General features: G+C 33.2%; 2 protein-coding genes across 2 annotated transcripts; both read right to left on the reverse strand.

Moving 5' to 3' along the window:
* Positions 1-4,129: 4,129 nt before the first annotated feature.
* LOC139513798 (uncharacterized) lies at positions 4,130-23,545 on the reverse strand. Its single transcript, XM_071302610.1, has 13 exons — positions 23,363-23,545; positions 17,467-17,633; positions 17,104-17,203; positions 15,778-15,863; positions 14,852-15,013; positions 13,974-14,067; positions 13,288-13,366; positions 12,257-12,626; positions 11,329-11,386; positions 9,777-9,991; positions 7,821-7,908; positions 5,437-5,551; positions 4,130-4,580 (listed from the first exon to the last, which is right to left on the reverse strand). Exons 1-13 carry the CDS (start codon positions 23,535-23,537, stop codon positions 4,373-4,375), a joined length of 1,917 nt encoding a protein of 638 aa, XP_071158711.1. The 5' UTR covers positions 23,538-23,545; the 3' UTR covers positions 4,130-4,372.
* Positions 23,546-25,127: 1,582 nt separating this feature from the next.
* LOC139513799 (uncharacterized) lies at positions 25,128-52,042 on the reverse strand. The gene is made up of 15 exons (XM_071302611.1): positions 51,191-52,042; positions 47,821-47,928; positions 47,253-47,348; positions 46,169-46,279; positions 45,675-45,764; positions 45,125-45,223; positions 44,612-44,704; positions 41,907-42,008; positions 36,542-36,628; positions 34,034-34,346; positions 33,152-33,331; positions 31,784-32,082; positions 30,673-31,214; positions 26,993-27,088; positions 25,128-25,516 (listed from the first exon to the last, which is right to left on the reverse strand). The coding sequence occupies exons 1-15, from the start codon at positions 51,964-51,966 to the stop codon at positions 25,206-25,208; spliced, it is 3,303 nt and encodes a 1,100-aa protein (XP_071158712.1). The 5' UTR covers positions 51,967-52,042; the 3' UTR covers positions 25,128-25,205.
* Between the last annotated feature and the right edge of the window lie 4,583 nt (positions 52,043-56,625).

A 56,625-nucleotide genomic window follows, 5' to 3' on the forward strand; every position in this document is an offset into this window, starting at 1 on the left:
CTATTCAGTTATCATTTAGACATCCATTATTTTGGCATCAACTTGTAAATTTGTCAACAAATGTGTCAATTTTTTGAAACGATGACGTTCTTTCCATACAAAAGAGGCAGGGATAATTCATCCTGTTTTTGGTTCACTCAGAATGTTGCAATTTAAAAGTTGTGAATTCCTATTGGAAATTAGATATATTATAGTAAAGTCCATATCGTTTTTAAAATAATTTTTAACTATTTTGATTGTTTTCATAAAATCAAATGTTATTCAACGCAGTTGACAACACATTCATCGAGAAAATCATTTTGTTGTAAAATTTCGCATCAGAAACATAAACTCATTTGTATGTGAAAGGTAAACAGTAAAATAACAAAATACTGATCTGAAGGTATATTCAAAACGGGAAGTCCTTTTCCAAATGACTAAATCAAAATATCAAACCCATAAAACGAAGTGAAAACAAATGCCATATTCCTAACTTGCTACAGGTATTTCTTAGTGTAGAAAATGGTGGATAAAACCTGGTTTTATAGCTAGCTTAACCTTTCACTTTTACAACAGTTGCATACAATTTCATTATCTTGACAACAATGTGTGATCACAACAAACATACATTGTAAGTAAAAATGTATAAAAATTGGGGTACAGCAGTCAACATTGTATTATCATCATAATCATTATAAACAGAAATAACTTTTAAAAAAAAAAACAAAAAACAAATGGCATATAGACGTTATCAATACAGACTTCATAGGAAAAAATGAAAGACATAAATACAAAAAAAAAAGACCATAGCACAATAAAACAATGACGGGATGTATAAATACAAAGCCAATCTAGAATTACAAAATGGAACAAGCAGAAAAGATTAAAAATATAAAAAAAATAATATTTCTAAACAGCAATATGTGCACTAAAGAATTTATTGGAAACACATATTAATATCACAGACAAATAAACACTATACAACGTAGTTAACATGATACAAAACGTCACTATCTAGAATCTATACTTCAAGACCATCATGTATTATTTGTAAAGTTAATACAGAATATTAATCAACATTGTCTTAACTTGGTATCTTACGATAAATATTTGTTAAGAAAAGGACGAGCTGTTTTATTACGCCTAAGTAGCATTCTAGTCTCTTAAATACTAAATGAGTTGGGAAATGTACATATATCTCATATGAAAATGGCTGCAAAGGTAAGTGATATTGATAATTTCAAAATTGAAATCGTCTCGTTTTTCTTAGATATATAACTTTTCTTCCTACAAAACTTGTTTGTTGTGGTTAAGGCTGTTCTTATTCAATTCTAAAAAAAACTCTGTATCAGTCAAAATCTACCTGTTTAAAATTGTAGGTGTTCTTTTATGGTAACACTATTCGCTTATACTGTTGTGTTCAAATCAATTTGACAATGTGACAAATTTCAAAAGCAGCAAAACAGAGTTATAGATAATAAAATCACAAAGATAAATAATCAACAAGACAGGATCACCAAGAAAAAAAAGAAGAAAAAAGCATCGATGAATGGTTTCAGATGATATTTATAGAGAAATTAAAAGCAAATAGACATTTCCATGGATGATAAAAAAACAATGACATAGTCGGAAAAAGAATGTATCAAGTCAGGTAAACTGCTAATAATTGAAACGGAAAAATAAGGAGCAACTAAACAGAGGTTAAAGATAAAACATAATATAAACAAGAAAAACGAAACGAGACAGTGCAGTTGCAATCGCCTCTTCTAATGCATTTTCCCATAGGAACTCCCTTTACGGCTAAAACTGTACCACTTTTACTATGAAGTTTTGAAAAAAATTATATCCTAGAATGGAAAGTTCATATGCACTACTATTTTTTTCAAAGGTCAAAATATAGGGCTGTGCGGCATATTTTCAACGTTTATATGTCCCGAACTTCTAAGAGTTAAAACTAACACTGTATTTCTTAACTACTCCTACCTCGACTGTAGGGTTACCACAGATTTCAATATCAACAATATTCACATGTATATTTACTAGTAACATTTCCAAGTTATGTCTCTATGAGTTGCAACCTACAGATCAGAACTGGGAACCAGTATGTAAACAAAATTAATTATCTATGAATATTCTAAATCTCCCCGAAAGGGGCGTGGTTTGAGAAACAGTTGTATTTACAAAGTGCAACCTAGAGTGATTGAATGATTTAAATGTCACATATTAATTAGAGTGATTGAATCAATTGAATGTCACTTTAAAGTAAATGATGTTATTTCTGAAGGTAAGTAAACTGTTATGAAAAACGATGCACATTCGTTGAGAATATGTAATACAAATTTTTGATAAATAAATACTGTTATCATTATCCAGATCATATTCCGTATAACAGGACAAAAGTGTTGTTGTGAATGTGGATGACGTTAGATTGTCTAGATACACACTGAACACAATCGGATTGAAACTTATTAAGTCCTCCCAAAGCTTCGCTCTTAAGTCTGATAGACGATCCCACATACACATGATATGTTGAATAACGTTATAGAAAAACTGTCCTCATTTATCGCATAAGAGAGACGACTCTTCTGTTCGGATGACGGAACAAAGATCAACAATATATTTAGCTCATTCTCTGAAATTAGGATAAGTTTTAGCAATAACCCAAGCTCTATGTGGTACAACATGTTTGTTAATTGTACGGAAAATTTCAAAGTCACTGTCAGCTGATATTCTTTGTTGCCATCTGTTGTTTTCAGAATTCGCCTTTGAAGATGAAATATATCTAATCCATAAAGCCATATTTGGGAAGCTGCCTGATTTCATGAAATCTTCAACAAAGTTTATCAAACCATATTTAACGGCTATTCTGATTAAAACTGGTACAAAACCATCTTGCTTTTTAGCACATTTGATTCTAAATTCTATAAGTCGTAGTAATAGTATACGATTTGGTAACAAGTTAGTGTCCATCCTACACAATCTTCCAAACAGTTGTAACTTACAGCTATATTTGGCAACACTTTTAGGAATTTTGGATCTCAATGCTCTTCAACTTTGAACTTTATTCGGCTTTTTTTTTGGATTCGAGCGTCACTTATGAGACTTTTGTAGACGAAACGCGCGTCTGGTGTATATACAAAATTTAGTCCTGGTATCTATGATGAGTTTATTTACACTTGTCAATATAGCACTCCACAGGAAGCCAACCGAGTAGGCTTGTGCACTTGTCGGATCGTGTTCGTGCAGGAAGCCCTTAAATTATTTTACATATATATTTGTTAGAACATTCTAACATTGTTAATTCAGTATTTGAAAGACCATACCAAAGCACACATGCAAACATTGCCTTTGGATAACACATCGAAATACTATTTTGAGCACATTAATGGACTACGGAAGGATGGGTGTAGACCTGATAAAAGTTAAGAGATGACTTAATTCGACAACCGCAATTGTTAAATCGCTTTGATGTCCGAAAAAAAATCAATCAACACATGCATTGTAACTTTAAAGCCAATTAAGTAATTTTTGTCTGATATCATATTAGGAAAATTGATTGTCAAAACATAACAGAAACACAAGTTAAGAACGTTTAAGTATTCAATATAAATCAAATCCCAAAGGTAATTCCTGATAAGTATTTCGAATTATTTTATTGAGGCGTTGAGAACCTTTGTTAACCCCACAGTTTAAATGTCTATAATAAGTACGTCGTGAGCAATGACAGACGAACGTTCACCGAATCTGTCTCAGTCAATGGATGGCCGTAGCTTCACTTTTATGAATTTCATTCTAACTTGCCGGAGCACTTGAGAACATTTCTGTTGGATTTTTTTTTTAAAGAGTTACGCTTTCGGCGCATTGTCTATTAATCAAAGTTTTGAACAAATCACATTTTGTTTGAATTAAAAAAAAACACGATAAGTACTATTGAAAATATTTGACACTCTCAGTTGCTTACAATAGAGACTTACTCATTATAGCGAAGGTTATACTTTTGTTGGTATGATACTTCTTGATGATAATTATAATCGGTAAATGTTGATGAGATAGCAACCCAACAAAATTCATCTTCCCACCCTTTTTGTATTATATTCAAATTCTTTGTTATTGTTGTTTATTCTCCGAGATATTAAATGAAAGTTATGGCTTATTTTGTACATTTTTTTTTATTTTTCCTTGATTTCATGCCGTTTAACTTGCAATCATTGAAAAAGTAATATTTCATCTGAATCAATGTTAATCCAGTAATGGTAAAAGACTGACTGTTCAAGTTTTAGATACGATACTGTTCTTCAGTTCATAGAAAGGTCTCAGTCAACATAAATATATTTACCATATGAGGCATATCTACTGTTCATGAACATTATTGACAATAGATAAATGAAACATTTTACTCGTCAGACTTTCTTCTCCGCATAGCAACATACCATAGTATTTTAGTGATTACAAAAATTCCTATCAAAACACCAAGATAGTAAGAAAGTGGCCATTCGACTTTTGTAACCAGTAATATAATGTCAGAATCAAAATCTGTATAAGTAGAATTTGTTGCTGGATTGATCATATTACATACAGGAACCATACTCTTTGCACCACATCTGTAAAATTAAAAAACAATCCCAAATAACAATAAGTTTTATATTTTAACTATTAGGGAGTAGTTACAAAGACGAAAGTATAAACTCGTTGAAAAGGGGATCACACACAAAAGGATAATAATAATCATAGTGAGTCCCGTTTAGTTAGGCGTAAAATAATACATGCAACATAAACATATAAATCTACGTTCTCTCAAGAATTGTCAACAAACTCATTACAGGTGATGTTAGGAAACCAAGAGTTGCAAGTGTTGAAGATGAATTCAACCCCTCGAAAATTTAACAAACGTCATCACGAGTTCGTTGAAAGTTATGGAATATCTGTTTCAGAAATGACGACGAATACGTCCTCTTTTTTCAATTGTGACCTACTAAATTAGACTTAACACATGGTGTGTGCTACAACACGATTGCTACGTGTCGAACAGGATCCGCTTTCCCCTCCGGAGCACCTGAGATGACCTCAGATTTTGTATGGTGCGTTGTTGCTCAGTCTTTAGTTATGTTTTGTTTGACTATTGTATGTCTCTTTGTCGTTTTTTTTTCCCACTTTTAATGGCAGCTCGTTATCGACTTTGAGTTTTATCATAATACCTTTGGTATTTACCTCGGTTTTGTCTATTGTTTTGCATAAATTTTATTACATCTTAACTCATACGTATTGTAGTCCCTTTTATTGACTTCATTCTTTCCTGTGATTAAATCAATTACTACCGTACAGTTATTTATTTTAATTCACGTTTGCAGCCGTATAATAGACTTGTAAAATCTTCTTCTTTATTTATTTAATTCAACAGTTTTTCAACGTTTTGTATAGAAGAGTTATGAACGCCGTTTTTTGTATTCCATAGCTTACTTAATTGGGTTTGCATCTTTAAATTCCAGGTAAATGAATGCATTCAGGCCATAGTAAAAGAACGATGCAAAACGTCCCCAACTAAACCATGATGGTGGTGTATTAAATGCTCCACCTGTAGGAAAAAAACAGAGTGATTTATTATGACAATTTGGATATCAATATTAGAAATTTTGTAATGAATTAATCTAGCAAAGCCAGTACAAACATAGCACTGCTTATTTTAATAACTAGTATCTGATATTTGGTACGTCAACGTTGATAGAGTATAACTTAGAAAAAAACATTTCGATATTTTCATAAAAAATGAATGCTTGTTTGATTCCATATAGACAGGTAAATATACGCAAGTAAAGTAGGCGTGCTAGGATTTGGCGATAATGTTTTATACTGGCTTTTTTTTCTGCAGACAACAAAATTTGAATTTTAATATCAAAATACGAAGCAGTCTTTTCATGCTTCCTTTACAAAATAGAATGTATAATTTCAAAAGATTTATAGTAGATTACTTATTTATAGTATTCTTATTTATTCTTCATTACAGAAAGAGTGTTGATGTGAAGTGATAATATACTAAAATCACCTACTGGTATAAAAGAAAGAATATATATCAAATACCATAATACCTAAGCACGATATCCTTAATTGTTTACTACGACACTTTAAATTTGACAAATTTATAAAAACATCAATTCCCACCTCACTCTCAGCTTCAACCTGCAAGTTTTGTTATTTTATTTATGGCTCTCATTTTAGAACTTATGATTAAGTTATTTAAACACGCACGGTTTTTAATTCCAAAAGTTCAGATGTTACACTATTAAAAGTTTATTGTTAAGGGGAGATAACTTTAAATTATATGACTTTTTTCAGTTTAGATTTTGATATTCGCTGACATCTGTCTTTCCCACGAATTACAAAGTAGGGTTTTATGCACGGAGAGAGAATAAAATCATAATTTGTTGTTATATTTTTAGTATATTTTTTATATTGAATTGATCAGCAATAATGTTAAGCGAGCTCGGCCGCAAAATGATCTGATATTTGAGCGCAAAGATGATCTGATATTTGAGCTAACGAAGTCGGTATCTAAAATTGAATGTCGTTATTCTTTGTAAAGTCATTTTTTACTTATCGATATGTTTGTTGTTTGAGAATGTGAAATAAAATGAAGGAGGAAGTAGCTGAGAAATCGTTGTAATAGCTATTCATATGATGAAATCATAATCTTTCAGTCAGTTTAGTTGAAGTCTGGAGCTGGCATGTCAGTTAACTGCTAGTAGTCTGTTGTTATTTATGTATTATTGTCATTTTGTTTATTTTCTTTGGTTACATCTTCTGACATCAGACTCGGATTTCTCTTGAACTGAATTTTAATGTGCGTATTGTTATGCGTTTACTTTACTACATTGGTTAGAGGTATAGGGGGAGGGTTGAGATCTCACAAACATGTTTAACCCTGCCGCATTTTTGCTTCTGTCCCAAGTCAGGAGCCTCTGGCCTTTGTTAGTCTTGTATTATTTTAATTTTAGTTTCTTGTGTACAATTTGGAAATTAGTATGGCGTTCATTATCACTGGACTAGTATATATTTGTTTAGGGGCCAGCTGAAGGACGCCTCCGGGTGCAGGAATTTCTCGCTACATTGAAGACCTGTTGGTGACCCTCTGCTGTTGTTTTTTATTTGGACGGGTTGTTGTCTCTTTGACACATTCCCCATTTCCATTCTCAATTTTATTCCGTTGCATTTCATTGATAATTTGGTATGGATGGACATGATAGTTATCAAAGGTACCAGGATTATAATTTAGGACGCCAGACGCGCGTTTCGTCTACATAAGACTCATCAGTGACGCTCATATCAAAATATTTATAAAGCCAAACAAGTACAAAGTTGAAGATCATTGAGGATCCAAAATTCAAAAAAGTTTTGCCAAATACGACTACGGTAATCTATGCCTGGAATAAGAAAATCCTTAGTTTTTCGAAAATTCAAAGTTTTGTAAACAGGAAATTTATACAAGTGACCATATTATTGATATTCATGTCGACATCGAAATGTTGACTACTGGGCTGGTGATACCCTCGGGGACGAAACGTCCACTTGTGACGTCATTTCTTCATATTTCGAGTATCCTGTCGTTCATGATAAATAAAAACATTGTCAATAAGATGATAAAGGAAATTTACAAACTACTGATGCATATCTTTTCTGAAATTTTAATTATAGCAATCATAGTTGTGGTCTGCATCACCACTATCATTCTGTGTACCAAAATTTCATTAAACTAATGTGAAGATATGATCCAAAATATATTTTCACAACTATATTCACCTTGGTGTTCCAAAGAAAGCAATGACCATAGAATATATTTATATACAAACCCCACAACATCATCGACAGTAGACCTAGTGGCACCATAGTAACGGTCCATGGCGGTCGTAATGCTGCTCCAATAAACACTCCAATACTCTGAATCCGGAAAATAAGTATGTATTACACAACAAAGATGGACGTCCAATTATAAACTATGCTAATAGAGACATTTTTGAATAAACAAATTAAAAATGTATACCGATAAAAATTAGGATAATCTGAGAATGATAAATGTAACTGATTCTGATATAGAATAAAACTGACCAAATTTAACAGACGGTAGGACGGGTGCCACATGTTAAGGTGGTATGGGAGTCTAAAATAAAAATGATAGAATTTGTTCATACTTTTCCAAAACGTTGTATCTATTGATACATGTTGAAAAATATAATAAAAATGTTAGGTCACCGCGCATTTTCTCAAGCTACAGGACGGGACAAAATGACACATTTTGTATGGATTATACAGGAAAAAACACCATTTTGTGATTAGAAACTAAACAAAATGATAGAATTGTTAAAAACTTCATGAAAAGATAGCTTTCAGACACTGCTTTGAGAATATCAAAAGAAAAGATAGGGTCCCCGTACGTTTTTTCCGGCTAAAATACAAAATAGGAAAATTCCATACAGAATCCTTCAGAAAATGCACTTTTTTTTAGAGTTACCTCCCCTTAAAATGCCACTTTTAAAAAAATATAAAAACAACCAACAATAATTAACATTTGCAAAAATATCAATATTTAGAAGTTATATTCTTATAAATTGGTACTTTTAAATGAAAATGTACATTAAACATCTGCATTCCTGCATCAAATTTTGCTAATTTGATGGAAAATCTGGACCTTTGATTCTCTGTTTTTTACAATCCAAGATGGAGGAAGACACCCATACCACCTTAAGCAGTATCTGCTTACCTTTCGTGTCACTTAGTCTTTATTTTTCTATGTTGTGTTTTGTATACTGTTGTTTGTCTTTTTGTCGTTTTCTTTTTTCCAATGGCGTTGTCGGTTTATTTTCGACTTGAGTTTGAATGTCCCTTATGTATTTATCGCCCACTTTTGTAAGGCATTATAGTCTCTCTTAGCTGAAGTATCATTTACTAGAGGTAGAAGATACTCAGCATACCATTTCATTTTTTATATCGTTTTGTATCGTCTTTTATGACTAAATGCTGTGTAAGTTATAACTAAATAATTCCCAATAACATAGAAAACAAAGGCAACCGTAGTATACCGGTGTTCAAAAGTCATAAATCGATAGATATAGAAAACCAATCTTGGTAACAAACTAAAACCAAGGGTAACACATCAAATATAGAACAAAAACAACAGGAACAACAGGAACACTAAAGTGCAACAAAAAAAACGCCAACATACATATAAACGAACTATAAAAAGTAAAATCACAAAAATACTTCAAACTCCGGAGTAAATTCAATCGGAAAGTCCCTAATCACATGGCAAAATCAAATGACAAAACACATCAAACGAATGGACAACAACTGTCATATTCCCGACTTGGTACAGGCATTTTCAAATGTAGAATATGGTGGATTGAACCTGATTTTATAGCGCTAAATCTCTCACTTGTACGACAGTCTCATCAAATTCCGTTATATTTACGATGCGTGAACAAAACAGACATAATAAATAAAATAGACAAAATATGGGCACAGCAGTCATCACTGTGTTACAATCTTCAAACAACTATATGATAAAAACTGTCATATTCCTGACTTGGTACAGGAGATTTTAATAATACTTTGGGTTGCACCTGGTTTAATGGCTAGATATTGCACGAATGAATATTTCTGTTGAAGGTATTTAAACACTGCCTTCTTTGAGTGCAAGCAAATACTCTAAACAAAGGTTCAAAAATAAATGTTGTGTTTAACCTTGTAAATAAACTTAAGACAGTTGACATATTTATTATACAGTTTGAATGTCATATACTAAGATTTACCTGTGCTGCTAAAACATCGGCCATTAACACACCAAGAGATGCGAAGAATGCTTCCAAGTTATTAAGGTTAGCAACCCAGTATATAACACTCAGGTAAACGAAGGGCTGTATAACTGTCAGGGGTATCTCACTCAACGTTTTAGATAAACAAAAGGCCGAGAGTCTGTAATGATTGTATTTTCTCTCTTTATTGACAACTTTGATTTCTTTTGGAACTAAAATAGAAATCAATGCTAAATTAATTTAAAAATAAAAAAAACATTGCGGCTCTATTGAACCTGATTTGCTCAGCTGGTTCATATTTCCATTGAAGCATTAGATAAAATTCAGAACCAAAGTAGTAACATATTCACCTTCAAAAACTATCGCACCACCCTGTTTTTCTCACAAACTAAAATTTGATAATATTTCAATCCATCGCTCAAAAATATACATTTATAAGTTATGCACTTCTGTTATTGACAAGCCTACAAGCATATTCTATTTAACTATGGGAGCTTAGAAGTAGAATCGTTCATCTAGAAACGAGAATATGTATAGTGGTAACAATAAACAAAAGCTCGTGCAATACTGGAATCACCGATAATTACCGTTATCATATTCCATATATTCTATATTGTTATCAGTAGTTCTACCCATTCATGTTGCAAAGTGTAAGATAAATTCTTCGATTGTGGAAATCTGGAACATTATTGGTCGTTATGATGCTTTTTATTGTATCGCTACTTCAGAATGAGATAAATGTGGTATGTTTGGTATTCAGACAAATCTTCACTTAATACCAAATGGAGTAAAATTAACAACTATATGTCAGCTTACATGCTTTAACAATCCATACATCATAGATGAATGTTAAAGACCCCGAAATAACGAATGTAAAACAATTCAAACGAAGAAACTAACGGCCTGATGCATGTACGAAACAATAAACGAAAAACAATTATGATATTCAGCAATGTGTATGGTTACACCTGACACATGTACTTGTTTAAAAACAAATAAATTGTAGTTTTGACTCTGAATTATTCATAGTGTAAGCATTCAAAGTTTAAAATTGTCCTTTTTTAGTACCCACGACATCCTCTTATTCTAAAGAAATAAAGTTACTCAAATACGTTATTATTCTCCAACATTTTTAAATAATCTTATACATGTGGTCTTGTCATTAACAATATGGTATCATAAATTAGAGGCGTGTTATGGAAGTCTTGAATTACTGAATTGAACACATGATTATGCAAACTAGCAACTAATACAATTAAATGGAAGTCTAATATAACCTTTTCAATGAGCATAACGTAGGAAAACTGTGAAAATGTTGCACTTTGATAAACTGCATGGTTACTTAAAAGTCTACATGAAACCATACACGTAACTCAATTGACTGTTTAGAAAATCTCTTACATCGCACTTTGTTAACGTATTTGTTTATGTCATACATCACTTTCTCAACACATGACAATATCATAGACTTTTTATTTACATATTGGTTAGACTGAAGAGATACCATTAAAACCCACAGCTCATCTCAGTTATCTATAATCTTACTTACATGTAAGGATGCCATCTAACAATGAAAAAAACGCCCACTGCACAACAGTGAAAAAGAACTGAAATAAAGTTATTGATATGTTTACTCATGTCTCAATTAATGTATAAAGATTCTATAAAAGGGAATTACGCCGAGCTTTTAATTAATGTATAAAGATTCTATAAAAGGGGAATTACGTCGAGCTTTTAAATAATCAAATTATTTTTGTTTTGTTTTAAATATTTGTGAAATGTGAATTTATGAAATAATATCAGTTTTGGTTTGATTATGTCCAAATCGATGATATATGATTAGATTGCGAGTGAATGGTCCAACTCAGTTTCGTCCGTATTCAATAAAGCCCACAAAGGGGATTCGCTACGCATGGGATAAGCGTTTTGAGTTAAATTCAAGACAAGCAGGTTGAAATCCTTTTTGTTTCCGGAGTCTGCAAAAAAAAATTCCAATACTGGTAAAACGATGATTATCATAGTTTTACACATTGCATTAAACAGACATTAAAAGACTAAAATAATACTAGTGTACGTCCTTGCCTGTATATTCATATAATATTTATGTAAAGCTACACCAGTGTCTGAGCAGAAAGAACCAGGGTTATGTCAAAGAACGCCTCGTCCTTTAACTGTACATAATCAAAGCGTTAATTATTTTTTTCAGCGAAACCAGTTAATGCATTTTTAAAGTGTTTTACTGTACATACATACATTAGTTAACAGTATTTATATTGAAGTGGAGGATCCAGAGGGGGGGTTCATGGGGTGCGCACCCCCCCTTTATTTTGGCCGATCAATGCATTTGAATCGGGACAATCGGGACATATGTTTTGCACCCCCCCCCCCCCCCTTTGCCCTGGGCTAGCACCCCCCCCCTTTCGAAAATTCCTGCATCCGCCACTGTATTGTACAGCCGTAATATAACATGCACTTACCAAACCTAATCTGTCTTTAACCGTCTCCTCCGTTCTCTCTGGTTGCCACCAAACCAGGATACAAACAACGAGAATATACACATTTTGTAAAACACTGATCGGAAATAAGATTCGTCTACGTGCATTTGTGAAGTTACGACAGAATAATGTCCAGAACTGATTCCAATAAGACGACGAATAAAGACCTGAAGAAGGGCTGGATAGTGTTGTGTCCTTTGTTTTTTCTATTAATACTTTTATTTCCTCCGCGTCGTATTTGACGGGTTTTGTATGGTTGTTATTATCCTTGCCCAGTGAACTTTTATTACACTTAGGAGATTTAGCATGATATTTTGTCAAATGGAAATAATCAGGCCAGTCATGAGTGTTCCTGAAAAAAATATAAAGGAGACTTAACAATAGTATCCTATTAAAGAATTTGTTTATCGTGTTAAGAAATTTGAAAAAAGATCACAAAGTAAGTCCAATCATTTAGGGATTGATAAATAATTGCTGTGATGTCAATGCGCAAAATTTTCCAAAATTCTATTTTTAAAAAGGCGGTTAACGAAAATCAAACGAAGGCTTAAACTAATAATTCTGTTTTGTATTCTGTAAAAGTAGTTAAATGAAAAACCTTAAAGTTTTGATACCTGATTGCTATGCTAAATTGTTCGTTCAATACGAGACAAGAACTCGAAAAAACAGTGATTTCCAGAGTTTCAGATTGGTCGCAGAAAATAAATATAAACCCCAAACATTTTTCAGCAGCATCTCTGCATTTCCTCAATAAAATAAAATAGCAGAATTTTATTTTTGTGTTTTTATCTTTATTATTATTTTTATCATTTTGAAAGAGCTTATGTTTTGTAGTTGGTTATTTTTTGTTTTTATTTGTTGGACTGTATGTTTCTTAATGTAAAAATAGTTAATTATAAAAAAAAAAGAACCTCATATTTGCTACCGATTTGAAGCTTGAAAAAAACTAGTAAAATTGATAACACTACCTTCGTTGTGATATTCATAATTTATAACGCCAATAATGACAGTACCTTCTCTTGTATGCGGCTTCAACAATTTTTTCCTGAACAGGGATTGTGTCATCCAAGCAATCTTCATTAAGAAGTTCTACTGAAGAGAGTTAATTGACTATTTAAAACAAGGGTTAATATCCTTAAATCCTTTAATACATTTCATTAAAATCTTTCCTCCGTTTGGCACATAGACATGTTTTCGAAATGGACCTTTTATGACTTACTGTATGGTATGGGATTTGCTCATTGTTAAAAGCCAGGGAATTGAAATTGTTCATATCATTTTTCTTATCTTACTGACTAGTTGTTTAATTGGCTTTCATATCAGATCCGATAATATTTTTATGTATCAATTCTATCTCTCACATTGTATTGTATGCAATTATGACAGCACATGTTTGATTTCTTTGCCAGATCATGGTATTCATACTTCATAGCTTCGTTTTTTAATTCACAGTTGTGACAGGGTCATAAGCTTGCATGAATTCTGCTCAAATCGTCTTTCAAACTGCAGCGAGGTGAACGTGTTTGCTCTATGCTGAAGGTCTCACTGAGACTTTGAGATAGAGAACAGCAATAAAAGCGTTGGTCCTTTTCTTTTTATGTATTTTTTGTCCATGCTCTGATTTTGCGTCAATATTCAATCTTTCCAATTGAATAGATATACTATTCGATATTGAAACAACTATTTTTAATGAACTTACACATATAATCCATAGGATGATGGCCAATAGGTGGAGCTGTGTCTAACTGTTGTAAGAAACTGTCACATTGTGCTGAGGTTCCGTAAAACGCTGTCTATTAGATACAATATGTTATGTTCAATAAAAATCAAGAAGCAGTTGTTGGTATAATGTGATGAGTATCTAATAAGATACTTAAAATTCGGGCATAAAAACTTTACTTTGTTCTTTTTATTGCTTCAGATATCATATTTATCCCATAAGTATTATATTTCATCGTAAGAAAAACCCATTTTCCCCCAAAGTAATGAAACATACTATATATAAGTATTAATTCTATTTTATTGGCAGTGCTGTTATCGTTTGGAAGCGATTTTTATCTTGAATGTCCGACTTTTTCTAGACAGGCAAAGGTGTGCGTTATGCGCACGTGATCTTGACCAGAAACCTACCTTTTTTGTGACTGTATATATTTTCAATGTAGGAATTGATGTATGCTTTAGAAATCGCCTTTTTTATTTCCCATAAATATTTCGATAAAGTGATAGAAAGGCCTTTTAGACAATTTTGTTCCCTGCATAATTAATACACTTTTCATTATTCTATACTTGCGGTTGTTATACTTCAATTTGTATCATTGTTGTCAATATAATGGAATTAGACGCGACTGTTATACAAGTGAGAGGTTTAGCTAGCTATAAAACTTGGTTTAATCCACCATTTTCTACATACTACAATGCCTGTACCAAGTCAGGACTATGACAGTTGTTGTCCATTCGTGTGATGTGTTCGAGCTTTTGATTTTGCCATTTGATCAGGGACTTTCCGACATGAATTTTCCTCGGCGTTCGATATTTTTGTGATTTTACTTTTTATATATGTATTTGTAAAACACTTACATGGCCATTATAAAGAAACAATGATTTGGAGCAGGTTTGGTATATACCACTTGGACAAGCCCGTAGCGAGACAATTCCTATCTTTTCAAATTGAATCGTGTAATACCTTAAAAACCTCATTAAATCTAATGCATCTTTATAATCTAAGTCTGTAGTAGGTTCCTAAAATTACACATTAATATATTGAAATCAGTTCCTTAAATTACACATTTATGTATTGAAATCATTTCCTAAAATTACACCTTAATATTGAAATCAGTTCCTAAAGTCACACATTAATATTGAAATCAGTTCTTAAAATTACACATTAATATATTGAAATCAGTCTAAAAATCTTGATATCAGTTCCTAAAAATCTTGATATCAGTTCTCAAAATTCAGAAACAAACAACGATATAAAGTAGGTATTCAAAATAATATGAAAGTCTTAAGATAATTGCGCTAATTGAAATTTACATTTTGTCTATGGCTGTCAGTTATTACAAAGGTATTGCTACGTGCGGTGCTTATATGGTACTTGAAGTATTATAGCTCGTAAAATATCAAAATTAATAAATCAACGTTGAAAAATACTGATCGGCTATACATTTCTTAACTATTCATATAGTGCTACTGAATATTCTTTACTGTGGTTCATGTTTCACTGGGTTAAATTTGATATTCGTTACTGTAATTACTTATATCAGAGACATATAAAACATGTATTATATGTCTCTGCTTCTTTTCAAAGATGGCGGACAATGTTTCTGGTAAATATTTATTTTGTCGATTTTGTAATATGTATGCATTATTTTTCATATACAGTTATACGTGTTGGATCATATTAAGCTGTACATTTTAAAAAAATTCTTTCACTGTTTTGTTTGTTTTGGTTTTTTACATTGTGCTATTTTTAATTATAGCGTTATAAGATTAGCTATACCTACATCAATAACTATAACTTTCGGGTCTATCAGCATTTCACAAGCTATGCTAAGCTTCTTTTTGACAGCTGTAGTAACGACTTGTACCACTGTATGGAATAAAGACTATTCATTACACAGGCATTAACTAACGACTTGTACCGCTGTATGGAATAAAGACTATTCATTACACAGGCATTAACTAACGACTTGTACCACTGTATGGAATAAAGACTATTCATTACACAGTCATTAACTAACGACTTGTACCACTGTATGGAATAAAGACTATTCATTACACAGTCATTAGCTAACGACTTGTACCACTGTGTGGAATAAAGACTATTCATTACACAGTCATTAACTAACGACTTGTACCACTGTATGGAATAAAGACTATTCATTACACAGGCATTAACTAACGACTTGTACCACTGTATGGAATAAAGACTATTCATTACACAGTCATTAACTAACGACTTGTACCACTGTATGGAATAAAGACTATTCATTACACAGTCATTAGCTAACGACTTGTACCACTGTATGGAATAAAGACTATTCATTACACAGTCATTAGCTAACGACTTGTACCACTGTATGGAATAAAGACTATTCATTACACAGTCATTAGCTAACGACTTGTACCACTGTATGGAATAAAGACTATTCATTACACAGTCATTAGCTAACGACTTGTACCACTGTATGGAATAAAGACTATTCATTACACAGTCATTAGCTAACGACTTGTACCACTGTATGGAATAAAGACCATTCATTACACAGTCATTAGCTAAGTTGGTGTTAGTCTTTAGTTCAACTGTTATATTTATTTAGTTTAGATTTAGCTAAAGATTACATACGATATGGCATTTGTTGTAAACCGTTTATAGATTCATTCAGAATTTCTAAATTCTTCAATACACCAATGAGCAATTTCTTCTAGAGATTATTTTCTAAAATTAGTAAGAACTATAACAGCACATTGTTTACATGACAAAGTCGTGAGAGTAGCTTTAATCGTCGGATAAATGACTTAAAGTTTTAAATAAACGCAAGATAAACACATTAAACCTTCTTCAAATTGACTTTTTAATGTATTTAATCGATGTTTAAATTGACAGTTACTTCAACGTGACATTTTAATACGTCATGATTTTAGATTTTTGTCTTTAAAGACAATATTTGACTTTACTAAGTGTTAACATTTTTTAAGAAATCTTGTCGTAACTCACTACTGACTAAAAGCACGTGTTAATTTACTGAAATCTCGTTTTAACTTATAGAAATTTCGCGTTATCTTACTGAAATCTCGTGTAAACTTATTGAAATCTCGTGTTAACTTACTAAAGTCCAGATACATCTGTAGATGAAGCAGATCAATAACTTGTTTAACTCTGTTTTTGATGTTTACTTCGTTTGATGAAAGCCTCAATTTAGCAGTAAACTAAAAAAAAGTAATATTACAAGAATCAAAAATTAATTATTCAGACCACAGATGCAGCAAATATTTGATTTTAAAATCCGTCCATGGTTGGTGTTTAAAAGTTGACTTTCCAAAAGTAAAAAGGAAAATAATTACAATGTAAGTTTTCTCTCGTTCTTTCACATTAATTGAAATAGACTACGCGTAATTTGTCTCATTGGCAATCATACCACATCTTAAATATACATGTAAAATGTGTTATTTAAGTCACTGTTGCATCTTACATATAGCGTTTCATATACTGTCAAGGTAGGAAGAAATAAGTCTCTTGATTGGACGAAGGCTATTCTGTTTCGGCATGCGTTTACTGGTTCCCCGTTCAGAAGTATTTCGCCTATATATGGCTTTAAATGCCCTGCAAGTGTTGATACTAAAGCTGATTTTCCAGATCCTACAAGTTACAAGATGAGAACATTATACATTTATCGTTATGTTACAATAATCATGTTGGATTTATATGTATTTATTGTTATGAAAATAAACAAGTTTCCTCTTGCTCAGACACTAAAAACTCATCATCCGATCTAAGAGATAGGCGTCCGCTAGTTACTGTAAGATTATTCTAATTATATCATGCTAAGTCTATTTGTATGTGACAAATTGGGAGAAAGTTCAGAATCAACAAAACATTCTTATGATACAAATGCATAGAAAAATAACTGCAATTTGATAACATTCTATATTCCCTGTTTTTTAAAGTGATGCTTCCTTCTGACTCTCAGACTAAACTTAAAAATATGAATATTAGTTTTATAATAAACAGAATTTATTGAATATATCACTTACCAGAAGCCAGTATTAAAAATCTTCGCGACGCATTTAAAAAAAAACTACAATATAGTTAATGTCTATCGTCGTTTTCATAAACGGTATTCGCGTTTGGTGTACAGTGTTTTAGCTTAAATGTATTAAATGCACATAAATCATTACACAAGTATTCCCAGTATTGATTGCAGTAAATGCAATATTTACAAATGCAACACTGACTGTATTAAAACTAGTTCATCTTGTGCATGTTTATGTGACATTTTTCTTTCAGAGGATATCTGTAGAATTTTTTGATTTTAACGAACGCAACCTATGTATTACTGGTAAATTATTACCATGAATTACTTAAAACCTTTACTAAATTTTTCCATAGATATAAAGATTTGGTTTTGAAGTTTGGTTGTACCTGTAGAAAACTTATTTCAACGGGATAGCACATCCTCATTTTTACGGAAATGTTGTTAACCGTGCCCGGAAATTTAGAAATGATCCATGTAAACTTGTCGCTCCTTTAAATAAACTTATGCTAAAAGGTTACCTATTCAACACTGTAATAAGATCATTGAATATTGTTTTTATTGGTATAAATATTGATTTTGTTATCAGTAAATTAAAAGCTAAGTAAATATTCCTAGTATGTTATATGTATATACATATTCATGGATCTACAATCTGTCGATACCTGTAACTTGGCATTGCACAAGGTCATGTTTATCTCTGGCTGTTTATGACGTCTTTACACTAAATCCATTGGATGTTGGATGTGTACAGATTGATTGTTTAGTCTTAGTTGCATGATTTTTTTTATTAGTTGTTAGTGGCTTTGAACTAGCTGTCAGATAACTGCGAGTACTCTCAGATCTGTTCATTGTGTCTTTTTATGTCGGGATGTATAAGTACCGGGCCACGTCCACTTGTATTTTTGTCCATCTGATGAGTTTAGCCTTTTTCAACTGATTTTTATAGTTCGTTCTTATGTTGTACTGTTATACCACTGTCCCAGGTTAGGGGGTTTGGATCCCGCTAACATGTTTAACCCCGCCACATTATTTATGTATGTGCCTGTCCCAAGTCAGGAGCCTGTAATTCAGTGGTTGTCGTTTGTTTATGTGTTACATATTTGTTTTTCGTTCATTTTTTTACATAAATATGGCCGTTATTTTTCTCGTTTGCATTGTTTTACATTGTCTTTTCGGGGCCTTGTATAGCTGACTATGCGGTATGGGCTTTGCTCATTGTTGAAGGCCGTACGGTGACCTATAGTTGTTAATGTCTGTGTCATTTTGGTCTTTTGTGGATAGTTGTCTCATTGGCAATTATACCACATCTTCTTTTTTATATTTCAAAAAGTTGGTTTGTTCAGTATAATGAAACACTTAAAATGACTGGTCATGATGATAATAACAAGTTGTCCCTTCGATTCTTAATACTTTTCTCGGCTTCGCCTCGAGCAACAGTTGGTATCTCAGGGACAACACTATTGCGATTACCCTCATAACCAGTCAATAGGTGTATGTTATTGTATTTCAAAAACATGACGTTGTTCATGTCTTTTTGTTTTATAATTTTAAATGAAATTTCATAAAAAAAAAATCAATTGAAGTGGTGGGAATGATAACCTTAAGTATTGAGTACCAGTCAATAGCATGGTGATATATCAAATATTATATATTGTTTTATCGTTTTATAGATGTTCATTTACTTTCTCCCTTACTTATCACTAAATTTTCATTTACTGTCAAATGACTTTAAATCCCATGATAAACAGTATGAATTTGAACAATTTCCGTAGTCACCTAGTCTATGTTATTTGTCAAGATTTACAATAGCATTGTTCCCTTTATACTAAAGTCTTGTGGCTTCAGTCCTATTGTTTTTAATTAAAGTCATGGAATTGTGATGAACGTGGATATGTGGGAAACGTTTCAAACACAAACAAGTGAAGACATTGATATTCCAAAATGAAATGTTAATGAAATAAAATGTTAACTGTTTTATTATAGCGATTTCTTACCTTTTTAAAGAGTCTTAATGTGTATAAATTTTAATTATGTTAAAACAAATGTTTAGATGTTCAGATTTGATGTTGCAATGTTCATATTGTTTTGTTCATTCATTTTTGTTGTCCAGTTAACCCTCATTTGTTTTATTTAGCCTTCCCTATGAATAGATATAAGAAGATGTTATATGAGTGCAAATGAGACAACTCTCCATCCAAGTTACGAAGAAAAGAAGAAGATACACTTAACCAAGGTAAGTAGTTGTCAAATCTATCTTTTATTTACTATTATTAATCTTATCAGAACCATTGATTTGAGGAAAGTTATGCTATTTTTTTTTTTGGCAATTTTTGTTATTTCAGAAATCCTATTTTCACCCAAATTTCAAAAATTAATATTAGAACTTAACACTTACAACTTTAACATGGTCTGCTTAAAATTTTGAATGCCTTTACGGATATATGGATACGTAATTGTCATCTTAGAATTTAAGTGCCGATTTTCTATTTTCCGCAAAAAAAATTTGACCCTTCAGGCCTGTGTTTAACAAGAGGCTCTCAAGAGCCTGAATCGCTCACCTGAATTTTTTGGTTTAATCTCTCATCAATGATTATTTTGGCTTTTCAATTTATTTAAATGTTCTTTGAATCGTCCTATTTTCTTCAAAAGCAAAAAAAAAATCATTTTCTCCTATGTTCTATTTTAGCCATAGGAGCTATGTTTCTTGACATACAAGGAAATGAAATATAAAATTTATACTAGATACTCTGAAACTCTAAAACTCATTTAGCCTAAGTTTGGCTGAAATTGATACAGCAGTTTCAAAGGAGAAGATTTTTTAAAGTAAGTCAACATGATGAACAAATTGTGAAAAAGTCTTTAAAGGGCAATAACTCCTTAAGAGGTCAATTGACAATTTTGGTCAAATTGACTTATTTATAGATCTTACTTTGCTTAACATTTTTGCTATTAACAGTTTATCTGTATCTATAATAATATTCAAGATAATGACCAAAAACTGCAAAATTTCCTTAAAATTACCAATTAAGTGGCAGCAACCCAACAATTGGTTGTTTGATTCATCTGAAAATTTCAGGGCTGATAGGTATTGACCTAATGAACATTTTTACCCCATGTCAGATTTGCTGTAAATGCTTTCGTTTTTGAGATATAAGCCAAAAACTGCATTTGACCCCTATGTTCTATTTTAAGTAACGGCGGCCATGTTTTTTGACGGATCAAAAATCAAAGCACACACTTTGTGCAGGATAATCTAAGGAACAATCATGCTAAGTTTTAACCAAATCCATTCAGTAGTTTCAGAGGAGAAGATTTTTTAAAGTTAGCAAATATGATGAACAAAAGGTGAAAAATTGTCATTAAAGGACAATAACCCCTTAAGGGGTCAATTGACAATTTTGGTCATATTAACTTATTTGTAGATCTTACTTTGCTGATCATTTTTGCTGTTTACAGTTTATCTTTATCTATAATAATATTCAAGATAATGACCAAAAACTGCAAAATTTCCTTAAAATTACCAAATAAGTGGCAGCAACCCAACAATGGTTTGTTTGATTCATCTGAAAATTTCAGGGCTGATAGATCTTGACCTAATGAACATTTTTACCCCATGTCAGATTTGCTCTAAATGCTTTCGTTTTTGAGATATAAGCCAAAAACTGCATTAGACCCCTATGTTCTATTTTAAGTAACGGCGGCCATGTTTTTTGACGGATCAAAAATCGAAGCGCACATTTTGTGCAGGATATACTAAGGAACAATCATGCTAAGTTTCATTCAAATCCATTCAGTAGTTTCAGAGGAGAAGATGTTTGAAAAATTGTTAACGACGACGACGACGACGACGGACGCCAAGTGATGAGAAAAGCTCACATGGCCTTTTAGGCCAGGTGAGCTAATAAAACGGTATTTTCTCACTTTCAAATTTGGTCTGATTTTTAATCAAAGCATTAGCTTTGCAAATGAAAGCTTTTCGTTGGATAATTGAACAGTTTCCCCATTTGATAATTTGAAGTTCTAACTAGTGTATCGTTACTGTTGTTGATAGTTGCATTGATTCTTTTTGTTGAATTTAGTGCATTTCGTATATTTCATTCATTTAAGACTCATCCTTATTTTCCTAACGAAATGAAGAGAAGTTTGGAAAGGTAAGTAACTATCAATTTTCTCACATCAAATTTGAAGTGCACCTTAAATAATCAGTTTAAAGTACAGCATGACTTACGTCCTATATAAACACGAGAAGTCACAGGATTTTGAGGTTAATTAAATATTAGCTAAGCATACGTCTTTCTTAAGGTAATCCACAAATGGGATTGTCGTATCTTCCTATTTAGTGTTTTTGATCATCCGCCATTTAAGTTCTTTTTAAAAAATCTGAAACAGTTCCCTTATCCTGATGAAATGGAACTTCAATATGGAAAGAAAGATAAAGGTCAACTTCTTAAAGGTTGAAGAAATTAATTATCATGCCACAAGACAATGTGATAATTGTTCAATATATAAAAGAAGATGTTGGGTTTGATTTCAAATGAGATAACTCTTCACACTAGACCAAGTGACATAGAATTTAACAAGTATAGGCCATCGTACGGCCTTCAACAATGTGCAAAATCCATACCACATCGTCAGCTATAAAAGGCCTCGAAATGACAAATGTAAAAAAGATCAAACGAAAAAACTTACGGCCTAACTTAGGTACACAAAAAACAAATATGTAACACAACAACTAACGATAACCACTGAATTACAGGCTCCTGACTTGGGACATACAAACAGAATGTGGCGGGGTTAAACATGTTAGCGGGATTCCAACCCTCTCCACAACCTAGGACAGTGGTTTTACTGTACAACATAAGAACGAACTATAAAAATCAGTTGGAAAAGGCTTTACGCATCAGATGAATACAAATAGAAATAGATATAACAAAATCACAGAGTGGACGTGCCCGGGTACTTGTACATCCCAACAATAAAAGGATACTAAGTACGATCTGAGAGTACTCGTAGTTACTGACACTAAGTACGACCTGAGAGTACTCGCAGTTTCTGACAGTTAGTTCAAAGCTAATAACAACTAAAAATAATCATGCATCTAAGACTAAATTATCAATTACAGATATCAACAGATTGTAGATCCACGAAGGTGCATATGTCTATAAAAGTAATAAATAGTTTGCTTTAGTTTGCGTGTAACATGTAGTACATTATCAAGTTTCTTTCAAAGTGTCTTGGTATACACGTCTGGCGTTCAAAGTTTTTTATGAATATTACCTTTGATGATTTATGTGTCTAGGTTTTTATCTACTTTTGAAAATCAGTTACTAACCTTTTGGTCCAAAGATTCCGAGAATTTCTCCTTTTTGGACCATCCCTGATACATTCCGAATGATATGGTTATCGTTAAGACTAAGGTTGATGTTACGAAATATAAATTCTGACTCTGAACAACCTGGAGAGTAATAGCAATCCGCTGCCATCTTGGAGAATTTCTTTTCTCTCATTGACGTTTCAAGATAATGAAATATATATATACATATATGGTATCATAAAAGTTATATAGCTACAGTAAGAGACCTGTAAGTGTTTTGAGAGTAAACACAATTTAAAGGATTGAAGTTCTTGTTGACATTATATCTACATAAAACATGATGGAAAGCGATTTCTATCATAACTTAAAATTAAAAAGATTGTACTGATTGTCAATGAGACAAATATCCATCTGAGACAAAATGAAAGTTTTTGTAAAATAGTTGCATATATACCTATGTTGCACTTAATAATATATAAATGTTATAACCCCGCTATCAACTTTGGTAAAATTTGTCTCAGTAGTTTAACAGGAAGATTTTTTGTAAGATTACAAAAATTTACGCAAATTATGTTAATTGACATTTTTGTAGATCTTACTTTGCTGAACATTACTGCTGTTAACAGTTTATCTCTATCTGTAATAATTTTCAAGATAACAACAAAAAACTGCAAAATTTCCTTAAAATTACGAATTAAGGGGCAGCAACCCAACAACGAATTGTTTGATTTGTCTGAAAAATTTAGAGCAGATAGATCTTGACCTGACAATTTTATCCCCATGTCAGATTTGCTTAAAATGCTTTGGTTTCAGAGAAATAAGCTAAAATCTACATTTTATCCCTATGTGCTATTTTTAGAAATGGCAGCCATCTTGGTTGCTTAGCCGGGTCATCGTACACATTTTTAAACTTGATACCCTAGTGATGATTGTGGCCAAGTTTGGTTAAATTTTGACTGGTAGTTTCAGAGGAGAAGATTTTTGTAAAAGTTAACGGACGACGACGAAGGACGACGGACGACAAGTGATGAGAAAAGCCGGGTGAGCTTAAAAAAAAGGGTAAAACAAATCATAACCTAAGATCACTCCTATACAGGTTAGCATACAAGATCTACAAATAATTATATTTTTCGGAAGGCGTTAGTAGTTTCTGCAAAGGAATGATCTTGTCATACTTTGAATGACAAAATAATTTTATTTATTAATATTACTTTTACTGTTAAGTCTGATTTTTGTGATTTACATTTGACGTGACTCTGTACTTATGTATCCAGTCATTCTTTGAACCACACTATTATTTTATTTATCATTATTACTTTTACTGTTAAAATAAGTCTGTTTTTTGTTGTATCTATTTTACGTGACTGTATTTATGTATCCCGTCATACTTTGAACGACAAAATTATTTTATGTCTACCTGTGCGAATTTTAAACGCGCAATTTTACACCAGTACTTATAACTTCCATCCTATATGGGTGCATTTTACATAGATAAATAAAATCGTATAATATAAGCAAAATGAGGATGTTAAATTTGATGTATGCCTTTTTGTGCTTCTTCGTTACATTTGTTGTTTTTATAGTGATGAAGATGATAACACAATGTTGACTGCTGTACCCCTATTTTTGACATTTAATTTTTTTTACCTATTGCGTCTGTTTGTTTTGTTCACTCATCGGTAACAATATAATAGAATTTGACATTGTATATGACATATATACCTTCATCGTTTTGTAAAAATAATTTGTTGACAGTCACACTTCACACACCAAAGTATATGCAACATTTTCTTCTTTTTTTATTTATGAACAGATGAAAACTACAAACGCTATAGACAAAAAATACATAGTGAAATGCTTTTCACTTTAAGTCTGTTCTAGTTAAATAACGTTTTTCTCTGTTTGCTTTAGCTACAACCGTTGATAAATGAACCGATTCTATTCTCTTTAAACATTCTATGAGTTGGTCAGCGTCGTTTTTATTGACTTGCTTTCCTCGCCACATCCAAAGTATCTCAAAGACGGTAAGAACGGTCGGCTGGTTGACTGTCTTTAAATTAAGTATATCTTCATTTTGAAGTCCGAGCTCTACACCCAACATCTGCGCCGTTTCTACGGACATTGCGCCGGCAAGTATTAGTAAGCTCTGGTGACTCAGTACTGGCACTTCCTCTACAAAAATACACATTTTGTAGATTAAAGAATGCACTCCACAAAAAAAATTAAATAAAGATAAATTACCTCCACTTTCAACATTTAAACATTGTATGTTTTAATAAAGAAAGATGTATATTTCAAGTCAAAATTTCTATCAGAAAACAAAATAAAACAATTCTTTATTACAATAACGTTTTGTGTTACAAAGTTTCTTGTGCTAAATTTGTATCATCAGGTGGTCTATCAAAGTAAAATGGCATAAATTTGTAGAAAAACGGTTTGTTACTACGAGGCATAAGATCTACTTGACAATATGCGACACCAATCAGGAGCAGATCCAGTCATTTTTTTTTAATTTTAAAAGCGGGAGGGGGTTCCAACCCAGGATAAAAGGGGGTGTCCAACCATATGTCCCCATTCAAAAGCATTGATCGTAATAAAGGTGTTCCAATCCTCGGAACTCCTCCTCCCTGTAGATCCACCACTTCTTATTGTTCACATCTCAAATGTAGTATAGCAGCTGAACATATTTTACCCTCCATTCAGCATCCGATTTAACGTATGTACATATTAGCGATAGATCTAAAGAACGATTTTAATATAAGAAGGCTCTTATTAATACCAGGTGTGTATGTTCCAGACCGTATGAGTATTTGGACCGTATGTGTACTTTTTCAAAATACTCATACGGTCGGACCGTACGCGTACGGTCTGACTAATATTAAAAAGTTGGTCAAGTTTTTTTTAGATACAAATGCATATAGCAGATCAACTTAACTTAACTATCAAATTAATCTAAAAAAGTTCAATTGTAATTGAAACAAAAACTTTACATTTTAACTTTTTTTTAAATTCACGCTAATTAAATCTGTTTAGTCTCTTGTATTAAGCATGTCGATCAGTAATACATTAATTGAAATATGATCACTGAAATTGAAGATGTCGGAAGTAAACATAATGTGGGAGGTCAACTGTTTTAGAATATTTAGCAACTTTACCAAAAAATGCAAATGCAAAGGAACATACATGAACTGCATACATGAAAATGTAAAAAATATTACGTTACTTGAATTTTGTCACCTTGGGCGAGAGTACCAAAATAGGATTCAGATATAAAATTAAACAAATACTTAATTTCAATTGTTCGTTTGTTCATTTTATCTATCTCAATGTAATAAATTATCAGTAACAATTTGTAAAACTAAAAATAAAGGTTGTGATAAATGCTTGATTCAATTTAACCCATATGATCAAATAACATGTATGGTCAGCTCGTACTGGACCGTACGCGTATACTCATACGGTCCGACCGTACGCGTATGGTCGGACCGTACGAGTATACGTATACGGTCCGGACCGTACGCGTACGGTCCAAATACTCATATGGTCTGGAACATGTATATACGAAGTATAAACCTACCTTTAATAAAATGTTTAAGATTTTCCTGTTTCGGTGGAACTATACTTGTGGACATTATGAATGAAACTTACCAAATATAGCTTTGTATGCTAATGTTGACTTAACTGATCTTCCTGACGACCTCGATGATCGCGATTGGCGGGAAAACGTCAATCTTCCATAGGTATCTGCCAATATAAATAACACAGTTGTAATACTTGTATTTAAAGTCATACCTTAAGCCAATTATTGTAATTATGCAAATGATATAATGAGCACAATTATGGCATAATTATTTTGTTAATGTTCAATGTCATTAAATCTCCACGTTGGTAATAACTAGTTTAAATGTTTCATGAAAGTAAAATGAATTTGGTCATAGCTGAAAGTGTTGATGCATACAAAGGTTTATGGCTAAAACAAAATAACACGGGACAAAAACAATTAGTGATGTATGAACATAGCAAACAGTCTTCAACATATTACAGACATGTGTGGTCGTGTCAGACGTTCAGAATTGAACTCTTGCTTCACCATGATTAGTTATTTGCAAGGTAAACAGAAAGTTGTAGTGCGCTTTAATTTATTGAAAATAAAACGTCTCTAAAACAAATAACAACAAATTAGTGAGTTTTGTACAAAGTGCCCAATTTAAAACAACATATAGCTTAAACATAATAATGCCAAAGATTATAATCGTTACGTGGTGAAAACAAAATTGTGGTGTGATTGCCAATGAGACAACTCTCCACAAGAGACCAAATGACACAGAAATTAACAACTATATGTCACCGCTTGGCCTATAACAACGGGCAAATCCCATACCGCTTAGTCAGCTATAAAAGGCCCCTAAATGACGAATGTAAAATGGGTAAACCGACGGTCTAATTAATGTACAAAAAAAAGGGAACGAAAAACAAATATGTAACACATGATCGTCACATGAACAAACGACAACCATTGAGTTGTAGACTTCTGACTCGGAACAGACACATACATACAGAAAGTGGCAAGGTTAAACATGTTACCAGGATCTTAACAAAAATAAATTGAAAAAGTTTTAACTCATCAGATGAATTCAAATTACAAATACATATAACAAAACCACAGAGTGGACATGGCCGAGTACTTGTGCATCGCAGTTACTGACAGCTTGTTATTTTGTAAATCATAAAAAAAATTATGAGTTATTAATACTTCCAATTAAACAGAAAGATTACTAATATAAATGTTAAAAATTCATTTGTACAAAAAATGAACTTTTAGTTTGTTGCACTTCTTTCTGTCTTTCGTGGTACGCTTTTTCAGCTCTCTTGTTTCTTCAATCATTATTTGCCGTTTTGTAAGGCTTTTTCCTAACAACAAGAAGTACACTGAGAAATTAGACCAGCCAAAATAAATATATGGAAGAAGTCAGCTCCGACTATAATGATAACGCAAATAATGTCTGGTCTTATATCAAGGGCAAAGGTCAAGAATGGACAGGAGTTGCACCGTTCCAGTCAGTTTTTACCAAAGAAAACATTAATAACTTCCCAAATCAAGGAAAAAGTCCATACTCCACCATGAAGGACATCAAAATTAGCACCAACGGAGTCTACAAACTGTTAAAAAAAACCCGAAACCGCATAGAGCTACTGGTCCCGACTCAATATCATCCTTTATACTAAAAGTAGCAACATAATAACTTGCTCCTATACTTACAGACCTATACCAAGCATCATTGAACACTTGGGAAGTCCCACAAGATTGGAGAGATGCCCATGCAGTTCCCCTTTTCAGAAACAGACGAAAGACACGTATCATCTAATTATAGACCAGTATATCAAACTTCCATTACATGTACGGTCTAAGAACATATTGTACATAGTAACATCATGGACCACTTGGACAAAACTAGATTCTTACTTATGCACAACACGGATTCCGCAAATGACGATCTTGCGAATCCAAACTCATCATAACCATCAACAACATTGCATCAAAATTTAAAAGCAGCAGCAAAGTAGACATGATCCTGCTAGACTTTGCAAAAGCATTTGACAAGGTACCATATCTACGCCTACAACAATCTGGAATACTATGGCGTCAATCCCAAAACCAACAAATGAATTAGCTCCTTCCTACATAACAGAAAGCAGAACGTAATAGAGGGAGCTGTCTCCACACAAGTACCAATACTTTCTGGTGTACACCAAGGCACAGTCCTTGGAACATTACTGTGCCTGGCCTATATTAACGACATTCCAGAAACAGCATCTACATCAGAGACCAAATTATTCGATTACCATCACCAACCAAGCAGACAGTGAACTTCTCCAGAAAGACTTTTCAGCATTGGAAGACTGGGATGAGTTTCAATGCCAAAAATAAGCCTTGTCAAGAATATCACCGAACAAGAATGTGTCCATAGTACACAGATGCCCCACTCGCACTATCATTTTCTATGTTTAGTGGACCATGAAATTAGGGTAAAAACTCTAATTTGGCATAAACATTAGAAAGATTATATCATAAGGAACATGTATACTAAGTTTCAAGTTGATTGGACTTCAACTTCATCCAAAACTACCTTGACCAAAAACTTTAACCTGAAACTTGGACTATGATTTTTTTCTATGTTCAGTGGACCATGAAATTGGGGTAAAAACTCTTATTTGGCATTAACATTAGAAAGATCATATCATAGGGAACATGTGTACTAAGTTTCAAATTGATTGGAATTCAACTTCATCAAAAACTACCTTGACCAAAAACTTTAACCTGAAGTGGGACGAACGGACGGACGGTCACACAGACCAGAAAACATATTACCCCTCTACTATCGTAGGTGGGGCATAAAAATCGACCAGTGATACAAACATCATACAAACTACATGTGCATGCTCTAGACATAACTGTAGTTAGCAAATAACTAGAAGTAACAATAAGCAAGAACCCAACCTGGGATAGACACATAGATAAAACAGTTGGCAAAAGTAACTTTAGGATTTATTCACAGAAATCTCGCTTTACAAAACCTGTAAAGGTAGCTGAACATGTTTCCATTACTTGCAGTGGAATATACATGAACAGTATGTGATACAATAACCCAAAATAAGGTCAAGGCAATAGAACAATACAGAAAAGAGCAGCACGGTTTGTGAATATCAAAGACCGAACACCTGGCTGTGTCAAAAATATGGTAAAACCTCTAAAATGAGAATCCTCAATGAAAGGAGGGAACTAACAGACTGCATGCTATTCAAGATCCAGCATGATCTTACTGACATAGACCTCGCAAATATTTAACCCCAAATGATAACCGGACCAGAGGTAAAAACCGCTTCTACAAAGAAAGTTTATGTACAGATGCCTACGGCCAATATTTCTTCTCGAAGACCATCAGGGATTGGAACAACTTTCCAAAAACAGTTTCATCGGCCAACACAGTTGAGAGATTCAAGGCTGCCCTAAATGCATGCTCTGAACGGAAGTAGGCAACACAAGTTCTACGTAATTTAATTGTATTATATTGCGAACGGTTTTTAAACGTAAATACCCAACAGAGAACTTTATGTGTTGCACGACATTGCGCAGTTTTTTGCGCGGAACCAATCACATTCAGTTTTAATCCGATCCCGTCCCTTGGAGAAGAAGAAAAAGAAGGAGAATGTGAGGTTGGGATTGTTGTCAGACTTACAAAATATCCATTAAAATATTTTTTGGTCGGACATCAGAACATGATGTTTGGATTTTTTACTGAATTATGATATCGATAAACATAACTTACTTGGCCGAACATCTGAATGTGATGTAGGAATTCTTGACAGACTAATAAGATATCGATTAATATCAATTGTTGCTGAATGTAATATAAATCCATCGCCATAAGTATCACTGATAAAATTCAAAATTCCCACTTGCCGTCCTCTTGGATCACGGCGTTCTTCGACGTGGAAAGACCGGTAATTATCACGTGCTGTTGACAAATATACAATAGAATAATGTTCCGAAGGTATTTCACGAATCTTCTGAATAGTTCCATCCATTTCCATTCGAACAACATCCTGCTCTTTCATACGAATATCTGGACTTCGGCTTCCTGGAACCTCAAAAAGTCCTTCATTTGCGCGCTTTCTTAATATCCTTGTTGTAAATCGTTTTTCCACTATTTCTACCCACAATTTTACTACTCCAACAGTTAGAAGGTTCTTATCCATGCAAGTCATTATATTACATATATGTTCTAAACCACAGTATAAATCAAATTCTTCCAGTAACTTATTTTTATTCTTCTTTAGAATCTTCCTTTTCACCTTTGCTAGTGCAATACTGTAAATAAAGCATAACTGAACAGTTACATTAGCTCAATTCAAAATGTTGCAGAATATTATGTAATAATTAACATGATTTTCTAACGATCAGGACCTTACTTCTTGTAAACTCATAAAAAAGCAATGATCTAAATAAGCTTGTTTTATAATAAGAACTTATAGGATACATACCTAATGTTTCAATTGATAAGATTACTAAGCTAAAATCTGAAGGTTTCTAAAAGCCTATCGAGAACACAGGTTTTGTAAGACAAATAAATGAACCAAAGAATAGTAAATTTTACTTCATATAGGTGAAAAGGTACTAGTAAAATGACATAATTTACAAACTAAAAATATAGAATAAGACTGCATTTTAGAATTCTTGCAAGCTGCTGGGAAAACTGTGAATAAGTTAAAGCCCAATCACAGCAAATAACTTGGCATGTTTCTAGTTATTCAAACCTTTGGCCTATAGGGAACATGTATGTTCAATAAAATAAAGAAGGACATGTCGCACATAGCAAATAATACTGTAATCTCTTTTTATGAATTGTTGTTGTTATATACAAGCAGTAGTAGTCGTACCTGTTATTCAAACAAGATACTGCAAACGTATAACAATTCCCGTGGGGTTCACACTGGATGGCGTCATTTACGATTCGAAGTGATAACCTGCCTTCTAGATTTCTCTCGAATAAGACTATTTCTGAACTACTATCCTCTATATCATGAAGTATTGGAAGATGGACAAGAATCGGCTTATTAATCGCTACATTCCCGTCATGGGTTACATTTAGAATGTCAGAACAAGCCACAATACCATGACAGTCTTCTTTACATGTCTCTTTATAACCATACATTCTGTTCCTGTTGATTTGAATGAACTGAAATTAGAAACATTAACGTAAAGTAGACAGTGAAACACAATAATAAAATAGAAGTTAACATTTCACTCAGGCAAAGTTGACCTTAGATGGATTATGTCATCTTTGAACATATTGTTTTCAACTGTTTGAATGTTGTTTTTAGTTTTGTTTTAATGTGAAAAAGACGAAAGTCCTGTCTCTAAAACAAAAGCCTCATCGAGAAACGATCGGTGCTATCCCAAATCACTGGTTTACCAACTGAAGCTTGTTTGTCTAATTCGATACCGACATCGTATTTGTAATTGCTAATATTTTGAACTTACTGTCTTTACAGAATTCACATCTTTTTATCCGAAAAAAGCATATTAATTTTTTTCTATTCGAAGGCAACGATTTTTTTATCTTTAAAAAATCAACAAGTATTTTGTTTGCGTCGTATACAAGACTCTTTCTTATGGATTGTTAATTGCATATTTGGTTTCAATATGCAGGTTTAAGATTTCAACAAGTCTAAAATTGAGAATGGAAATGGGGAGTATGTCAAAGAGTATTTTTCTAGGTCTTTATTGGGTAAGTTAAAGGAAATAATTTACAGTCTAGTTTCATAAATCATTTTTCTTTTTTTTCTTGTTACTCTTTATGAAGCAAACAAACTTAATCTAAAATGTGTTTGTTTGTTAATTTAGTATCGTAATTGTTCAATTGTTGTTTACTTATTGTAATTTATTTCAATTATGTTTTCACCACTTATCAATATCACTATATGTAAAAACAAGTTGTAATTTCTTTGTTTTTCTTTCTAAAATTGTGTACACAAAACTTAGTTCATTGCTAGTAGTCGCTTTATCACGTCTTATTCGTTGCATTGCTACATACAAATTCTTCTTGCAAGAACAATCGATAAAGTGAAAAGAACTGTGTGTTTTCTATAAATGGGAACGGCTGAGTTGTGGCAAGATATATCACTATAGTTTGTTGTGTATGATACGGATAAATATATTGAATAGGTTGTCCCATTGGCAGCCTTTAAAAATATCTCAAAAGAGATCTGGAACATGCTGTTTTCAAATCTCATCTAGATGCTTACCCGAAACTTAGTAATACAAGGGACGCTAAACGAGTTTTTGGGTATACTCATTCTAACACGTGTATCGTCATCTGACACAAACGAGTGGCCTGCTGTAGTTACTTCTCTATGTATACCACGAAATCCTACTACTGCCACAAACGCAGATACCATCTTGGCTTCGAACTCAATGTAGTTGTGCTGAAAATAACCACCAATCAGTGAGTTCGATAACATTTTCTAGCGTGTTTATAACATTCAGTATCACTCGGTTTTCACTACAGCTTTAAATTGAAATAATGATGAAAAAAGTCATCATTGTTAATTGATATATCTAATGTGTCCGTCACTCATGTCGAGTTTTGTACAGACTGCAACTGGATTAGTCTTCTGCTGCTGATTTTATGTTTATGATGTGTCACTCTCATTTAGATGCCTCTTGTTTTTTCTTATTTTTTTTAGTTGTTATTGGCTTTGAACTAGCTGTCAGGTAAGGTGAATGATTATCGCCTTCAAACTTGTTTAAACCCGCCTTATTCTGTATGACCCTGTCCCAAGTCTGGAGCCTGTCATTCAGTGACTGTCGTCTGTACGTTGCTGTATATCGTATTTATTTTTTGTAAAAAAAAATTGTACATTAATCAGGCCGTTACTTTTCTCGTTTGGATTGTTTTACCTTTTTGTTTCGAAACCTTTTGTAGCTGGCTAAGCGGTATGGTTTTTGCTCATTGTTGAAGGTCATACATAGACCCTATAGTTGTTAATTTTTATGTCATTCGGTCTCTTGTGAAGAGTTGTCTCATTGGCAATTATACCCTACCATACTTTTTTTTTAATTGACTTTACCTTAATTTCTCCATTGAGATCGGTCCACAACCATACTTTTTTTTTAATTGACTTTACCTTAATTTCTCCATTGAGATCGGTCCACTTAGTGCCATATTTAACTTTCACTTTAACCATTGAAGACGGTGGTAAAGCACCAGTAGATAACGGAAATCGCAAAAGAATCTTTTCTGATGTACAAAACGGTGCTCCTGTCACTTGAAATATATCAGACATTAATTGTTGTCCTTCTTGGAATACAAGACCATTGATAATTTCTGGTCGGTCTTCTACTGCGCACCTTACTACGTCACAATGTGATATATTTCCTAATAATTTTGTCGGCTGCAGTGCTGTTACACCTTCTCCCATTTCTAATGAACCCAGAATTCTATAAATAAAGAGAGAAAGATATATCATATAGGGTTTATACTTTTGAACGAATGTTCAGTAGAAATAAGATATTATTTTAATTTAGAAACCTTAAAAAAACGAGTTCGATTTTAATCAAATTAATTGAATTACGTACAATATGAGCATACCCATAGCCATCTATGACGCTCAAGGGTTCGGACCCTCTATAAACGAAACATGCTAGTAAAGACTATTGAAGTATTGAAGAAGATTCAAGTTGGACTTTGATAACAGTAAGTTTCCATTTTAATAGAGTCATTGCACATAAAGGAGAGTTTGTGTCTATTGTTCTTACATTTTGTATATTGTTCCTACGTTGTGTCTATTGTTCTTACGTTTTTTTATTGTTCATACGTTGTGTCTACTGTTCTAACGTTGTGTCTATTGTTCTTACGTTTTGTCCACTGTTATTACGTTTTGTCTATCTATTGTTCATACGTTTTGCCTATTGTTCTTATGTTTTTTCTATTGTCCCTACGTTGTCTTACGTTTTGTCTAGTGTTCCTACGTTGTGTCTATTGTTCTAACGTTTTGCCTATTGTTCTTACGTTTTGTCCATTGTTATTACGTTTAATCTTTTATTCCTACGTTGTGTCTATTGTTCTTACGTTTTGTCTATTGTTTTAACGTTTTGTCCATTGTTATGACGTTTTTGTCTATTGTTCTTTCGTTTTGTCTATTGTTCTAACGTTTTGTTCATTGTTCTTACGTTTTGTCCTTTGTTCTTACGTTGTGTCTATTGTTCTTACGTTTTGCCTATTGTTCTTACGTTTTATCCATTGTTATTACGTTTAATCTTTTATTCCTACGTTGTATCTATTGTTCTTACGTTTTGTCTATTGTTTTAACGTTTTGTCCATTGTTATTACGTATAATCTTTTATTTCTACGTTTTGTCCATTGTTTTTACGTTTTGTCTATTGATCTTGCGTTGTGTCTATTGTTCTTACGTTGTGTCTATTGTACTACGTTATAATAATAATAATAATAAATTCTTCATTATAATATTGTATTTGTATTTAACAACGTAGGAACAATAGACACAAAGACACAACGTAAGAACAATACACGTAAAGACCCGTGTCAGGCAAGGTTAGGGAGCTACCATTTGATTTTTATTGGGGGGGGGGCTAGGATGAAAAATTTTGTCCTGCATTTTTTTTTAGTTGTAATCTCTGTCCTGCCTTTTTATTTTTCACTCTATTCGGTCCTGCCTTTTTTTAATAAGTTTATCCTGACTTTTTTTACCTAAATTGTCATCCTGCCTTTTTTTTTTTTGCAAAGTGTCTCATCCTGCCTTTTTTTTTTACTCAAAACTCCTGTCCTGCCTATTTTTTTCAAATTTCATCCTAGCCCCCCCCCCCCCCCATAAAAATCAAATGGTAGCTCCCTTATGATGGTGTTTTTTACATACATTTATAATTGAACTCTAATGTTCTATAATTATTCTATATATTGTATTGTATTATTTTGTATTTCATTGTATTACATTGTATTTCACTGTATTGCATTGTATAGTATAAAATTATTGTTTGATTGTATTGCTTGACCCCCATGGGTGTAATTTTGCAATAAAGATTATATTATTAAGACAAAACGAAAGAACAATACACAAAACGTAAGAACAAATGACGTTGTGTCTATTGTTCTTACGTTGAGTCCATTGTTCTGAAGTTTTTTCTATTGTTCCAAAGTTGTGTCCATTGTTCTTACGTTTTGTCTTATTGTTATTACGTTTTGTCTTATTGTTATTACGTTTTGTCCATTGTTCTTACGTTTTGTCCATTGTTCTTACGTTTTGTCTTATTGTCCTTATGTTTTGTCTATTGTTCTTAAATTTTTCCATTGTTCTAACGTTTTGTGTTTGTCCTTACGATTTGTCTATCGTTTTTCCGTTTCTGATACTACCCTTATATCTATATTTACTTACTCCTGATGACTGTCTTGGATGCTGATATATTTTTAAGAAATACTTTTGGCCTGGTTGGTATGCAAAAGTTTTTTATGGTATAATTATAAAATACGAAATACTTTTACCAGGTTTATTAGCAATTGTTCTTTATTATATTCTGATAATTAAGGAAATACTCTTAGGCTGGTTGATATGCAAACGTTCCTCATGGTATACTGATATACTAAGAAATGTTTCTCATTACAGTTCAATTATACTAACCCCTTGGTTTTCCCAATAGTGAAAAAAGCATCGGAACACAGGTTTCCCAACTTATGGATCAACTTTCTATATTCTTCCAAAGATATTCTAAAATGAAAATCGTAATATGTATATATGTGTCATCGTTGGTGTAACAGCAGTTGGTAGACAGGGATTTGGTATGACAACAAAACCAAGGTGGGATACAGCAAATGAGAAGGGACGGAGGGAACTGGTGCAACAGGAAATACGACAGATGGAAGAAGAGAGTAGGAATGTTAAGGCAGTAGGAATGAAACAGCAGGGTAGTTGGTTGAATTGGCAAGGAGCGAGAAGCAGGGCTTTGACCTGGAGCGAGATTTGGAGTATGGAGGGATACAGATTGAGTTTTCTACTAAGATCAGTGTATGATGTTTTACCAAGCCCATCAAACCTCTATACCTGGGGGTTGATAGAAGACCCAACGTGCACCTTATGCAAAGACAAACCAGCATCTCTACAGCATGTGTTGTCAGCATGTCCACTCGCATTGAAAGATGGAAGATATACATGGAGGCATGACAGTGTATTGAAAACAATAGCAGCAAAGTTGGATACCACCAGGAGAAAGAAGAGAAAGATGCAGAAGAACATCACATTTGTAAATTTTGTGAGGGCTGGAGAAAAGAAAGACAACCAGGCAGAAGGTTTAGGGATACTTGGAACAGCATCAGACTGGCAGATGACAGCAGACATACATCAACGCATGAGTTTCCCAGCAGAAATAGCAGCAACATCGCTAAGACCAGATATAGTCATTTGGTCACAGGGAACTAGGCAGGCGGTCTTGCTGGAACTGACAGTCCCATGGGAAGACAGAATAGAGGAAGCTTATGAAAGAAAGATGGCAAAATACCAGCAGCTAGTAGAGGATTGCAAACAGCGGGGATGGAGGACGTGGTGTTTGGCAATAGAAGTCGGATGCAGGGGCTTTGCAGGACAGTCAATGTGGCGGGCACTTAGGACCTTGGGAGTAGTAGGAGCAGAGAGGAAGAAACTGATTACAGAAGTGTGTAGAGAAGCAGAAGTGGCATCACAGTGGATTTGGAGGAAAAGAGACGAAGCGTGGAAAAGTACAAAGTGTTAGAACAATGAACATTTATTGTGTAGATAATGGACAGATTTAGATATACAGAACAGCATTCAGTTACAGAAGAACAGCAATGACATCAGCTGAGACATCGGAGCCGTGTAGGCCATCCAGTTCCAGGTTCAGATTGATCACCTGAGCCGGCGCACCTCTGGAGGTTGGTGTGGAATAGCGCCGAAACAGCCAAGGAAGGAGGACCCCACCTGATGATGGAATTGGATTAGCATTCCTTTGATGTTTACAAGGTAATCAACTTCTGGAAACCCAGTGACCACCAGGAAAGTCTGGTTGACGACTGTGAAGAGAACAGTGGCAACCTGGAGAGACAGGAGGCAGCCAGGAGAGACTGGTAACCGGGGCATGAGGCTTGGCAAGTCAAAGTGCATCTCCTGTGAAGGGGAACCCATTTTACACGCTATGGAACGATATATACTAAGACACCCTCGGGGCTGTGCGAGAGCGAGGGAGGATGAACAGCCCATAGGACAGGACCAGGAAACGACTATGGAACCGACAAGGACAACGAACCAGAACAACGGATGTAAATGTTTTTGTGGTAAAGTCTGTAAGAATTCTAGAGGTTTGAAGATCCATCAAAGTAGAATGAAATGTGTGCAACCCCATTCTGGCAATCAACGCACAGAGAGATCTGGTCAGACGGAGGAGGAGACCATCCAGGAAGCAAACCACAGTGATGATAGCCTCCCTGTGACCCAGGGTGAGGATGAGCACGAGGAACAGCCTACAGAGGTAGAACAACTTGACGAGGCAGAAGAGATAGAGAGGATAGAACCAACAGTCCATAGAGAAGACGGGATAGAAACAACAGTCCGTAAAGAAGACAGGATAGAACCAACAACCCGTAGAGAAGAGAATGAGCCACGCAAAGAGAAGATCAAATGGCAAACGAATGCAGACAAAGCAGCTTGGAAAGCGCTTGACGAAGATTTGGAAAACATCTTAGAGGCAACATTAGCAGGCAGTGTAGACAGAAAGATAACAGCAATGACGTCCATTATTTACAGCGTAGGAAAGGACAGATTTGGAGTGGTACCACAAGGGAAACAACCAACAAAACTAGGCCATAGTAACCGGAGACAGAAGAAGATCAAGGAATTGAGAGGAGACCTGAGAAGGTTAAAGAAGAGGTACAAAGTCGCCAATGAGAATGAAAGGTTACCATTACAGCAGTTAAGAAAGGAAACTAGGGAGAAACTTAAAACACTTACAAGAGCAGAAACGCATAGAAGAGATAGAAAGAAAAAGGCAAAGGAGAGAACAACATTTACAGCAAACCCATTTCAGTATATGAAGCGATTATTTGGAGCGAGAGGATCTGGCAAACTGGAAAACTCGAGGGAAGAAGTGGAAGAACATCTCAGGAAGACCCACAGTGATGAGAGACGAGGAGAAGACCTGGAAGAATGTGAGAAATTGTTAACACCAGAGGAGCCAAAAGAACAGTTTGATGAGTCAGACCTGAAGTTCCAAGAAGTGCAGGACGTAGTGAGAAAGGCAAGAACAGGGTCAGCACCAGGACCAAATGGTATTTCATATAGGGTATATAAGAACTGTCCCAGACTGATCAGAAGGTTGTGGAAGCTATTAAAAGTAATTTGGAGAAGGAGAAAGATGACAGAGTCATGGTACAAGGCTGAAGGATGTTTTATACCAAAAGAAGAGAACTCCAGGAAAGTTGAACAGTTTAGAACCATCTCCCTATTGAACATTGAGGGGAAGATATTCCTGGCAGTTTTAGCAAGGAGAACGACGAGGTACCTGCTTGGCAACGAATATATAGACATCGCAGTCCAGAAAGGAGGCATGCCTGAAGTATCTGGTTGCATCGAACACACCAGCGTTATTACACAGATTTTAAGAGAAGCAAAGGAGAAGAAAAGTGACTTAGCAGTGTTTTGGCTAGATCTGGCTAATGCTTATGGGTCCATACCTCACAAACTAGTAGACCTGACATTGGAGAGGTATCATGTTCCCCCAACTATCAGAACTATGCTGCGAGAGTATTTTGACAAGATTGAATAGAGGTTCACAGCTGGAGACTTCACCACAGCTTGGCAGAGACTTGAGGTTGGAATACTAACGGGGTGTACAGTATCAGTAGTCCTGTTTGCAGCAGCAATGAACTTGATTGTAAAATCAGTAGAAAAACCAAGTAGAGGACCATTATTGTCATCAGGGGTCAGGCAACCACCAGTAAGAGCTTTTATGGATGATATGACAGTGACAGCAAAAACAGTCATAGAGGGAAGATGGACTTTAGAGGAATTGGAAAGGATGATTAAGTGGGCCAGGATGAAGTTCAAACCAAGTAAATCTAGAAGTTTGATAGTGAGGAAAGGCAAAGTGCAAGATGAGACATTTGAGTTAGCAGGTGAAAAGATACCAACAGTTGGAGAGAAACCAGTGAAATGCCTAGGTAAAAAGTTTGATGCAACACTAGCAGATATGGTAAACATGGGTGAAGTTCAAGTGCAATTGGTAGAATGGCTGACGAAGATAGACAAAAGTGGGCTCCCAGGAAGATATAAGGCCTGGATATATGAACATGGGTCTTACCAAGGATATTGTGGCCATTACTAGTTTACGAGTTCCCATTGTCCAAAGTTGAGGCCTTAGAGAGAAAGATCAGTGCATGCCTAAGAAGATGGTTGGGTGTGCCAAGAAGTTTCAGCAGCATCGGATTGTACAGCACAGGAACAAAGCTACAATTACCAATGAAGGCATTGACAGAAGAGTATAAAGTTACAAAGACAAGACAGGTTATGACGTTGAGAGACAGCAAAGATGCTAAAGTGAGAGGAGCCAAAGTAAAGATCAGGACAGGAAGAAAATGGAAAGCAGAGGAAGCAGTTAAGGAAGCTGAGACTAGACTAAAGCACAGTGTCATCGTTGGTGTAACAGCAGTTGGTAGACAGGGATTTGGTATGACAACAAAACCAAGGTGGGATACAGCAAATGAGAAGGGACGGAGGGAACTGGTGCAACAGGAAATACGACAGATGGAAGAAGAGAGTAGGAATGTTAAGGCAGTAGGAATGAAACAGCAGGGTAGTTGGTTGAATTGGCAAGGAGCGAGAAGCAGGGCTTTGACCTGGAGCGAGATTTGGAGTATGGAGGGATACAGATTGAGTTTTCTACTAAGATCAGTGTATGATGTTTTACCAAGCCCATCAAACCTCTATACCTGGGGGTTGATAGAAGACCCAACGTGCACCTTATGCAAAGACAAACCAGCATCTCTACAGCATGTGTTGTCAGCATGTCCAGTCGCATTGCAAGATGGAAGATATACATGGAGACATGACAGTGTATTGAAAACAATAGCAGCAAAGTTGGATACCACCAGGAGAAAGAAGAGAAAGATGCAGAAGAACATCACATTTGTAAATTTTGTGAGGGCTGGAGAAAAGAAAGACAACCAGGCAAAAGGTTTAGGGATACTTGGAACAGCATCAGACTGGCAGATGACAGCAGACATACATCAACGCATGAGTTTCCCAGCAGAAATAGCAGCAACATCGCTAAGACCAGATATAGTCATTTGGTCACAGGGAACTAGGCAGGCGGTCTTGCTGGAACTGACAGTCCCATGGGAAGACAGAATAGAGGAAGCTTATGAAAGAAAGATGGCAAAATACCAGCAGCTAGTAGAGGATTGCAAACAGCGGGGATGGAGGACGTGGTGTTTGGCAATAGAAGTCGGATGCAGGGGCTTTGCAGGACAGTCAATGTGGCGGGCACTTAGGACCTTGGGAGTAGTAGGAGCAGAGAGGAAGAAACTGATTACAGAAGTGTGTAGAGAAGCAGAAGTGGCATCACAGTGGATTTGGAGGAAAAGAGACGAAGCGTGGAAAAGTACAAAGTGTTAGAACAATGAACATTTATTGTGTAGATAATGGACAGATTTAGATATACAGAACAGCATTCAGTTACAGAAGAACAGCAATGACATCAGCTGAGACATCGGAGCCGTGTAGGCCATCCAGTTCCAGGTTCAGATTGATCACCTGAGCCGGCGCACCTCTGGAGGTTGTTGTGGAATAGCGCCGAAACAGCCAAGGAAGGAGGACCCCACCTGATGATGGAATTGGATTAGCATTCCTTTGATGTTTACAAGGTAATATGTAGAAATAGTAAATGAGAAAAAATTATCATGTGACATAAATCAACTTAAAAAATAGTATTATAGTAAGTAAAATATAAAATACTAATAAACAATAAAAGCTAAATACTTACGAATGAAGACCATGAGTTAACACCGATTGTATATCCTTTGTAAATCTGCATATTGTTGACTGTACAAGTCGTCGTCTTTCTCTTCCATTATCGTCTTCAAATCTGAAGAAGAGTAATTTTGACTTAGTAAATACTAACAGAATCAATTGTAAATTTCTTAATGAGTATGTAATATTAAACTTACTGGGTTATACTTATTAGAATACAGTCAACGGTAGAATGAATTAGAATGGAAATTTGTCGGAAATATGATAAACTAAGACATCATGTGGACATAAACTTCTTATTCAGAAGCACAAAACCCCACCACCCATGCAACCACCATTTCGGAATATCATTACCTTTAGAAGCACACCCTACCCCCAACCACCCCACCCCACTCCTGAATACCATTACGTATTCAGACAGTGGTGATTTCAGTTTTTGTCAAATCTTGTTCTTGTTTACTCAGGACCTTCAACATACTGATACTGTAACAATAGTGTGTGAGCTCTACCGTTTTAATCTATCATCTGAATACGAATATACTGTTTCAATATAGACAGTATTGAAAAGTGTTCTGGAATTCTGTATTGAGTATATCAATACGGATTTACCACGCAATAAATGGAACTAGAAATTATAGCTCTGATTACTTGCCCGGCTTTAGCTATACTTTTTGTCGTTTTTGGTTATAGCTCTTCGTCTTTTTGATAAGCTTTGGATTTTCAAATATTTTAGCTTAGATCATCACTAAAGATCGTGACATTTATTGTCTGAAAGCGCATTTGATGCAGAAAAATAGTACCACTAGTGTTATAACTGGCAATAATAAATGAAGTTATCTCAATGCTAATGTATACATACCATTTTACTGATACGCATAATCCAAACTTTTTTGAAAAATACTAAAATATTTCATTTCATTATAGACTTCTAAATATATATAATGCCTTTAATAACATACATCTATCTATATAGTGTACCTCGTTCATGTTTAAATTAAGTATTATACAGTGTATTTGTAATTTCTTTAAGAAAGATATTATTGGTATAACGAGATAGATACTATTATATAGCATGTGTCATTTAAATTTAAATAAACAAATTAAACCTGATAAACAGTTATTTACCATTCTTGAATTTTTTATTGAGATAAATTAAATGTTCTAATATAAAATCAATATGTAATCGGATTAGAGTGTTAAAGGTATTTTTAATGAAGGTTGGTACACCAAGTTTGGTAATTAAACGTAAATGATCGTAAATGGACTTAATAATTTCACATTTGTTTTCTAAAAGTTATTTGAAATAGTTTGCAACTTGATATTAATAATACTATTTACTACAATAGACATAAAAATGATAATGATAATGATAATGATAATGATAATAATAATGATAATGATAATGATAATGATTGATAATGATAATATCTATATTCTTTAGAGTCTCTTTTGCTCATCTGGATCTATTTGTTTTTCCAAAATTGAAGACTATGAATATAATTCATGACCAAGATCTCCTTTTTGTTACTCTTATATTGCTGATAAATTTTACTTGTTTCAGTTGAACACAAACGCCTGAATCTGACAGATAAAGGTCTATCTGTCGACACAAAAAAGAACCCGAATGTAAAATGTTTACTCCCACAAACAGCGCCACCTATATTTTTTCTACGGTGTCTGAGAACGATGTTCCGTTCTGTAGGAAATCAAAACTTTAAATTAACTAAAACATAGAAAAGTGAGTGTAGAAAACTAATTAAAAGATATATTGCACATGACTTTTTGTGCGCAATGTCCTTTAATCGGGGACCATGAAAATGAGTTTGTTTCCTACGTCAAAATATCGGATTTCAATGTTTACATTTTCCCATCAGTTTGAGAGCTGGTTTTAGTTGTTTCTGATGGATAAAACTCGTCATTCAAGAGCAATTACTTTTATAAGAAGGGGACTGCAAATTTCGGCTTATTTGTTTGTAGATCTTGTCGTGTTAATCCTCTTTGTTTACAGTTATTCATGTTTGATAATGTTTGACTTGCACATATAAGGGTAAACATCGTCATTTAGGGGAAATAAATCCAATAAGGAGTTGACTGACAATTTCGTCAATGCTGATATATATAGATTGTTATGTTCTTTTTATCATATACTTAAGCAGAATCCATACAGACAAGAAAACACTTATATTCGTTCTTTTATTCTAATTAGTTATGTTTTTCATCAGAATGTACAACTGAGGTTTATTTTCCGGAATTAGCAGAATGACGTCTAAATGCTTTGAGATTACAAACATGCTTAACACACTTCACTGGTCAACATTACAAGAAAGAAGACTCAAAAGCCGATTAAATATGTTCCGTAGAATTACAAACAAAAAATTTGCCATACCACATACTGACATCCTTATTAAAAGCAAATCAAACACCAGGTCTTGCCACGAACAATAATTATAGCGATAAATGTTCAAGGCTACGAAGACAAGTGGAACATACGTGAATCTGTGGGATGATGTTTGTTTTATACCAGATCAAAATACCGAAGATTCAAAGTGTTTTGCCTTAAGATAAGTGTTTATTCCAAATGAGTTCACATTGAAGTGCGTGTATCTCTCTATTGAGAGGTTCTACATATAACGACATACTAGCGATTCTATACCAGAACCATTGAGAGTTTCTATATATTAAGACATACAAGCGATTTGATTCTATACAAGGACTTACTTTAGTCTTTTAAGCAGTACTTTTGTTCCCCTCAAAAGGCTCAGGATACCAGATATAAAACCAGAGTATACCGTAGAAGCACCGTCTCTGTAACTAAAATAATATTCAGTGAACATTAAAATAGTGTTTGAAATAGAATAATGTCTTCGTAACTTATTTGTGTGAATTCGTTCGTTTGGTAAACTTTATAGTCCTGTTCAATCATTAAAAACAGTAGCGTGGAGGTAAAAAATAGTTATTCCTGTTCCTACATATGTGTGTGTGTGGTTATTTTTCTCTCAGAGTCGTGCCTCTATGGTAGTCTTTTGCAAAATCTTTTTATTTGAAGACATGTTTTAGAAGTTAAGGTTTATCTTATACTGTTAACTGATTTAAACTTGGGACGAATTGAAGTGTTTGATTTGATTGCTCGTAAGAGGCCTTTTGGTTATTTGTGTTGTACAACATCTTGTGTTGTAAGGTTGCTATTTCATTAACGTTTACCCGACATCTCCTTTTTTTCTAGATGCTTACATAATATCTTTGTCCAGACAGTTATATCGACAGTGTAGGCCTAACCCGTAGTATAATCCATGGACTGGTCGCAACATTGGGATTATATTTAAATCAAACCTGTAACACATTGTAAAACGTATTATAACATTGAAGAATATATCACTATTATATATACCAATTTGACCATTTGGTGAATTTATACTAGTTGTGTCAGACTTGAAGGTCAATATTATAAGAAGACTAAAACATACCAAAATATAAATTATGAATTACGTAAAATAAAGAAAATCGTGAGATTGTTGCTTTGATTGTATTCTTTATTTAGATATTGTTTTCTTCTTTACTTTGCTATTTAGAAAAATGAGTGAGTTCTTTCTCTAACGTTTTTTTTTTACTAATCAATTGCTCATTCCTCCTGCATTTGAATGCTAATATCAAACATTATGAAAAGCTTTATCGTTCTGTAAAATGCTATTTTATACAAACCAGATCCAGATAAGTAACTTTGTAATAAAAATACAATAACTTGATATAAGAAAATGTCCATTGTTCATATAATGATTATTACCTTTGTAAGAATAAGGCCATCACCTCTCCATATAGAGAAGTCATATCAGTGGCCAGTTCCATCATGTCAGGCAGAATCATATTCTTGTATCTGAAATTAAAACTAAGTTAATACATCATGTCAGGCAAAATCATATTCTTGTATCTGAAATTAAAACTAAGTCAATACATCATGTCAGGCAAAATCATATTCTTGTTTCTGAAATTAAAGATAATTCAATGCAAAACACATGTAGGTTCTAACGACACCAGGGGTATGTATGATTTATTGTTTACTCTAACGACACCAGGGGTATGTATGCTTTGTTGTTTTAATAACGAATAAATGTTATAATCATTTCTACATCAAGTTTGTTATATTCCTTTTCCTTCATATAAAACAAAGTACACAGAAAAAATGAGCTTGACCTGGTGTAAGAGATATTAAGCTTTGAGCATGCTTGCAGAAATCAAAAATAGGAATTCTTCTAAGGATACCATTCATCTTCAACTTACTCAATTTTGTCGGTATCTTTAACTTTTAACCATATTTCCAGTATTCCATGAAACAGTAGTTGTAAGCTGTTTAACTCTCTGGCATGAAATTCTACATCTTCATCTGAATATCTGTCAAAAATATCAATAGATTTTCAATATTTTTAAATATAAGTACCGTACGGAAAATATGTAAACCAATATATATAAATAATATTATTTAAGCATTTGTTTCGACTTGACGGAAAACAATACAAAATAGGGATTTATCTTGATATAAATGTTAATAATAACTTTACCTAACCAGTCATATTTTTTCTCAAATAATTACAGTAAATGTTGGTAGCGATTCTTGAACTCATAAGTCAAAGAGAGAAAAGCTACGAGATATGAAAAAAATAGAATATGATTTTGTTATTGATCATTAATAAAAGTGAGATAATGAAATAATGAATCAGTTATGTCAATTTTGTACAAAAAAGTAAGTAAAGAAACACGCTGATGAATTATTCTCTTCTCTGTGAATTTTCGACCTCATTGAACCCATATTAGTGTGATCTTCAACTCAACCCTTTACATAGAGATTGGTTTTGTGTCTTTTAATTCTTGTTCTGCCATTAAAAGGGAAAACAAATGTCAACATTGAAAGAAAAACGAAGGTGAACCATTTTGATGACTGATTCGACCCACACAAAAAAATAAATTCTAAACAGGTTAAAACGATGTTTAACTTATTTTGTTCAGCTATAACATGAAATCAAACAGACCTAGAAAAGTCCAATTGCACCAGGTTTTTATCTATTTATATCTATGGTTTTGTTTATATCGGGTTATGTGACTGTTGGCAGTCTTCAGAGGTCATCTCGATGGTAGACTAAAAATACACACGAAGTGATGATACATATTATAGAGTACATGCATTGCTAACTGTTTATTTTAAATTTATTACAATTTGGATATACGTTTTAGTATGATATAAATCAAATATGAGAATTTAAGTCAAATCGGAGAACACGAATTTTACAGCATATGCCCCTCTAACATAGATTCATTCATGTAGGCTACAGTCACAAAAACAATAAACAAAAAAGCAGTTTGAACATACATTTCCTTTTCTCTGACGTTGACACGGACTCGCCCCAGTAGTTCAACTGTGTCTGTTATAAGAGACTTCAGCTTCAAAATGCTTTCTCTTCCATGACTGTTAAATAAATGAAATAATTTTTACAAAACGTAATTATGGATTCATATGGATTTAGCATAACCCTTTTTTTTATTATGTTTCCCATTTTATTGAGGTAGATACAATCTAATTAAAATGTAGATCTCTGATATCGTTATCCTCGTGTGTATTCATATGTTAATATAGGTCTGAATTTTAATCAGATTGAGGTTGATAGCAAATACCAAAATATCTGTAAGATAATTACTGTACATGTTATTTAAATGCATCTGATCTTAAATCTCTATTTGTCTGTATGTATATTAAAGTAAGTAGCATATTTATTTGTGAATTCAAACTTAGACAATTCAGTTAAAAATGAAAATTGACACAAAAACCTTTAACTATTTTTTTATATAACTAGATTACATTTTTTTTAGACATCTTTGCTTTTGCAACAGATACATATTTAACACGAAATATAATTTTAATTCCTAATATAAACAATTACCATTCTTTTCTTATCAGATTTGTTCTTATCTTCCATAATCTATCTACTTCTAACTTGACTTTATTGTCGTCAACTTCCGGTTTCCTTAGACCAATTCCATGTATTACACTACAAGATACACCAACAGTCAATTTGTCTTTCCCTTGTTCTTCCTATTTTATTTATTCTCATTAGAAAGAAGAAAATGTTACATCATATCAAGCTTAGTATCACCAGCCCAGTAGTTAGCACATCAGTGTTGACATGAATATCAATTATATGGTCATTTCTATAAATTTCCTGTTTACAAAACTTTATTTTTTTCGAAAAACTAAGGATTTTCTTATCCTAGGCATAGATTACCTTAGCCGTATTTGGCACAACTTTTTGGAATGTTGGATCCTCAATGCTCTGCAACTTTTACTTGTTTGGCTATTTTGATCTGAGCGTCACTGATGAGTCTTATGTAGACGAAACGCGCGTCTGGCGTATTAAATTATAATCCTGGTACCTTTGACAAATAATTAGACAACATAACTGACAATGTACAGTCATAAAAGAGGGGCTAAAAATACCAGAGGGACAGACAAACTCATAAATCGAAAATAAACTGACAACACCATGGCTAAAAATGAAAAAGACAAACAGCCAAATAAGTACACAAGACACAACCCTATCATGATCACACTTATCTGACTAAATGACTACCGACTATATTAGATGACGTGAACGCAAAGCATCCATATTGACAGAAAAAATATGAACACAAAGTATCCCTATTAACAGAAAATATGTGAACACAAAGTATCCCTATTAACAGAAAAACACAAAGTATCCCTATTAACAGAAAAAATATGAACACAAAGTATCCCTATTAACAAAAAAACACAAAGTATCCCTATTAACAGAAAAAATATGAACACAAAGTATCCCTATTAACAGAAAAACACAAAGTATCCCTATTAACAGAAAAAATATGAACACAAAGTATCCCTATTAACAGAAAAACACAAAGTATCCCTATCAACAGAAAAAATATGAACACAAAGTATCCCTATTAACAGAAAAACACAAAGTATCCCTATTAACAGAAAATATGAACACAAAGTATCCCTATTAACAGAAAAACACAAAGTATCCCTATTAACAGAAAAAATATGAACACAAAGTATCCCTATTAACAGAAAAACACAAAGTATCCCTATTAACAGAAAATATGAACACAAAGTATCCCTATTAACAGAAAAACACAAAGTATCCCTATTAACAGAAAAAATATGAACACAAAGTATCCCTATTAACAGAAAAACACAAAGTATCCCTATTAACAGAAAATATGAACACAAAGTATCCCTATTAACAGAAAAACACAAAGTATCCCTATTAACAGAAAAAATATGAACACAAAGTATCCCTATTAACAGAAAAACACAAAGTATCCCTATTAACAGAAAAAATATGAACACAAAGTATCCCTATTAACAGAAAAACACAAAGTATCCCTATTAACAGAAAATATGAACACAAAGTATCCCTATTAACAGAAAAACACAAAGTATCCCTATTAACAGAAAAAATATGAACACAAAGTATCCCTATTAACAGAAAAACACAAAGTATCCCTATTAACAGAAAAAATATGAACACAGAGTATCCCTATTAACAGAAAAACACAAAGTATCCCTATTAACAGAAAAACACAAAGTATCCCTATTAACAGAAAAAATATGAACACAAAGTATCCCTATTAACAGAAAAACACAAAGTATCCCTATTAACAGAAAAACACAAAGTATCCCTATTAACAGAAAAAATGTGAACACAAAGTATTCCTATTAACAGAAAAACACAAAGTATCCCTATTAACAGAAAAAATATGAACACAAAGTATCCCTATTAACAGAAAAACACAAAGTATCCCTATTAACAGAAAAAATATGAACACAAAGTATCCCTATTAACAGAAAAACACAAAATATCCCTATTAACAGAAAAACACAAAATATCCCTATTAACAGAAAATATGTGAACACAAAATATCCCTATTAACAGAAAATATGTGAACACAAAATATCCCTATTAACAGAAAAACACAAAGTATCCCTATTAACAGAAAATATATGAACACAAAGTATCCCTATTAACAGAAAAAATATGAACCCAAAGTATCCCTATTAACAGAAAAACACAAAGTATCCCTATTAACAGAAAAACACAAAGTATCCCTATTAACAGAAAAACACAAAGTATCCCTATTAACAGAAAAAATGTGAACACAAAATATCCCTAATAACAGAAAAAATGTGAACACAAAGTATCCCTATTAACAGAAAATATGTGAACACAAAATATTCCTAATAACAGAAAAAATGTGAACACAAAGTATCCCTAATAACAGAAAAAATGTGAACACAAAGTATCCCTATTAACAGAAAATATGTGAACACAAAGTATTCCTATTAACAGAAAAAATATTAACACAAAGTATCCCTAATAACTATTTCATCATTGCATCACCTTTTATACGTCATGAGTTAGATATCTTGTCTGTCTACTGACTAAAATAAGACGTGTATACCTCGCGAAACTTCCCTTATCTGTTTACTGAGTGCAGCAGCAATACCTGTGCTTTATGCCAAGAGATGTTTCCTTATCTGTTAGCTGACCGCTTGAATACGTGTCTATTATGCAATGTTAAAGTTCCCCACCTATCTGGTGAGAGCTTGAATACCTCTCTATTATGCTATGTTTAAGATCCATACCTATCTGGTGTTAGTGTTATACCAAATTCCTCCTCCATTAATTAGCCTTGTGCATATATAAACAATTGTCTTATATTTTATTCCAAATGATTCATCATTTTCTTGGTTTTCACTTTTATTTCATATAAAATTGATCTAGGTTTTTAAAATGCAACTGCAATTTGGCTGCCAAAAAGGCCAAAGATTTCATAATACTTGCAGCAAAATATCTTTATTTCTTTTGTTAATTGTTTAATCCGATTTTAAAAATCACTCCTGTTTATTTTGTGAAAAGAACAAGTTATAATGTGTGTGTATATATTAATCCCATGTGTCATTTGCAGGTTAAATATATTGTTATTTGTGCCCTTGATGCGCGACCTATCAGAACGGGGGCAATGCATGGATTTAATTTTAATTGAAATGGTTTTAAATAAAAATGTTCATGACAAAATATATAGGGACTTTTTTTTATCTACATGACGGTGCTATAATTTTTTGCGTCCATTTATCCACAAAGCACTTCAGCTGTTTCGGTACTTATACAACATTGGCTTTAAAATATTTGGTTTTGATCGTTCCTGATCAAAATAAATCCAGAAAAGCGCGTTGAACGCACAAAATTCCTTAAAGTGTTGTTGTTTACTTACCTTTGTCGAGCTGACCTCAGAAGATTAGCAATGTTTGAACCCATACTTTGAAGTGATGGAAGTCTCGACTGACGACGGTTGTCTTCTTGTTTGTCTTTGAAACTTGTTATGTCGAGAGACTGTCGCTTTAATTCCAGTGGTTGTCGTCGGATTTCTTCTTTTTTGTGTTTTTCTCTCTGAAGGGCAATAGTTTGTCGCCTAGGACTAAACCCGACCTTCTGAACCCTTCTATTACTTGGGTGTCGTTTAATGGTATCCTTTCGAAGACTTCCATCTTTATTGTTATCTTTATTATTGCGTTTTCCACTCAAGTCTATAGGCGGTATTTGGTCGTTAGAACCTAAATCTTTTGATTCTGTTGTTTCCTCTGAAATTTCGGATTGTGTAAAATTAATTATCGAGACGTCATCAGTTATATTACTTTGCGCTACTTTTTCAATAATTTCCATATTATCATCATGCTTGTCTACATTCTCTGCATTACTTTCCATACCTGACGCTATTGTTTTAGCTACTGCTATTTGTTGATTTTCCTTGGAATTATTTGTTGTTACATTTTGGTCTTTCTTTGTAATGTTGTCACTTAATAACTGCAGACCTGTTGTTTTGATTAATGGAATGTTTTCCGATTTTGTATGGTTAGTTTGTTGTTCTGTGATCTGAGTGTCTTCGCCTTCCTCATTGTTGTCCCAGGTTCGTTCTGTGGGTAATGTCAAAGATATAGTACTCCTTCCTGTTTCACTCAACGATATAGTACTTCTTCCTGTCTCACTCATTTTTATGTTTTATAAGAGCGGTTATCAAAATGTCATTATGCTTGTGAGATTATAAACTATGAGTAAGTTATAGGAATCTAATGAGTTGGATTTCTGTTTCTGAAAGAAAATTAAAAAAAAATGTAACTTTTGTATTTACTTTTTACATTATAGAAATATACACGTTCTTGATTTTTATTTTGTAGTTCAACAAAGGGAAAATTTGTACTAAAATTCAGACAAAAACGAAGGTTTTTGTTCTCCTGTTGTAAATTGTTGTTTCTTTGCAACTGTTTTCAGTTGAACCATGTTACGGAGTGTTTTATTCCTTTCTTGTACACTCAAGCTGTGTTTGAAGTGATGTTTTAGATCATTTGAAAGTCAGGGATTTCGTAGCCACACTCGCTTTCGAAACAAAGATGAAAAGAAAAATCACAACAATACCGAACTCCGAGGAAACGGAAATTGGCAAAATTAAAAGCTCAAGCTCATCAAATCCCTTTCACTTGCATTACAGTCGCATAAGTATGTAGTTATAGCTGTGACTGAGACATCATTTTACCAATGGAATTTTTATGTTAATATAGTTTACCGAGCTCGTAAAATCAGATACGTTACATGTAAACTTGCTTTTCTGTAGTTACTGGTGTTAATATTGACTTTATTATTTTTTTTATTTTTTTTTCATTCATCATGGATTGACAGGCATTTGATAAATGTTTCAATCCCGGATTCTTTTATATCTTATTATAAGTAATGTATGTGGATTTTATTCATTGTTATGGGGAAATTCAAAAGTAAAATAACAAAAATACCGGACTCGAGGAAAATTCAATACAGTAAGGCATAATTTTGTCGTATAAAGTGAAAAAAGATGATCCTACGTTTAAACTTAGCGTCAACATTCGCGACTGTCATTTGAAAAAGTGAAACAAGGGGATCAAATAGGAAGAACGATTACGAGCAGAGGTTCGAACCGTCAATAAATCTGTCATATGCAGGTTACAAGTAAAGCGGTGATGTATAATAAGGTATGTAGGAGAAGAATTGTTGTCGTCTGTAATTCTCATATCGTAGTTATACGTTGTTTATCTGAAATGTTTATAGTTTTTAGTATATGTTCGTTGTTCTTCACTTATCCCACAGATTAACATGGGATGTTTGGGTTCATAAGTTAACTAGTTTAATTAGGCCTATATAACACATAATTGTGCTGGTATCAATTAAGGAGTTTATTCTATCGTAGTTTTTTCGTTTTCGTTTATTCTGTCGTTTATAAAATGGCCGATAATTATAATTCATCGATTTGAAATGACGAAGGTTGATCTTGAATGCTATATTCTATAACATTGCTTGATTTGATGAAGACTAGTTGGTTGCTTAAATCCACGCCATGATACCCGAATATGCACTATCCTGTATTCTGTTGAAACAATTTTGCAAAACATATTTTATCACTTAATTTTATAAATTTCGTTTCTAGACAAGCAAATGTATATAATTATAATGACAATAAGGCTCGTTTTTGAAAAGAAAAAGAAAAATTCTAGTACTTTTTTTTTTGGAAAAGAGAATTTAAGAATTAAAAAGCAAACAGTTAGAGAAAAAAAAATACTGAGAAAAACATCTAAATATTTTAATAGTTATATGTATCTGTAAATGGTCAATAACATGTGGAGTTTTAAAATATTCTCATTCAGAAACGTTTTTTGCGCCTATATATCAAATATAGTCTATTTTAAAAAACTTGAAAATATTCAGCTTGACGCAGCGCGAATCGTCACGGGGGGTACTAAACTTACCAGTATAAACAATTTATATGTTGAAACTCGATGAGAAAAATTATCTGAAAGACGACGCAATCATAGACTAATTCATTATCACAAAATTTTGAATAATAAAACTCCAGAATACTTAAGAGACTTATTGCCTGATTCAGTAGGAAGTAGGCATGATCATAATACAAGACAAAGAAATAATATTACCCAAGTCAACACACGGACCCGTTTATATTCTGAATATTTCATCCCTGCAACAACAAAACTATGGAACACTCTTAACTTAAACATAAGAAAATGTGAATCTCTATCATTATTCAAAAAACAAATTAGTACCCAAAATAGTAAGGTCCCAACGTATTATTATATAGGACATCGTTTCGGTCAAATTCTTCATGCTCGCTTAAGAATGGATTCAAGTTCTTTGAATTCTCACCTTTTCGTTCGTAATTTAGTAGACTCTCCAAATTGTCGTTGTGGTGATGTAGAAACAAATACTCACTTTCTGTTATCTTGTCCTATATACATTAATTTAAGACATGAACTATTAGATTCTATTTCAGTTCTTCTTGTCCAAGTAAACACAAAAACTTTGCTTTTTGGATCAACGGTACTCTCAGATGAGCAAAATAGTATTTTATTCAGTTTGGTGCAAAAATATATTATTAAAAGTAAACGTTTTAACCCTTGATGTTAATGCCTCATCACTCAATAGGAACCCAAGCATTTCACACTGTATAAATTACAATTATTCACGTTTATTTATTATTATTTTTATTTTATTTTTCTCATGAATTTTTTTTTTCTTCTTCCTTTTTCACCTTTTTCATATTCATATATTTATTACAGAGCATGCCAGTATTTATATTTATGTATTGTTCAATAAGTGTATTATGTCTGTAAAGGGAGACAGATTTGTAAAAGCAAATTGCTTGTTTCTGAATCCTTAATATTATTTCATTGTATAATATGTTTAATGTTGATTTATCTGAATAAATATTGTTTAAACTATAGTCTATTTTGTTAACATAACAATCTAGTTTTATGCTTTTGTTTTTAACATAATCAATGTAAAAAAAGGTTCACTTACCTTTCCTCATCTGTGCACTCCAATTTAAATTCATTGTCTTATTCCAATACACATTACTTTGTGAAATATACAAGTGTATTAAAGTTAATCTTAAGATTAAATAGTTTTTTGTATAATTTTAAACAATCAGATTAGAATTATTTTTCATTGTGACATATATAATATAGCAACTGCTTTAATCTTGTTTGTTTGAAAATTGATTTTTTGAAGCAATGAGTAAACATTAATCTTTGTTCTAAATATTACAACATTTAACTTGTTCAGCAAAAACTGTGACAAACTTACTTCACATATCTGGCGAACAACTGGTCAATATAAACATACCTAGCGAACAACTGGTCAATATATACATAAATAGTTTGGGTTCATGAAAGTGTTAATAGATTGACAGAAAAAAATGTATGTGTCCTTGTTTATGACTATGGGAGGAAAACCTAATTAGTTTGCTAACAAAATAAATGCATAAAATCAGCAACACTCTCCCGTATATGAACCGCATGGGTACGTAACATAATCCCATGGCCTTTGATGCAATGAGCAGGGGGGTGCTATATAAATCAGATAGGGACTGATAAATGCCGACCGTGCAAGGGCTGTAAAACCAGTCAAGGTCGTTAAAAGTTTCCATCGTCATAATTGCCGCTTTGAGTCCTTCAGATGTGTGCTTTGACAATGTTGTCTTCTATATTGCTCAAGTGTAAAGTTGTTGCATGTCAATCACACATAGGGATGATAGATCCAGATATTGCATCGCCTTTGTGATATAACCTTGTTGTCCTTCAAAATGTTTTTTTTTTTTTGTGGTCCGGTAATTTTGTGTATGGTTCCGTATATATCATGGCTAGTATGTCATTATAAATTTTACCAGTAAGATATATTGATTTTGATTTTTTATTCATTATTTTAGCAGTGTTGTAGTTTATATCTGATATCATTAATGGTTGACATGGCGCTTTACTGAGTTTGCCATGTTTGTGTGCATGTCATTAATTTCAAGTAATTATATATTTTATATCAAAAACATCAAACGATTGTATAACAATTGTCATATTCTTGACTTAGTACATGCATTTTCTTATGTAGAAAATGGTGGCTTAAACCTGGCATTATAACTAGCTAAACCTCTCACTTGTAGGACAGTAGCACAAAATTCCATTATTCTGACATCGATGTGTGAACAAAACATACAGATATAATGGATAAAAATTAAATAGCCCGATAGATGTAATTATAATACATTGAAATACGTCACATCATCTATTTTCATACCTTGAACAGGTATTCCTACAAAAAAACCAAGACCAAGACTATTGATTTTATCTTACTGTAATATAACACCCTTTATGCGCATACGGTACTATACCATGTAACTTGTTAAGAAGCCAAAACATATCGAACTTATTCAAATGGGATGCTGTTTTTCTCCTTCTGAATATATGTATATCTGTATTTGTCCTGGTCTTTAAGATTTTATCGTTTATGAGATGAGATTAGATAAGATCATGTATATTTTTAACCGGACGACAACATCTGACATCAGTTGGTCATAGAACACCTTGTGTTTCAACCACACAACACATGTAACATGGCCTTTTCTGGCATTTTAACAAATACAACAGCTTCTTCATGTTTTACATACAATCACGATTTGTAGTGTAATTGATTTGTTCTGTGGTGTTGTTTTATTTTCTGATGAGGTACAGGTGAAGGGACAGTGGTAAAAATTTCAGTACTAGTATCAACACATTTGGCGAATTGGCAACAGAATTGCTGTTGACTGCATTTGTTACATATAATACCATGTTAAAAAAA

This window comes from Mytilus edulis, chromosome 2 (assembly GCF_963676685.1).
Source record: "Mytilus edulis chromosome 2, xbMytEdul2.2, whole genome shotgun sequence".
NCBI lineage: Eukaryota > Metazoa > Mollusca > Bivalvia > Mytilida > Mytilidae > Mytilus > Mytilus edulis.

Bases quoted from the DNA above. Each gene is read 5' to 3' on its own strand.
- LOC139513798 (XM_071302610.1), bottom strand. From the start codon at position 23,537: ATGAGAGAAAAGAAATTCTCCAAGATGGCAGCGGATTGCTATTACTCT. The intron at 15,014-15,777 runs GTAGGTATAGCT...GTGTAATTTTAG, and splicing joins CGAAAGTTATAGTTATTGAT to GAACCTACTACAGACTTAGA. The intron at 11,387-12,256 runs GTAAGTGCATGT...ACTTTATTTCAG, and splicing joins TTAAAGACAGATTAGGTTTG to TTCTTTTTCACTGTTGTGCA.
- LOC139513799 (XM_071302611.1), bottom strand. From the start codon at position 51,966: ATGAGTGAGACAGGAAGAAGTACTATATCGTTGAGTGAAACAGGAAGG. The intron at 27,089-30,672 runs GTAAGTTATGTT...TTATATTGGCAG, and splicing joins ACATTCAGATGTTCGGCCAA to ATACCTATGGAAGATTGACG. The intron at 25,517-26,992 runs GTAAGTTTCATT...GTATTTTTGTAG, and splicing joins AGCATACAAAGCTATATTTG to AGGAAGTGCCAGTACTGAGT.